At 46.7% G+C, this 69,840-nt stretch overlaps 3 protein-coding genes and 1 long non-coding RNA gene across 11 annotated transcripts; 2 read left to right on the top strand and 2 right to left on the bottom strand.

Annotated features, from left to right (window-relative positions):
* Positions 1-20,170: 20,170 nt before the first annotated feature.
* On the top strand, positions 20,171-23,341 carry RARRES2 (retinoic acid receptor responder 2). Of its 3 annotated transcripts, none has more exons than XM_058297571.2 (7): positions 20,171-20,328; positions 21,132-21,289; positions 21,377-21,575; positions 21,702-21,806; positions 22,687-22,782; positions 22,913-23,069; positions 23,224-23,341. In XM_058297571.2, exons 3-6 carry the CDS (start codon positions 21,402-21,404, stop codon positions 23,027-23,029), a joined length of 492 nt encoding a protein of 163 aa, XP_058153554.1. In that variant the 5' UTR covers positions 20,171-20,328; positions 21,132-21,289; positions 21,377-21,401; the 3' UTR covers positions 23,030-23,069; positions 23,224-23,341. The 3 variants fall into 3 exon arrangements, with proteins under 3 accessions (XP_058153554.1, XP_058153551.1, XP_058153552.1); XM_058297568.2 differs by having other exon boundaries at positions 22,910-23,069; XM_058297569.2 differs by lacking the exon at positions 20,171-20,328 and adding an exon at positions 20,833-20,879 and having other exon boundaries at positions 22,910-23,069.
* Positions 22,331-41,472, bottom strand: LRRC61 (leucine rich repeat containing 61). 6 transcript variants are annotated; one of them, XM_058297563.2, is made up of 4 exons: positions 41,114-41,458; positions 40,627-40,796; positions 37,201-37,291; positions 22,331-25,199 (listed from the first exon to the last, which is right to left on the bottom strand). In XM_058297563.2, the coding sequence occupies exon 4, from the start codon at positions 25,026-25,028 to the stop codon at positions 24,249-24,251; it is 780 nt and encodes a 259-aa protein (XP_058153546.1). In that variant the 5' UTR covers positions 25,029-25,199; positions 37,201-37,291; positions 40,627-40,796; positions 41,114-41,458; the 3' UTR covers positions 22,331-24,248. The 6 variants fall into 6 exon arrangements, with proteins under 6 accessions (XP_058153546.1, XP_058153547.1, XP_012383254.1 ...); XM_058297564.2 differs by having other exon boundaries at positions 40,627-40,663; XM_071215335.1 differs by lacking the exon at positions 22,331-25,199 and adding an exon at positions 27,390-35,189 and having other exon boundaries at positions 41,114-41,472.
* A 9,709-nt stretch (positions 41,473-51,181) lies between these two features.
* On the bottom strand, positions 51,182-59,157 carry ATP6V0E2 (ATPase H+ transporting V0 subunit e2). Its single transcript, XM_004465181.4, has 4 exons — positions 58,828-59,157; positions 57,412-57,459; positions 54,174-54,290; positions 51,182-53,187 (listed from the first exon to the last, which is right to left on the bottom strand). Exons 1-3 carry the CDS (start codon positions 58,929-58,931, stop codon positions 54,197-54,199), a joined length of 246 nt encoding a protein of 81 aa, XP_004465238.1. The 5' UTR covers positions 58,932-59,157; the 3' UTR covers positions 51,182-53,187; positions 54,174-54,196.
* A 50-nt stretch (positions 59,158-59,207) lies between these two features.
* LOC111765757 (uncharacterized) lies at positions 59,208-68,642 on the top strand. Its single transcript, XR_002798007.3, has 3 exons — positions 59,208-59,381; positions 64,874-65,042; positions 68,137-68,642. It is a non-coding gene; the product is annotated as an uncharacterized lncRNA (long non-coding RNA).
* The last annotated feature ends 1,198 nt before the right edge of the window (positions 68,643-69,840 follow it).

The raw sequence follows: 69,840 nt of genomic DNA, 5'->3' as shown, positions 1-69,840 counted from the left end.
TTCAATTCTGTGCCCTGTGATCTGCTTCCAACACCAAATCTGGGTCACAGTTAAATTTGGTGCCTTCAGAGTTGGCCAGTGAAGTCTCGGGTGTTCTCAGAACTGGTTTGCATTCACTTTCTTAAAACATGAGAAGAGGATTTTCTCTTAGGATTTAAGAAGTTTTATTTTTTTGATGTTAGAAATGATGTTGTATTTCTACATAATAATGTAGTATTAACTACTACATACTAACATTCTATTAAATTACTACACCCAAGAAATAATATATTAAATACAATTAATTTAAACAAGAAGATTTGAAAAATATTTTATTTCCCAGCATCTAAACTACCCCTAAATACCCTCGCACTGGCTGAAAGACCCCTCACTATCTGCACTCTGAACTGGTTTAAAGTTCTACCAATATGTGTATGGCATATAAAACCAATGCAGCAAATTGGCATGTTTTTTTTGGTCAAAATGGAGTTAAAAGAAGTTCTCAAGGTTATGCCATGAATCAAAATGATGCTAGGCTACCACAAATACATAAGAAAAATAAGGCCTCTGCCTTATTTAAAAATACATAGTACTGGCTCAGTTTAAAGTGATGGCGTTAGCTTGTGCTCACCATCTCCATCTAGTGGTAGGACCTTGAGTGAGTTTTAATGGGATCACATGGGATCTGTTCGAAATTCAGCTCAGTATTTGCACTCTGACAACTTGGATTTAGAAAAATCTTTTTTAATTAAAGAAGCTGGCATTTTTAATGTACTTTATAAAAGTGCAAGTTTCTTTTGTTATTTTGATGAATTTCCCTGAAAGAGTAATAATATATTTTAAAATGTTAATGTTTATGCCAGATAAATCTACTTACTCAAACACAAGTTTCATTTCCTGTCACGTTAAAACATTCGAAATGGCATCCTATTTTTATTTTTTTTTAATTATTCTAGAACCAAATGATAGGATCCAAGTGTTTATTCTCAACAAGGTAATTTTTTTCTTCCAATGCAATGTTAGCCATCTAGCCATGTTGTTCTTATGGTTGCAAAGCATCTCTGACTATTGTGTAACACAGACAAAAATTAGATTTTTCAAATAATCAGGTTGCATGTGTAGCATCAAGTCTTAGGAAAGGTTTTCCTTTGCATGTATGTAGAAATATTTTTAAAATGTAGTAACTTTTCTTTTTCAGTAACTCATAGGCTCTGGTTAAATATAGAAGGCTGAACTTGAGTTTTTCTCTTATCTCTCCCCACACTCAATGAAGATGACAGTAAATGAAGAAAAAAGGACACATTCACAAAGAGAAAGAAGGCTGGGAGATGAGACGGCAGAACGCGGGAGGGAGAGCGCAGCGGACAAGGTGTCTGAACACACTTTACCGCCTGGTACGGAGGGGTGGGTGGTAACTGACCGAGCAAGGGTCCTGTGGAGGGGCAATCTCCAAGAAGCAAGAGGATCCAGTCTGCGAGCACAGCCGAGGCTCTGGTCTGGAAGGCTCCAGGTGCAGGGAGTGACGGGGGTGAGTGAGGCTGAGGCTATCAGGGGACTGGCAAGCAGGTTTTGACCCCCACGCCCCTGCCCCTTCACCACTGGAGGACACCAGAAATTTCACTTGGTGGAAATGGAACAAGACAGAACCAGGCAGAGAGGCAGATGAGGGCAAAAGGCCTGAATGAAAACAGGGGTTTTAGCTGAAAGTCTCCATGCAAAATGGTGGACTCGGTCTTCTTATTACTCCACTTGGTTTCCAGAACACAAACCGCCTGGCTATAGGCGCAACAAAGGTTCCAGACGATTCTTCTTTGGAGAAACAGGATAGCTTCAAAGAAAAGACCTATGGATGACAGTGATAGTGGGGACCATTCAAACCAACAATTCAGGTTTACTACCCAATTCCCTCCCAATAAGCAGCGGCCCCGGCTCCCGCGAGGCTTGCCTTCCCGCATTTAAACATTTGAACCCCCAACATCAAAGACCAAACCAAGAAACAGAAGTGATATAAGGAACAGAGTGGAACTTTTAAAATGAAAATGCCATTAAAAAAAAAAAAAAAGATAAAGAGCTTTATAAATTAAAAATACCACATTGGAACTGAAATTTAAAAATTCAGTGCAAGGTTTGAATTCAGATCTATTTCTGAACTTTCAGTTCTGTCCCATTGAGGTCTTTGTCTATTCATTTACTAAAATCACTGTTTTAATAGGACTAGTTCCTCAATATTACTTTTTTAAAAATTTTAATCAGTTTTATTGATACATATTCATAAATCATACTATCTATCCAAAGTGTACAAGCAATGGTATTTGATATAATCACTGATTGCATTCATCAGTTCAATCATTATTAGGGTATTTTTATAATTCCAATATTAACAGTAATAATAAACAAAAAAAGCAAACAAAACCTGTACCCCATAATATTCACTTCTCAATCTCTCTAAGCTTCCCCTGCCATACATAGTTGCTATTTCATTTCCATCTCTCTAATTTATTATGTACATTCATATTTTTCTTTTCATAAGCATTTTTTCCGTTTTATTGATACATATTAATAAAGCATAAATCCATCCAAAGAGTACAATCAATGGTATTTGGTACAATCACATGTTTGTGCATTCATAACCCAAATCACTCCCTCAGCATTTTCATTACTCCAGTAATAATAATAAACAAACAAACAAAACTCATCACCTCTCAATCTCTCTATGCCTCGTCTGGCATACACAGCTGCTATCATTTTTCCTTTTCTCTAGTATGATTTTATTTATATTTTGTAAAAACAGTCTTATGTATGCAATATCATCCATATTCATATTTTACAAGAGGTAGAGTCCTGAGTTACACTTTTTAGCTTTGCTTCTAGTAATATACATGACCTTAGACTTTCCTTTTCAACCACTGTCATACCCTTACAATAGTACTGCTAGATACAAATACCATGATATGGTTTTAACTATTTCTATTCATTTCCAAAGATTTGCAAACAAGCTTTATAACAATTCTGCACAGATTAACCCTCAGCTTTCCATTCTCTACTCTCCTATTTTCTGGTGACCTATATTCTAGTTATTACTCCATGAATTTACACAGTATATTTAGTTCATAATAGCACAATGATACTGTATTTGTCCTTTTGTGTCTGGCTTGTTTCACTCAACATAATGTCCTCCAGTTTCATCCATGTTGTCATAGGCTTCATGATTTCATTTCTTCTTACAGCTGCATAATATTCCATTGCATGTATATACCACAATTTGTTTATCCACTCAGCAATTAATGGACACCTGGGTTGTTTCAGTCTTTTGGCAATTGTGAATAATGCCACTCTGAACATCGGTGTGCAGATGCCTGTTCATGTCTCTGCTCTCAGTTCTTCTGGATATATATCTAGAAATGACATTCCTGGGTCACATGGCAAATCTATATTCAGCTTCCTTAGGAACTGCCAAACAGTCCTTCACAGCGGTTGTACCATTCTACATTCTCAACACAGTGAATAAGTGTTCCTATCTCTCCACATTCTCGCCACTACTTGTAGTTTTCCATCTTTTTAATAGTGGCCATTCTGAAAGGTGTAAAATGATATCTCATTGTAGTTTTGATTTGCATTTCCCTGTCACTAGTGATGTTGAACATTTTTTCATGTGTTTTTTTGCCATTTGTATTTCTTCTTTGGACAACTATCTTACAAAGCCTTTTGCCCATTTTTTTTTAAAGATTTATTTTTTATTTATTTCTCTCCCCTTCCCCCCACCCCTGCCGCAGTTGTCTGTTCTCTGTGTTCATTTGCTGCATGTTCTTCTTTTTGTATCCTTCTGTTGTTGTCAGCGGCACAGAAATCTGTGTTTCTTTTTGTTGCATCATCTTGCTGCGTCACCTCTCCATGTGTGCAGTGCCATTCCTGGGCAGGCTCCACTTTCTTTCGCGCTGGGTGGCTCTCCTTACAGGGTGCACTCCTTGCGTGTGGGGCTCCCTTACACGTGAGGCACCCCTGTGTGGCACAGCACTCCTTGCGTGCATCAGCACTGCTTGTGGGCCAGCTCCATATGGGTCAAGGAGGCCTGGGGTTTGAACCACAGACCTCCCATGTGGTAGACAGACGCCCTATCAACTGGCTTTTGCACATTTTTTAATTGGATCATTTGTCTTTATTGTTGAGTTGTAGCATCTCTTTAAATTATAATTATGGATGTTAGACCCTTACTGGATATGTGATTTCCAAATATTTTCTCCCATTGAGTCAGCTGCCCTTTCACCATTTTGACAAAGTCCTTTGAGGTGCAAAAGTGTTTAATTTTGAGGAGGTCCCATTTATGTATATTTTCTTTTGCTGCTCATGCTTTGGGTGTAAGGACCAAAGTATATCCACCATATACTACAAAATCTTGAAGATGTTTCCCTACATTTTCTTGTAGTAGTTTTATGGTCCTGACTTTAAACAAAATTAATTTATTGAAATATATTACCCACACACAAACATACATAAACAATAAGTGTATAGTAATAGTTGTGAACTTACAAAATAAACATATATAACATCATACAGGCATACAGGACTCTCATAACTCACCTTACCACCAACACCTTACATTGTTGTTAAACCTTTTTAACTAATAAAGAGCATTGTCAAATTATTACTACTAACAAAAGTATTTTCCCCCAACCCTCCCTATTATTATTATCTTTATGTCATTTATATATGAACATACATAAACAATTAAGTGTATAGTGAAAGTTGTAACTTACAAAGCAAACATGCATAACATCCTACAGGGTCCTATACATCAACCCTCCACCAACACCTTGCATTGTCATGAGATGTTTGTTACAAATTACGAAAGAATATTGTCAAAATCTTACTACTAATTATAGTCCTTATCTTACATTTGGTGTGTTTTTCTCCCAACACACCTTATTATTATTTTTTAAAATATATTTTTATGCCAAAAGTTGTAAACTTATGAAACAATCATACACATATGCAGAATTCCCAAGCAACACCTCTCTATCCATACACCACACTGTGGTGGAAAATTTGTTACAGATAAGATAATATCATCCAATTGTTACCATGCCCATAGTATACATTTGGCACACATTTTCCATACTGTCCCATTATCAATACAGTATATCTTTGGCATAGATGCAAGAATATTATATTATTACTGCTAACCACAGTCCATAGGTCATTCCAGTTGTATTTTTCCCATGTGTTCCCAACACCCTGCTGTAGTGATATACATTTGCTCTAGCTCACAAAGGACACTCTTGTATCTGTACCATCAACCACAATTCTCATCCACCTCTTGGTTTACTGTGCTGTTCAGTTCCTATGTTATTTTCTAGCATTCTGTCAATTGGCATTTACATCCCTAGACTACCATTTTCGACCACATCCCTATTTATAAACTAGCTATTAATATTTTTTTACCATCCATTCTATACATTTCCACACTTTTACAGTAAAACTAATTAAAACTTCTACATACATTAAACACCAGTAGTCCATCTCAGTCCTTCTCTTATCTCCATTAAGAATCCACCACCTACCACTAGGTTTTGAAGATATTTTCCTACAATTTCTTCTAGAAGTTTTATGGTTCTTGCTTTTATTTTTACGTTTTTGATAGATTTTGAGTTAATTTTTGGATAAGGTGTGAGATAGAAGCCCTCTTTCCTTCTTTTGGCTATATATATCCAGTTCTTTCAGCACCATTTTGCTGAATGGATTGTTCTGCCTGAGCTGTATGGGTTTGACAGGCTAGTAAAAAATCACTTGACCATACATGTGAGAATCTGTTTATGAGCCATCAATTTGATTACATTGGTCTATGTATCTGTCTTTATGCCAGTACCATGCTGTTTTTACCACTATAGCTTGGTAGTATGATTTAAAGTCCAGAGATGAGGGTTTGTTTTTCCTTTTATGATGTTTCTGGCTATTCAGGACCCCTTACCCTTTCAAATAAATTTGCTAATTGTGTTTTCAAAAAAATTTTTTTAAATGCTGGTGGAATTTTTATCAGGGTTGCATTGAATCTGTATATCAATTTGAGTAGAATTGCCATCTTAATGATATTTAGTCTTCCAATCCATGAGCATGGAATGTTCTTCCAGTTATTTAGGACTTTTAAAATTTCTTTTAACATTGGGTTGCAGTTTTCTGAATACCAGTGCTTTACATTGTTGGTTAAGTTTATTCCTGACTACTTGAGTTTTATCTGTTATATTTTATTTTCACCACTCTTTTGACACTTTTAATTACTTTTATTGATACAATCTTCATTTCTAGACTCCCGTTCAGGCCTCTCTCTCCTGTCTTTTCTTTTCAGGCTCTAGCACACCCTTTTGTATTTCTGAAAATCTGGTCTCTTTCTTAGAAATTCTCTCAGTTTCTGTTTATCTGTGAATATTTTAATCTTGCCCTCATTTTTGAAAGACAGTCTTGCTGGATATAAAATCCTTGGCTGGAAGTTTTTATCTTGTAGTATCTTAAATATATCAGATCACTGTCTTCTTGCCTCCATGGTTCCTGGTGAGAAATCAACACTTAATCTTATTGGGTATCCCTTATATGTTATGCAGTGCTTTTCTCTTGCTATTCTCAGAATTCTCTCTTTGTCTTTGGCATTTGACATTCTGATTACTATGTGTCTTGGAGTGGTCTATTGGATTTTTTCAGATAGGAGTATGTTGTACTTCTTCGACATGGGTATCTATGTCCTTCAATAGGGTTGAGAAATTTTCTAACACTGTTTCTTTAAATATTCCTTCTGCCCCTTTTCCCTTCTCTTCTCCTTCTGGGACACCCATGACACGTATGTTTGTACATCTCTGGCTGTCGTTTAATTCCCTGAGATCTTAGTCAATTTTTTCCATTCTTTTCTTCATCTATTCTTCTGTATATTCACTTTCAGAGGCCATTTTTTCAAGCTCACCAATCCTTTCTTCTGCCTCCTCAAATCTGCTATTATATGATTTCAATGTTTTTTAAATTTCATTTATTTCACCTTTCATTCCCATAAGATCTGCTATTTTTCTATGCATGCTTTCAAATTCTTCTTTGTGCACATCCAGTGTCTTCTTACTATACTTAATCTCTTTAGCCATCTCATTGAATTTATTAAGGAGATTTGTTTGAACATCTATGATCAGTTGTCTCAACTCCTTTAAGTCATCTGGAGCCTTATCTTGTTCCTTTAACTGGGCCATAGCTTCCTGTTTCTTGATGTGGATTGTAATTTTTTGTTCGTGTCTTGGCATCTGACTTACTAGAGTATTTATTCTGGGTACAGTTTTTCTCTTTAGTTTAGGGCTTCTTGCCCTTTCTCCCTCGCTCCTTGTGCAGTAGGAGACAAGCATGTAGTTGGTGCTGTAAGCTGTGGAGGCTCAAGCTGCCCTCATTGCGCCAGGGAACAAGAAGCTTTTTCCAACTTTCTCCTTTCCCAGGGGTGGGGACAGAGTCACAGTTGTGTGGAATAGTCCAAGCATGCAGGCCTAGACTGTAGCTGCCTAGAGCTATTGATGAAGCTTCCCGCCCCTTTCTCCCCTGCCTCTGGTGGGGATGGAGCTGTAGGTGTGGGCAGCAATCTCTGCAGTATAGGTCCAAGATGACCGCAGTTGTCCTGGTAGACTTCCAATTTTCAATCTGTGCCAGCTAAATTTAACTGCAGTTACCTGGATAGGCTGGTGGACTGTGCGCCAGAGGTCCTCCCTGCCAGAGGTGTGGCTAAAGCCTAGTCTAGGGCTGCAGGCCAATCTGGGTGAAAGAAACTGGTTCCTACAGTCTCTGAGATTTTCAGTTTGCCTGGCTTCCCCTTAGGCTTGGGGCAGAGTCAAAATGGCAGCCACTGGCCTCTTTCCGACTTGGGCTATTTCATATGCCAGCTGTTCCCAGAGTTATATCTAAGGCAGCCGAGCCTACCAATCAGTAACCAAAATCAGCGGCCAACCGTCTCTTCCTCCCCTGTTTTTGGGAAATGGAGCTTTCAATTCCAGTCAGAGGATAGCTCCTGGGGCGGCTTGTGCTGCCAGAGTAGGATAATTACCGGCCTCCACGGCTTGGCCGGTAATTTCCCGGAGAGGCTGGCACAGCTCCCCACAGCTTCCTCCCTGCTGGAGGTGCTACTTGGGCCTAGGCTGGAGCTGCAACCTGACCTGGATGGAAAGAAGCCAGTCCCCACCAGCACTGTGATTTTCAGTCCACAATGCTTCCCCTCATGCCAGGCACAGAGTTAAGATGGCGGCTCCCGGCCTCTTTCTGACTTGGACAGGCTCAAACTTTAGCTCTTCTCAGGATTATACTTTAGCCCTCTGAATTTACTCATCAGTAGCTGAAATTGATGCCCAACCGCCTCTTCCTCCCTGTTTTTGGGAAGTGGAGCTTTCAATTACAGTCACGGAACAGCTTCCAAGGTGGCTTGTGGAGGATGGGCACCGGTCTCTGGGGCGTGGAACACTACTTATGAGTCTTCTCTACAGATGGGCAGTCTCATCTTTCCATTCCTTCAAGGATGTTGCGGGATGCTCTTCTGGCCTCCTGGAGCCCCCAAACAGGTGCTTCAGTTAACTCCAGAGAACTCTGGGTGTTTACTAACTGTCCTGTAGCAGGAGCTGATTCTAGGAGTGCCTTACTCCACCACCATCTTCTCCAGAGTCCTGGTCCTGGCTTTTATATTTAGGTCTTTGATCCATTTTGAGTTGATTCTTGTATAGGGGGTGAGATAGGGTTCCTTTTTCATTCTTTTGGTTATAGAAATCCAGTTCTCCCAGCACCATCTGTTGAAGAGTCTTTTTGTTCCAGTAATGTGGACTTGGTAGGTTTGTCAAAAACCAGTTGGCCATAGAGGTGAGGGTCTATTTCTGAACTCTCACTTCTATTCCACCAATCAATGTGTCTATCATTATACCAATACTGTCCTTTGAAATATGTTTCAAGGCCAGTCAGCAAGAGATCTCCCACATTGCTTTTCCTTTTTTAGGATGTTTCTGGCTATTACAGTACCTTTTCCTTTCCAAGTAAATTTTGTAATTGCTCTTTCTATTTCTGTAAAGTAGCCTGTTGGAATTTTGATTGGTATTGCATTGACCCCATAAGTCAGTTTGGGTAGGAGTGACATCTTCACTACATTTAATCTTCCAATCCATGAACACAGAATGTCTTTCCATTTGTTTAAATCTTCCTTCATTTCTTTTATCAGTGTTTTATAGTTTTCTGAATATAGGTCCTGCACATCTTTGGTTAGATTGATCTCTAGGTATTTGAGTCTTTCAGTTGCTATTGTAAATGGAATTTTTTCCCTTATTTCCTCCTCAGATTGTTCAATACTAGGGTACAGAAACATTACTGAATATTGCATGTTGATCTCATATCCTACCCCTTTGCTGAACTCATTTATTAACTCAAGCATCTTTGTCATAGACATTTCAGAATTTTCTAAATATAGGATCATGTCATCTGCAAATAGTGAGAGTTTTACTTCCTCTTTTCCTATTTGGATGCCTTTTATTTTTTTCTTGTCTAATCACTCTAGCTAGAATTCTTGTACAATGTTGAATAACAAGCATCCTTGTCTTGTTCCCGATCTTAGAGGGAAAGCTTTCAACCTTTCCCCATTGAGTATGATGTTGACTGTGGGTTTTTCATATATGCCTTTTATTATGTTAAGGAACTATCTTTGCAGTGTTTTCATCAAGACAAGGATGCTGGATTTTGTTGAATGTGATTATATAGCTCACGATAAAGTGTTTTTCCCCTTCAATTTGTTAATGTGGTGTATTATGTTCATTTTTTTTTTAGATTTTATTTTTTATTTCTCTCCCCTTTCCCCCTGCTGTCTGTTCTCTGTCTATTCTCTATGTGTTCTTCTGCATCCGCTAGCATTTCTGGTGGCATTGGGAAACTGTGTCTATTTTTGGTTGAGTCATCTTGCTGCGTCAGCTCTCCATGTGTGCGGTGCCACTCCTGGGCAGGCTGTGCTTTTTTCATGCAGGGTGACTCTCCTTGTGGGGCACACTCCTTGTGCGTGGGGCACCTCTATGTGGGGGCGCCCCTGCATGCATGGCACTCCTTGTGCGCGCCAGCACTGTGCGTGGGCCAGCTTACCATACGGGTCAGGAGGCCCTGGGGACTGAACCTTGGACCCTCCATATGGTAGATAGATGCTCTATTAGTTGAGCAACATCCGCTTCCCTTATTAATTTTTGTGTGTTGAACCACTCTTGCATACCAGGAATAAATCCACTTGGTCATGGTGTATAATTATTTTGATATGCTGGTGGATTCTATTTGCAAGTGTTTTGTTGAGAATTTTCACAAATATGTTCATTAGAGAGCTTGGTCTGTAATTTTCTTTTCTTGGAGTATCTTTATCTGGCTTTGGTATTAGGGTGTTGTGGGCTTCATGAAATGTTTTGGGTAATTTTCCCTCCTCTTCAGTTTTTTTGAAGAGTTTAAACAGGATTGGTGTCAATTCTTGAAATGCTTGGTGGAATTCACCTGTGAAACCATCTGGTCCTGGACTTTTCTTTGTTGGAAGATTTTTGATGACTGATTCAATACCTTTAAATGTGATTGATGACTTTCAGGAAGATGGCGGACTAGAAAGATATGGGAATCTCTCCTTTCCCAGAAAAATACCTAGAGAACAGGCAGAAATGGCCTGGGGGGGGAAATGTTCTAGGGTTTAGGACACCAGGGAAAGGCTGGACACCACCCAGAAGAGAGGGGGAAGGAAAAGAATCTTGATGGCAAAACTGGTTATTTAAAGCTACAGCTACAGCTGCCAGTCCCCTCCCCCATGCTATACACAATGTTGAATTCTCAGGCCACTGGCCTGTGGCTACAGACAAAAGGGGCCTCAGGGATCCATTTATCCTGGAAATGGAAGAGAAAGGAATGCAGCCTAAGACTGACTCAGCCTCTGGCCCACAGATTTGGTCTGCTGTTGAGAGCCGGCAAGGAATTAAAGAGATCCAACCCTCTCAATCACTCTCCCCACTGACCAGAACTGCTTATTGAGGACACAGAGGGGATTGGAATTATTTCCTACTGGGGAAAAGAGAGGATCTTCTGTCACACTGATCCATTCGGTGTTGCAGAGAGCACAGTCAGAACAGGCTTTGAACTGAGAGGGCTGCTAAGAGCGCCATCTGCAGGCCGACCAAGGAAATGCATGTGAGGAAATTAAAAGTAAATAAGAGAGGCTTTCTCTGGCCTTTAAAACCTCCCTTCCCAAGTCCTTTGGAAGTGGGTCTTCAACCCATTACTGGCTCCATGGCCTGGATCTGAGCAACTAAATAGGGATCATCCTAAAGAACTTGAACAGGTTGAACCAAGAATCAGAGAATGTCAGTAACACACAGAGTCCTGCCCCTAAATCCCTCTGCAAGGGAGAGAAATTGAGCATGACAGTAAACTCACTGTCATAATGAGATGCCTATTCATCAGCAAAAAATTACAAGCCATACTAAGAAAATGGAAGATATGGCCCAAGCAAAGGACTATATCAAAGCCCCAGATGAGACAGGGATTTGAGACAACTAATTGAGGTTCATACAAATGAGCACTTGAGAAGAATGTATAACCCACTGAGTTTGGATGCAACATTCTGTATATATCTGTGAGGTCTAACTTGTTTATCAGATTAAGGTCTCTGTTTCCTTGTTGATCGTCTGTCTAGTTGTTCTATCTAATGATCTAAGTGGTGTGTTGAAGTCTTCAACTATTATTGTAGAGATGTCATTTCTCCCTTCAGTATTACCAGAGTTTGCCTCATGTATTTTGGGGCACCCTGGTTAGGTACATAGATATTTATGACTGTTACTTCTTTCTGGTGGATTGTCCCTTTTAAAAATATATAAAGGCCTTCTGCATCTGTTATAACTTTTTTTTTGCATTTGAAGTCTGTCTTATTCTACTATTAGTGTAGCCACTCCTGCTCTTTTTTTTGGTTACTGTTTCCATGGAATATCTTTTTCCATCCTTTCACTTTCAGCTGATTTGTATCCCTGGATCTAAGGCGAGTCTCTTGTATAGAGCATACAGAAGACTCATGTTTTTTTAAAATCCATTCTGTCAGTCTATATATATATATATATTTTAAAGATTTATTTATAACCCCCCCCCCCCCCGCCATTATGCTTTTTGAGCTCACTGTCTGCTCTCTGACAATTCGCCATGCACTCTCCATGTCTGCCTGTCTTCTCATCTTTTCTTTAGGAGGCACCGGGAACCGACCCCAGTACCTTCGATGTGGGAGAGAGGTACACAATAGCTTCCTGGTTCACTGTGTCTCCCATTGTCCCTCCTTTGTGCCTCCTTTGTTGCATCATCTTGCTGCGCCAGTTTCCTGTGTGAGTATGCAAGCCAGCTCTCCATGCAGGTGTGTGGGCCAGCTCAATTTCACTAGGAGGCCCCAACCCAGGACCCCTCATATAGTACATGGGAGCCCAATCCCTTGGGCCACATCCACTTCCCAGTCTATATCTTTTGATTTGGACATTTAATCCATTCACAATCAATGATATTATTGTAAATATATTATTTACTTACACCGTTTTACTCTTTGGCTTTCATATGTCGTATCTTATTTTTGTCTGTCATTTTATCCTTTTGATTATCCTTTCTGACAAGTCTTCTCTTCTATATTCTCCTCCACACCTTTCTCTCTTGTCTTTTTCTTTCAGGCTGTATGACTTCCTTTTTTTTTTTTTTAGATTTCTTTCTTTCTACCCCCTCCCTCCTTTGTCTGCTCTCTACATCCATTTGCTGTGTGTTCTTCTGTCTCTGCTTGTATTCTCATTAGGTGACTCTGGACACCAATCCTGGGACCTTCTGGAGTAGGAGAGAGGTGACCATTCTCTTGTGCCACCTCAGCTCCCTGGGCTGCTGCATCTCTTATTGTCTCTCCTCTGTGTCTCTTTTTCTTGCATCATCTTGTTGTGTCAGCTCTCCACATGGGCCAGCACTCCTGCATGGTGCAGCACTTCTGCATGGGGAAGCATTCTGCATGGGCCAGCATTCTGCATGGGCCAGCTTGCCAAACAGGCCAGCTTGCCTTTCACCAGGAAGCCCTGGATATCAAACCCTGGACCTCCTATATGGTAGATGGGAGCCCAATTGCTTGAGCCACATCCACTTCCCTGTAAGACTCCCTTTAATACTTCCTGCAAAGCCAGATTCTTTTTTATGAGTTCTCTTAGTTTCTATTTATGAATATTTTAAACTCACCTTCATGTTTGCTTAATAAAGAATTCTTGGCTGGAAATTATTTCTCTCTCCGTATCCTAATTATATCATACTACTGCCTTCTCACCTCTGTGGTTTCTGATGAGAAATCCGCACTAAGTCTTACTGGATGTCTGTTGTATGTGATGGTTTACTTCTTCCTTGGTGCTCTCAGAATTTTCACCTTATCTTTGGTATTTGACATTCGAGTAGTATGTGTCTTGGAGTAGGTCTATTGGATTTTTTTTTTCTCTCCCTTCCCCCCCGCCCCCGTTGTCTGCTCTCTTGTGTTCATTCACTGTGTGTTCTTCTGTGTCTGCTTGCATTCTCGGCAGCACCAGGAATCTGTGTCTCTTTTTTGTTGTGTCATCTTGCTGAATCAGCTCTCCATGTTTGCTGCGCCCCTCCTGGGTGGGCTGCAGTTTTTGCATGGGGCAACTCTCCTTGCGGGGTGCACTCCTTGCGCGTGGCGCTCCCCTATGCAGGGGACACCCCTATGTGGCATTGCACTCCTTGCACGTGGCAGCACTGTGCATGGGCCAGCTCACCACAAGGCCCTGGGTTTGAACCCTGGGCCTCCTATATGGTAGGTGGATGCTCTGTCAGTTTAGCCACATTTGCTTCCCTGGATTTTTTTCTGATTGGTGTATGCTGTGCTTCTTGGACATATAAGTTCATTTCTTTCATGAGAGTTGCGAAAATTTTCAGCCATTATTTCCTCAGATACCCTTTCTGCCCCTTTTACCTTCTCTTCTTCTGGAACTCCTGTAATACATAGGTTGTTGCTCTTCATGTTGTCATTCAATTCCCTGAGCCCCTGCTCAATTTTTTGTTCTTTTCTTTCTCTGTTCTTTTCTCTCTCAATTTCTATCTCTTGCATCACTTATTCTTTCCTCTGTCATTTCAAATCTGCTGTTGTATGCCCCTTATGTGTCCCCCCACCCCCAATGACTCCCTCATCTGCTTGCTCATTGTTTGTTTGTTTGTTTTCTCCTTGTCTGCTCATTATCTGCTCATTTTCTGTTTTTTTCTTCTGTCTTTCTTCTTTATTTTGCTTTAAATGTTACATTAAAAAAATATGAGGTCCCCATATATCCCCCACCCCTCTACCCCATTTGTCCCACCTCAACAACATCTTCCATCATCATGGCACATTCACTGCACCTGGTGAATACATTTTGGAGCACTGTTGCACCACATGCACAGTGGTCTACATTGTAGTCTACACTCTCCCCCAGTCCACCCAGTGGGCCATGGCAGGACACACAGTGTCCAGCATCTGTTCCTGCAGCACCACCCAGGACAACTCTAAATCCTGAAAATGCCCCCGCATCATATCTCTTCTTCCCTCTCCCTACCCTCGGCAGTTACCATGGCCACTTTCTCCACATCAATGCTACATTTACTTCCATTACTAATCACAGTAGTTCCATAGTAGAATATCAGTAAGTCCACTCTAATCCATACTCTATTCCTCCATCCTGTGGACCCTGGGATGGTTATATCCAGTCCCCCTCTACATCAAGAGGGGGCTTAGATTCCACATGGATGATGGATGCAGTTCTCCTGCTTGCAGTTGTAGGCACTCTTGACTCCCTGGTGTGGTGGTTGACCTTCTTCACCTCCCTGTTAGCTGGACAGGGTAAGTCCAATAAACCAGAGGGTAGGAGGAGAAGCTCAGGGCCTGGCTGTCACATGGACAGTCCACAGATTCAGGTCTCCTGAGTATACACCAACCCAAAAACCAACCACAGGTCTGGTAAAAGTAACAGAAGAGGCATGTGTAGAAAGGTCATATCTGAGTCCAACTCCATCACACTCAGGAACACAAACTCCAAAGTAGGGCCAACTGACATGGCCCTAAACTCCAGAGCCATCTGCCATGACCATAGAACCTGTGGGTCTCTGAGGCCCTCAGGAGAACCAGTACCTGGGTTTCTATCTACTTTGGATGTCTCTAGTACCCTGCTGAGGTGTGTGTAGCATTACTCCTCTGAGGACCTCCGGACTCTTTTTTGGAGACTCATAGCCATATAAAGTCATTTGTCCTTTCCATTTCCCCCTTTTATCCAAAGTCAAAAGCAGTTTTTAACACCCAATATTACATGTAGGCAAAGATATTCTGCTGGTCTGACTTGACCCTTTTATTCAAGGTCCTTTTCTAGTTACATCATCAGCTGGTGCTTGGTAGTAATCACTTGGCGCCAGGGAGTCTCATCCCCAGGAGTCATGTCCCACACTGGGGGGAAGGTAATGCATTTACATGCTGAGTTTGGCTTAGAGAGTGGCCACATTTAAGCAACATGGAGGCTCTCAGGAGTACCTCTTAGGCACCCTGCATCTTTATTGGTCTTTGTATTGCACTTGGGGGATTGTTGCTGTTCCTGTTGGTTTCTTCTTTAGGAGGCGCCAGAAACTGAAACCAGGACCTCACATATAGAAGGCAGGCACCCAAATGCTTGAGCCACATTTGTTCCCCTTCTTAGAAAGAAATCTTCTTCTGGAAGAAAATAAGGCTCACCCAACTGTGGAGAAGAAAAGAATTTATTCTCAGTCTTGCAAGAAGGGGCACACAACCAGAAAACATGGCTAGTGCCTCGAACAAAGAAAAATGACACAATTTATACCCCTAAGCCTAGCCTGCAAGCCCTTCCTCTGTTTCTCCATAGATTGGATACTTCAGAAGTTACAGCATATCCGAGAAGATCTAACTTTCCCACGCAAAAGTTTGTGATTAACCGCTTCCCTCATCACATTCCAACCATTTTTGTTTTTACCTGCTCCCCTTTGCCAAATAAGGAATGGAATGTAGTGCTGAATTGGTATTGGCTTAGCTCTTTCTTGGGCATCTTTTTTTTTTACTGCCTATAGGACTGGCTTAAACTGGTTTCCTTTGTTGCTGTTTAACCCGGGAGTGGGAGACTGAGGCAATAGGCTGCCAGGTTACAGTAATCATTATTTTCTTCCCTTATATGAAAACTAAACTAACCTCCCACATGAGAGGTGAGTGCCCAACCGCCTGAGGCATATCCACTCCCTGTGGGCTGCGGGCATGTGCTGGTTTGTGCATCTGCTCCTTGTGGCAGGGGCAGTGTCTAACTCAATGCAGCATGGGTGGCACTGGGTCATCTTCTTTTCTTTTTTTTTAAATATTTATTTTTATTTATTTAATTCCCCTCCCCTCCCCCGGTTGTCTGTTTCCTGTGTCTTTTTGCTGCATCTTGTTTCTTTGTCCGCTTCTGTTGTCGTCAGCGGCACGGGAAGTGTGGGCGGCGCCATTCCTCGGCAGGCTGCTCCTTCCTTCGCGCTGGGCGGCTCTCCTTATGGGTGCACTCCTTGCACGTGGGGCTCCCCTATGCGGGGGACACCCCTGTGTGGCAGGGCACTCCTTGCGCGCATCAGCACTGCGCATGGGCCAGCTCCATGCGGGTCAAGGAGGCCCAGGGCTTGAACCACGGGCCTCCCATGTGGTAGACGGACGCCCTAACCACTGGGCCAAAGTCCGTTTCCCCATCTTCTTTTCGTAGGCACCGGAATCCAAGCCTGGGACCTCCCATGTGGTAAGCAGGCACCCAACTGGTTGAGCCACATCCACTTCCATTTAATGCGCAAAGGATTTATTATCCTCTCCCCCCCCCCATTATTTTGTGCTCCCTGTCTGCTCTCTGTGTCCATTCACTGTGTGTTCTTCTGTGTCTGCTTGTATTCTCTTTGGGCAGCACCAGGAACCTATCCTGGGACCTTTTGGAATGGGAGTGAGGTACTCAATCTCTCATGTCACCTCAGCTCCCTGGTCTGCTGCATCTCTTACTGTCTCTTCTCTGTTTCTCTTTTTGTTGAGTCATCTTGCTGTGCCAGCTCTCCATGTGGTCCAGTACTCCTACATGGACCAGCACTCTTGCAAGGGCCAGCACTCTGCTTGGGTCACTCGCCGCTTGGGCCAGCTCCCCACATGGGCCAGCTTGTCTTCACCAGGAGGCCCCGGGAATTGGACCCAGGACCTCCTATATAGTGGACAGGAGCCCAATTGCTTCAGCCATATCTGCTTCCCTCTAACATGCTTTTGATCTCTCACTTATTGTGTCTTTCATGCCCTTAAGTTCAGTTATTTTTCTATTCAGGTTTTCAAATTCTTCTTTGTGCTTGCCCACTGTCTTCTTAATGTCCTTTATCTCTTTAGCCATATTGTCTTTCAACTTGTTGATTTGATTTAGGAGATTTGTATGAATCTCATTGATTAGTTGTCTCAAATTTTGTGTCTCAGCTGGGGCTTTGATATAGTTCTTTGCTTGGGCCATATCTTCCATTTCCTTAGTATGGCTTGTAATTTTTTTGCTGATGACTAGGCATCTCATTATGACAGTGAGTTTACTGTCATGCTCAATTTCTCTCCCTTGCAGAGGGATTTAGGGGCAGGAGTCTGTGTGTTACTGACATTCTCTGATTCTTGGTTCAACCTGTTCAAGTTCTTTAGGATGATCCCTGTTTAGTTGCTCAGATCCAGGCCATGGAGTTAGTAATGGGTTGAAGACCCACTTCCAAGGGACTTGGGAAGGGAGGCTTTGAAGGCCAGAAAAAGTCTCTCTTATTTACTTTTAATTTCCTCACATGCATTTCCTCAATTGGCCAGCAGATGGTGCTCCACAGCAGCCCATTCAGTTCAAAGCTTGGTCTGACTGTGCTCTCTGCAACACCAACTGGATCAATGTGATAGAGGATGGTGCCTGGAGGCTAAGTTTCTCCCCGGACCCATCAATTGTTACCTTCTCCTCCCTCTATCCCCCACCCAGCCAAATGTCTAGGAAGAGGTGCTCACACTTCAGCTCATTTGCTACTTTCCCAGGTCTTTTTCAATACATTTATTGTACCTTCTACACCCACCTTCCAGCGAAACAGCTCTTGCTCAAGTAATCCACAGACTTGCTAACTCCCATGGGCATGTTTCCATCATCAGTTTACTGGACCTCTCAGCACATGCTGCTGACACCTCCTCAAAACATTCTCTCTCCCTGGCTTCCATGACTCCCCACACCCTTGAGGCTACCCTTTGCCTCTTGGGCCTCTCCTCTAGGTTTCTCTGCTAGCTCCTCCTCTACCATCCAGCCATTGAGTATTGGGTTCCTTCCAAGCTCTGTCCTAACCTCTTCTCTTTTCACTCTGCTATCACCTAGACACTCTAATTCTGCTCCAATCCCTCATCTCCAACCTGCTCTAACTTCCACCTATATGCAGATGACTCACAAATTCACATCTGCTGCCAGGGCTCCCCATGGGACTCTCTCCTCAGGGGCTTCTATCTCCTCCATGTTTTCCATTTCCCTGAGGGCTGCTCCCATCCACATGTCTATGCAAGCATGATACCTTCTCCAGCAGCTGCCACATTGGCTGTGTTATCAATACCTCTTAGATATTGCTGTCATCTCTCTACTTTTTTCCATTTCCATGACCCCATTTGTGTCCCTCTCTAGCCACAGTCGTCTCCTCACCTGGTCTTCCTGTGCCTGTGCTTTCCCCACTCCAATACCCCTCTGCACCACCGCCAGAGAGATTTTGAGAGAGAGAAAGCAGATTTGTGACTGCCAGTGACTATGGGCAAGGAATTTATCCCCTCCCCCCCATTGTCTCCTCTCTGTGTCCATTTGCTGTGTGTTCTTCTGTGACCGCTTCTATCCGCGGCACCAGGAATCTGTTACTTTTTGTTGCGTCATCTTGTGTCAGCTCTCCGTGTGTGTGGCACCATTCCTGGGCAGGCTGCACTTTCTTTCGCGCTGGGCGGCTATCCTTACAGGGCGCACTCCTTGCGCGTGGGGCTCCCCTACGTGGGGGACACCCCTGAGTGGCAGGGCACTCCCCGCCTACCACATGGGAGGTCTGCGGTTCAAGCCCCGGACCTCCTTGACCCGTGTGCAGCTTGGTTATATTTGCTCAAGGGTACACAGGAGCTGTGCCAATATTTAGACACTGTTTTCTTTCACTCCACACTGGCCAGATGGTTCCACTAAACCATCCTGACATACTTGGCGGCTCGGGGCTTTCCAAATGGGGACCCTTGGATCGTTCTTGCCAGCAAGGATAGAATAAGAGGAACTTGTCAGGAAAAGCAGCATGTGGGATCAAGATGAGACATAACCCAGAGTTTGCCAGTGATAAAGGTTGTTGGACCCAAGTGACCCTAAAAGGGAAACTTTCTTCTGAATATGGCTTTAGGGTATGGGAGGCAGGGAGAGGGACCATTTGACTTTTTAAAGTTTCATCTGGCTTGAGGGTGCCTGTATTTCTGGAAGGCATTTCCTGAAATAAGTGTCTCAGGGACATTAGGGACACTGAGGACCGTAATCCACTGGCCACACTTCAACTGCTCACAAGCCAGGTGTGACTGTAGCTACCGTATTGGTTAGTGCAGTATGTTAGCCAATGATGTGAGTAAAAAAATTACTCTTTACGTTGTGTATCTATATACGTTGTAAATGCATATTATATTTCTAGAAGGAAAAACAAGAAATCTGTTACCCAGGAGTGACCTAAGGAAAGGGCAGCAGCCTCACCTGGAGGCAGGGGGAGAAACAAAAGATCTTTGGAAGCAGGGCAGTAACCCAGGTGGAAAGAGAGGCCTGGGCCCCAAATCATAAAACCCAGGGAGGAGGTGGGAGGGGAGGCTGCTGAGTGGCCAGCCGGGCTGGAGAGGCAGCTGCCTGCCAACCTCAGCCAGGGTCACCGCAGCTGGACTCTGGAGGGCGCTGGACTCTGGAGGGCGGGAAGGGGTGGGGGGATCGGGGGATGGGGGTGGAGAGTGGGGAGGGGAGGCTCAGGGGAAGGGCATCCAGGCCCAGAGGCCAGGCTGATCCTAACGGGGGGGGGGGATAGGGAGGGGCCTCTGGGCCCCAGAGTTGTTGGAGGGGGCCCAAGAGGTAGGAGTGGGAGGAGATGAAGGCACACTCCAGGGGGAGGGAGCAGCTGTGCAGGCGGGGCAGGGAGGTGGCCTTGGGAAGAAGCCGGGAAGGCGAAGTCCGAGGGAAGGTGAAGTCCGAAGTCCGGGAAGAGGCTGAAAGCCGTGCTGGCTAACATTTCAACCTTGGGAGGTTTAGGAGAGGCCCGGAAAGCACAGTGAAGACGGTGAGGAGGGGGAAGTAAGGAATGGGGAGGCCAGTTGAAGGAGAGGAAGAGTGGACAGGCAGCAAGAGGTAGCAACAAGGGTGAAACTTAAACATTTGCCCGTGAGCCCCTGGCTTCTTTAAGGTAACAGCTCTGGCCGCTCCCCTTTGAGTGGCGGCTGAGTTCCACGCTGTGGCTTTCTGGTCCTGTGACCACTGGTACAGGCAGGGCTCTCTGGGAGGGCCAACCTCTCAAGAAGCCCCGGCTCAGGGACTGGGGGAAGAGGCCAGGGAAGGACTGGGAGAGAGGTCACGGGGAAGGCCCCCCAAAAAGGCAAGGGAGGGAAGAATCAGCCTATAGCAAAAGCCATGGGCTAGGCTGAGGGGAGAACCCCCATTTCCAGGGCCGGCGGGCAGGCTGCCCCAGCGCTGGGAGGGTTAAGCATCCTTGAAGTTCCCACCCATCTATTGGACTCCTCCCACATGTTTACGTCTTCCCAGAAATATTCCCTTTTCCAGCCAGTCTACTTTTCTACACCCCAGTCCCTCCTCCTCCCCTGCTCAAAGCATGGGGTGAGGGCCAGGGGGCTGGGACTTGTGGGAGCCAGGAGACCCCAGAGCCAGAGCTGAGGGAGAAGCAGTGGAGGAGGAGAGGCTGGGGTGGTGGTGTAGAGGGGGACAGTGGGGAGAGAGAAGGGGCCAGGAAAGGGGGGTAGGGTGGGAATGGGAGACGGGGCTACTTCCCAAGTTTGGGCTAAAGGGGGTGGGGTGGGGTGGGGAAGGGGAGGGAAATGGGGACTTGGCTAAAACTTCTGTGGACAAAAGCCTACCTAGGAAAGAGTCCAACTGGAGCTGTGGCTGGATCCAGAGAAAGTGGGGATCAGGGCAGGAAGGAGTGGAAGGACCAGGAGGACACCAAGGGCACTGTCAGGAAAAGAAAAGGCCATTCGCCATTCCTCCACCTGTGCCCAGAGTTCTGCCAGGTATGGACCACCTGAGGGGCAGGGCCAGGGGATGAGGCTTCACCAGTTGACACCGAAACGCTGAGGACCAACACGCGCCCTTTGCAGGTGCAAGCTGACCAAGCGGTGAAGCATGAGGCAGCTACTGCTCCCGCTCGCCCTGTGGCTGGGCACGGTGGGCTCGGGCGGGGTCGAGCTCTCTGCGGTCCAGCGCCGGGGCCTGCAGGTGGCCCTGGAGGAATTCCACAAGCACCCACCTGTGCAGTGGGCCTTCAAGGAGACCAGTGTGGACATTGCCGAGGACACGGTTAGCACAATGGGCCCCCGGGGCTGGGGAGATGTGCGGGTTCACAGTGGGGATGAAAGGCAGGTCACATCCAGGCCTTGCTGTGACCACTCAGCTGGCTTAGCTTGCCTGCCTGTCTGCCTGCAGCTATTCCCAGCTGGGACATTTGTGAGGCTGGAATTTAAGCTCCAGCAGACAGGCTGCCGGAAGAAGGATTGGAAGAATCCAGAGTGCAAAGTCAAGCCCAATGGGGTAAGTGAAGGGGTGTGCTTGTAACAGGTTTGGTGAGGAATGTGCTGAGACTCCCTGAGGTTTGAGCCCTCACAGTGGAAAGCCTCCCTAGAAGCTGAGCCAGCTCAATCTGGGCCCTGGGGGCTTGGGTAAGCAGGAGGCAGGGTTGGGTTGCCCCAAGAAAATATTTGTTAGTGGTGGGGTCCACTTTCATCTGAGTTCTTCCCTCAGTTTTCAAGTCACCGTTAGAAGCAGCTCATGTTTCAGGGTTTGAGTGGACCTCACTACAGACCTTGTGAATTCCCCATTTTCTGAGATGTCAAGTCGAGATGGTTTCAGCTTGGGCTGACTGATTCATGATAGGGTTTGACTGCAGTTACCTCTGGGGCAAAAACACTGCTATAAGGAGAGATCCCTGGGTGTGGGGTGTATCCATATGGCTTCTAGTTCAGGCTTGGCTGATGACCAGCCCTGTGGCTTTGTAGGTTTTTCTAAGACCTCAGCCAAAAGGAGGGGAATGAGCCATACCAGTGATTTTCAAAAACTTCGGAGTCCCAGAACCATTTTATTCAAATCAAATCTTACAAGAAAATGCAGATATACTAATAGGTGAAATCTGAGTTTTTCTGGTGGAAGTCAGGTGGGGAGAATCCATCTGGAGAAGGACTGCTTTCACACACACACACACGTCCCAAAGTTTGAAAACTGAAGAACTGACTTCTGAAACATCAGGTGAGCTGCACCTGATATCCACTGACTGCATGACCCCTCACCTGTCGGTTCCAGGCTGCCAGGGGAAGGCTGGCACCTCTGGGGCATGCAGCCAACCCCCAGCTTCTGTCCTTGTGGTGCCATGCCTCCCCTCACCCCCTTCCCCCTGGTCCCGTGCTTCTCTTCTCAGAGGAAGCGGACATGCCTGGCCTGCATCAAACTGGACCCTGCGGATAAAGTTCTGGGGCGGATGGTCCACTGCCCCATACAGACACAGGCTCCCCAGGTAAGAACAGAGCAGAGGGTAGGTGAAGGGGCTGGGAGGAGTGAGAGCTGGGCCTGCAGGGTGAAGAGGGTCCTGGGCCTAGGGGGCGGCAGGAGGAGCTGCAGAGGCTGACAGTCTGCTCCCCCAGCAGGAACCTGAGGACCACCGGGAGGCCCAGTGTGGCAAGGTGGAGCGGGCCGGCGAGGACCCCTATGGCCACCACTTCCCCGGAAGATTTGCCTTCTTCAAGGCCCTGCCCCCGACTTGAGCCTCAGACTAGGAGGCAGGAGAGGAGGACAAAACTTGGGGTAGGGACAGCAACTTGGAATGGGGTTTGGGTTGGAGGGGGTTGGGTGACATTAGGCTGTGGGAGGTAGGGAGGGGCTGGAATTAAGAGCCTGGGAAGCTGGGACCCAAACAGCCTGCCTCATACCCAAATCTGTTTCTTTTCCTTTCTTTTAGAATTCAGTCCCAGTTCCTGGACGACTGTGAGAAGTAATCGGTGGAAAACTCCCTTTCCTGCATCCAGAGAAGACAATCCTATTGTTATCTCAAGCTAATAAAACTGCTCTCAGAGCCATGCTCTCTCCTCTCCTTGCATTCCCTCCTTTTCCCCTCAGCTCAGCTTGCACGAGGCTTATGAATGAGGAAAGGCTGAGGTGCTCCTTTTCTTACATGGAGGAAGCAAAATCCCAAGGGAGTACAAAATACTTCTGTCAGACACCCAGAAAGGAGTGGGCCTTCGCCCAGACGTCAGCATGAATGGAGAGCAATCAAGAAACAAGTATTTTATATATTCCTGCTATGGAAAAAAAAAAAAAAAAGACCTATATTTACTACATACACACACAAATAGAGATAAAATTAAAACAGAAATAAATATTTACTAGGGATTACTGTGGATGAGAATGGGCAGAGAAGTCTTCGGGGAAACACAGGACTAGGAGCAGATGGTCATTTGGATAAGCAGGTTTGGAAGGGGGCAAACAGCTTCCAAGAACTTTCTTCCTGTAGCCACCACACTCTGCCCACACCACCTCGCAGGAACGGGGAGGTGGCAAACCATGCCCCTCCAACTTTTCTCACCTGTCACCATAGGAAGAACTTTCTTCCACTGAGAGCTTCAGGCTGGGGCAGTCAGGAGTGACAGCAGATGTGGGCAGAGGCTCGGCCTGTGGCATGAGGAAGGCACAGGGGCCTCTTCCCCAATTGCACACCGAACATGGCAGGAAAGCCACACTCAGGCAGGAGCCTGCAGAGAGCCCTCAGACCTGCCAGAGGCCATTTGGGAGGTGTTTCCTTGCTCAAGAATACAGAGGGAGGAAAGTGAAAGAGAGGAGCTCTTCTGAGGAACAGAGATAAAGAGCTCAGCCTGGAGGGCCAGTGACAAGTGTTATGAAACCTTAGGACAGGGACAGAGACAGGAAACCCACAATGTGAGGACCCCACGGCCACGGGCCAGGTTGCCCCGGGCCATGGGGGCATGCTCAAAAGACAAAGGAAGAGGTGGTGCCTGCAGGGCTTAGTGCCTGCTCAGCCTGGGCCAGGCTGTTGGTGGCCTGGAGGTCCAGATCCCGGCACTCCTGTAGCGTGTCCTGGAACTGCCGGCAGGCTTCCTCTAGGATGGAGCTGCTCCGGGATGGCCAGGACTCCCAGTATCCTGGCTCCACCCAGGGCTGGGCCTCTGTGGCTCTAGGGCCTGGGTTGGAGCTGGGGCGCAAGGAGCTGTCCAGGTCTCGGCACAGCTGGTAGAGTTCACTGCCACGACCACTTACCCGCTCCCCATCAATGACTTTCAGGGTGGGCAGCAGCTCTCGGACCCCAGCCCAGTAGGAGGGGCTGGCACACAGAGGGTTGCTGAGCCGGGCCAAAGGGTCCCGGAGCCGCAGATACTCAAGGCTCCGTAGTCCTGTCAGACACTGCAGCTGGCCAAGCGTGGCCAGCAGGTTACCTGCCGCATTGAGACTCTGCAGGTTCTCACAGGCGGCCAGCGGCTCCAGGGCAGTCAGGCGGTTGTTGGAGACGTTGAGCACAGCCAGCTGGCGCAGGGAGGCCAGCGGGCCCAAGTGGGTGAGTGCGTTGCCAGACAGGTCCAGCCACTCCAGGCCCAGGCACTCGCCCAGGCAGCCCAGGTCCAACAGTCCCATGCTGCGCAGCCTCAGCAGCAGGATGGACTCCAGGGCAAATTCACCTGTGCGTGCCTTCAGCAGCTGGGGTGTGATGCGCACCCCTTCACCCTCTCCTGGCTTCTCTCCCTGGGGCTCCATGAGATCAAACTCAGTTCAGAAGGCCTGGGCCCTGGAAGAGTCCCTCACAGGGATGTGGGTCTCACCTGGGTCAGCTGGCTGTTCAGCTCAAAAAACAGTGCCATCAGTTCTCCTGGGGCCAGAGACAGGAGGCTTGTTTCAGACACCCCTGGCTCAAGGGCCAGCAGGTCCCTAAGGAAAGAATGGAACAATCACGCAAGCCTTTCCCGAGCACTCCTCTCCTATGTGGCACGAAGTAGATGACCCAGACCTTACCATCAGGGCCAAAAATCTAGATGGCCAGGTAATATCTGAGGAACCAGGTCTGGAACACAGGGGGCCCTGTCTTGGCTCCAGTCCAGCAAGGCCACACTGGACAGAATTCAGGCCCAATGTTACAAATCCCATATTTCAAATGAGATTTTGGGGGCAAAATCTCATTATTTACTTCTTCAGTAACCACTTATGATCTATCATTCTTAAGAATTTTCAGGGAAACGGACTTTGGCCCAGTGGTTAGGGCGTCCGTCTACCATATGGGAGGTCCGCGGTTCAAACCCCGGGCCTCCTTGACCCGTGTGGAGCTGGCCATGCGCAGTGCTGATGCACGCAAGGAGTGCCGTGCCACGCAAGGGTGTCCCCCGCGTGGGGGAGCCCCACGCGCAAGGAGTGCGCCTGTGAGGAGAGCCGCCCAGCGCGAAAAGAAAGAGCAGCCTGCCCAGGAATGGCGCCGCCCACACTTCCCGTGCCACCGACGACAACAGAAGCGGACAAAGAAACAAGACGCAGCAAATAGACACCAAGAACAGACAACCAGGGGAGGGGGGGAAATTAAATAAATAAATAAATCTTTAAAAAAAAAAAAAAAAAAGAATTTTCAAGTGCCTTAAAAGTTTTATACTTATTTTTTGGAATTGATAATAGGTAACCACTGTCACCAACTTCTTTTGTTTCCTTCTGGGCTATTCTATGCATATGTAAACACAAACAGGAGTACACTGTATCTTGCTTTATTGACTCAAAAATATTATTTTTACCTGCTTTTTAAAAAAATATTAGCAATATATTCAAAATGGTTTCCAGGTTATACAGGCCAACTTGTGACCTCTGGTTGAAGCTGGAAGGGCCTAAGGACCAATCTAGATGAGGAAACTGAGGCCAAGGGAAGGGACAGTGAAGCCACCCAGCAAGTTCCCAGACAGTGCCCTCCCCACAGCTCTACACCTCATGCTATCCGCCTACCCCCACCAAACTAGTTTTTGCTCTTATTATCACCTCTTAATCATTATGTGTCAGACAGTAGGGTTCCAGCTGCAAATATGATCAAATTTCAAAAAAATGAAAGCTGGGGGAGGTCAGATAGTCCAGGAAGCCGCCCTGGAGGAAGGGTAGGATAGTACCTAAGCTGGCTTCGAAAGGTGGGGAAGGGGCACTTCCAGTCACCAGTGGGTGTGGGGCAGTGCAATACAGGTGACTATGGTAAACAGGGCAGTGGGAGACCTGGGGAAAGGGCAACGATGACACAGGTCCAGAGAGAGGGTCAAGGTTTACACAGAGAGAAAAACAAGAATGGACCTCTCCTCAAACTGGGAATTTCCCAACCCTGCGGACTTTGGCCAGGCTCAGGGCAGGCTGGACCAGGACTCGGGAGTTAAGTGCTTAGGCCAGCTGGGAAGGGTCATGCACTTGAGCTATTTAAAAAATCTGTGGATCCAAAGTATCAAGAATTCCCAAGTCTGAGTTACATAACCAACACTTTTTATTTCTTTTTCTCCTAGTAACCAGGCCCAGTGCCCATTCCATTAGCTCCTCCCACACCCACCAGCAAGGACTATTAATTAAAGAGCTCCATACCAGGGAGCTGGGAAGGCTGTCAACAGCTCTCTATCCCTTCCCATCTTTAAGCACATCCTCCCTCCACCCCATTTCTGAGAAAAAGGGGAGGGTTCTCGTCTCATGATCTCCATTTCTTTACCTAGGTCCCCTTCTAGTCTGCAACACTGGTCTACTCATTCTTTTTTATTTACACCTCATTTCTTTCTAAAGGGATGTGAAGCATCTACTAAGAAGTCTGTATTTATTCTATGCAGATAGGAATCTATTAGGAATTTGAAGTAGGAGAGTGATGCTTTTAAGACCACCCTGGCCAATAGGCTGAATGTTGCAGGCTAGGGTACCAGGCACCAGAAACCTGTTACAAAAGCAGCAAAAGGTAAGGGCCTAACAAGGGCAATGAGGAGATGGAGAGAGGAGAGACAACTTCCAGGGTTCCGCTTAAGTGATGACAGGTGGTTCCACTCACAAATAAAGAATACATCAGGGGCAGGTTGGTGCAGGATGACCTCCAACTATGGAGCTCTAGTTTGAGGTGACTAACTTTCCTTTTTCAAAGGCGGCTGGAGCTCTAGGCTACAGAGACCCAGGAGTTATCAGCATATTTTGGCAGCATATTTTGGCATCACACTCAAGAGTGTGATGGGTGTTGCTCAGGGAGAAGGTATGGTGCAGGGAGTCAGCCTATTTTGGATTATAGACCTCTCTCAGTATCTGTAGGTCTCACACTTTCTGGAATGAGAGTAGTTAGGGCCTTCTGGTATACAGTGAAAACCAGAAGTCAAGGGCAGAAGTCCACCAACACTAACATTTACGAGTCTCAATAAGAGTCTGGGAAGGATATTAAGCCTCCAGAGGGAGAAAATATGAGAGGCTTTCAAGGAGCGAGCAATGGACTTTGTGTAAAAATGTCAAGATGAGATCTGAAACATGCCCAGTGGATCAGGCAGCTGTGAGCAGAGATGAGGCCTTAGATCATTGCAGAAGGTTAAAGAATGATCTGAAGACCAAGGTGAAGGGAGGCAGAGAACCAGGGAAGTGGGTAGCTAAAGACAAAGGATTTCTTCAAGTTAAAGCTAGAAGGAACACCTTGATTTTACAGAAGAGGAAACAGTGCAACAGAAGTTCAAATTGGGTCTAGAATCAGGCCATCCATGCCCCAAAGTCACCCCTGGGCAAAAGACAGTGACCTTCTGGAAGAGGACCCAGTATCTCCTGGCTCTGCTTGAGAACAGCCCTGGGTCCCTGCACCCTCACTGCCAGTCTCATGGGCAGAGCCCAGGCCTGACAGCCAGGCTGCCTGGCTTCTCAGGGGTAAGCTGAATAACAGCACTGTGTGCGCAAGGCGAAACTGATTCTCATACGGGTCCAAGAGCTCTACTTTACTCATGGTCACAGGGCTTGCCTCAAGTATGAACAAGGTGAGTCTGGGGTGGAACTGAGGATGGCCCGATGCCAGCTGCCTGAGTACACCTCACTCATGGAACAGGGTAACAGCAGACAGCATGTTCTTCATAAGCAAAAGATGGCTTCTTAGACACCTAACTGCTTCAACAGTCTTCTTTATTTTTTATAAATGTTTTTTATTTTTTAAGATTTTTTAAAGACTTATTTTATTCCCCCCACCCCCAAGTTTGGTGTCTGCTCTCTGTGTCCATTTGCTATATGCTCTTTGTGTCTGCTCGTCTTCTCTTTAGGAGGCACCAGGAACCAAACCTGGGATCACATGAACAAGAGTCCTCCTCCCCCAACAAGTGAGTCTACAAAAAACACTTGGTTATTACACAGACGAAGCTATGACTAACAGCTGACACTCGGGTCTCATTCTGAGGGAGGCTGACCCTGAACAGGGAAGACAAGCAAATTCTCTTGCAGTCAAACTTTACCTGACTAGAATATAGGGTCAGAAAATGAGGTCCATGAAGTCAGCCAGGAACAGAGAAGAACTAAGTCTGTGGTCTTAGAGAAGCCTTAAATAAGCAGTCATGCAAAAATATAGGGGATCCTTCTTGTACCTCAAACCCTACCCTCCTCAAACACTTTAGAGCTGGGTTTCTCACTCTCAGTATTATTGACAATTTGGGCCAGATAATTCTTTGTTGTGGGGGTCGCTCCTGTGTATTACTGGGTATTTAACAGCATCCTTTATCTCTACCCAAGAAATGACACTAGCAACCCCCCTCACCCCCACTCAAGTTGTGACAACCAAAAACGTCTCCAGATATTACCAAAGGTCCCTTTTGGGGTTAAAATTGCCCCTTATTGAGAATCAAAGCTCTAGAGCTCAATCCCCTAGCAATACCGCCAAGAACCTGATGAGACCATCAGCGTCTCTCACCCGCTTCCTTTCACCTTCCACATTCCTCATTCAGTCCACATCCTTTCCAAGGGGACACAGCAGAGTTACAGTGAGGACACAGTGAGGGCCTAACAACCAAGAGGTGATGGCTCTTCTGTTTTGTTTTTCTTCTTCTGAGCCTCTGGGATCAGATGGAGAGTAGTAGAACCCCCAAAGGAAGAAGACTTTCCTTCTTCCTCTCTTCTATCCCCCAACCACTCATCAAGAACAGAAGTTCAGGGCTCTCCATGCTCACATTGAGGGCAGTTGGCTGAGGGGGCAGTGCATGAGGATGCCATTTTTTAAAAATGGGTTTTCACCCACTAAAAAGGAAGAGGGAATCTTGCTGAAAACTGACAATAATTTGGGGGTGGGAGTGGGGAGGTGGGCTCAAAAGTCAGCAAGAACATCCAACACTGCTCCTGCTTCCCAGCACCACGGGCAGAGGATCTCTGGAATGGGGAAGAGGAATATAGAGGGCTGGCTTCATCCCTTCTTCTGTACCCCCTAACTGCTCCCCAGGTGACCCTAGAGGCACAGAGTATTTCTCAACTCATTAACCTACAAAAGCTAAGCTGACTTGAGTCCTGAGGCCACTCCCCTCCTCCAGGACATCCCAGATCTCAGAAAGATGCCCCTGGGGTCTGGAGAGGTTATCGCCCAAGGGGTCTAGACTCTGGTACCCGGAGGATAACTCAGGAGTGCTCTTCACCAGGGACAATGCCTCTACTAAGGACAGCTAAAGGGATGCAGCAGACCAACATGCCTCCCCTGCAGCAACTTCAGAGTACAACCAGATGCCTGGCTCTTCATCCCAGACCTACTGAATCAGAATTTCTGGGAGTGAGGTACAGAATCCTGCAGTTTTGAGATGTACTCGTGGTTCTTATTCAAGTCTGAGAACCACTTACAATTTAAGGGAAGGGAGGCTGGGAGAGGTCCAGGCCTGGGTGCAAGGAAGCCTGTGAGCATACTCTGCACCCCCAATCACACACCCCTCCCAGCAGTTAGGGGAAAAGTAGAGGTGATCTAAGCAATTTGAAAGGCAGACTTCAAATCAAATCATGCTATGCAAATCATTAAGTATATTTACAAAGGTTTAATATATAAGATGCAACTGCTGTATGTTGAAGTGAAAATACAGCATTCTAGCACACATGGTATGATTGTAAAAGAAAAGGAAATTGTTGAAGTACTCAGAGGCTGCCTCTGAAAGGACTATATGGTTTGTGTTAATTTTTCCTGCTTCTTTACAGTTAATCCAAATGTCTTATAGGAATTATAGTAAAACACATGCCTGACCAGGGACGCAAGGGCACAGCCCTCTAGGGAGTCTGACTCACCAGGTGCTGTCAGTCCGAAGAGGGGAAGGTTTGCTCCCTTATCCCATGGCCAGGGCCAAACTGCAAATTAGGCTTTAATGAGTGCTTCACCATGCTTTAACTACATTCTGTAGTTGTAGTGACCAGCCCTCAAGCAACCTAGTGGTATATTGGGGTGGCATGAGAGGCAGGCCTCCCACTGTCCCACATGCTCCCGGCTTTCCGTTCTTCTTCTCCCCATCCAATCTCCCTAGTTCCTGGATCCCAAGCTCTCGGGTCCTGCACTCTGCCCTAAAGGAAGTCTGAGCAATCTATAGTATTAGTGGGTTCCATACACTTTCCCTCTCTTCTGAATTAAGGATTTGCTTTCTATATAACAAGTGGCCAGGATTAAACAAACGACATGGGGGAGGGGGGATGAATGTAGCACCAGGGAGAATGGGAGGAGTGGGTGCGTCCAGGACAGGATATATACTCAGCATCCTGGAGCCTGGGTGAACTATTGTAGCTCATCCTGAAATTGCTTTCAAGAAAACACAAAGTTTTCTGTAGTCTGGAAACAAATTACTGGTAAGAACAACATTTGAAGGCTGGTATGTCAGCTCTCTTCAAATCATACCTCCTCACTAGCTAGTCAGTTCCATCAACTAGGGGTTCTCGGGCACTTTGGGAGTCACGGGAAAGAACAGGCCCTAAGAAGACTGGTGTGTGCACATTTGTGCATAAGTATGCATTTACCTTTTAAACTGGCTAATATGCCTTGGGATTCTGTCCTTCTACACTGAAAGTAATTTCAGAAGGAGCTTCAATAGTTTATCTAGGCCCATGCTCCAAGCACCCACACCTCCCCTGTCCCAGCCACTTTTTTAGAAAGCATGCTTCTCAAGGGCATGTACTCCTTTTAGATACCTGGACAAGGTACATGTAGGGCCCTTATAATGGTCCCAGAAACCCACAAATATTTATAGAGTGTTACAGTTTATAAAACTGTATAGTCACTTATAACAAAGAAAGCCTTTTCTATGTACATACTGCTAGCAATAAGTTAGTTAAAACAATGTGTGGATGGAAAATAAAAATGACATCTCCCTGAAAAAAAGTATGGCAATTTGTCAAAAACCGAGAAACTGTTTCTGATCTTACCAAAGGGGATCAGGATGCTGGCTGTCCCTATCTGCTGTTCCAGCATGCCACACTCTCCTCTCTACTTTTATCTACTACAGAGTTTTAAGGGTAGATTTTGAGAGCACTGGACTTTTAAGTGTTCCTCACTCCTGTGATTCTAAGAATCTATGTGGCAGAACTACCACAATCTGCTCCTGCCCCGCAGTCTGCTCATCCGACCAGACTTAAGAGACTACATGGTCTGCTTCTTCTCCTCAGCCAGGTCACTACTGGAGAAGACAAGGGGAGGTGGAGTGTAGTTGGGAAAGTGCTCCAGGTTGGTCTTTAAGAAGAGGAGATGCTCAACAGTCTCTGCTTTGAGAGGGGAGTTTTTCTCTATGATGGTGGGGCTGTTTAGGGAGGCAAAGATACTTTCAGAGAAGGTTCCCGTAGGTGGGCAGGTCAGATAGAAGACGGCCAGTCTAGCTAGGGCTGGCCAGACTTCACACTTCTTCTCCCAGTAAGCCAGGGGGTCCTCTTGGGCTCCAACTGTCTCGTTCTCACGCAGATACCTCTTGACCATGATGCTAGCCAGGTGGTTCTCCGTGGAGAGTGAGGCTCCGCTCTTCTCAGATGCCAACAGCCCCACACTCTCCAGCTGTTCTAACAGGCTCTTCTTCTGGACTAGTGGGAAAGATCCAGAGCTTCTCCATTGCAGTGGGTCCTTCTGGTTCTTCACCTCAGTCCCAGGGCTCTTGGCCACTCCACCACTCAAGGTTGCATCCATACAGATATCCTTGGGGTTCGGCATGTTTGGGGAGTGCAAGGAGGGCGAAGCAGGCAAAGGGTATTCAGATACCATAATCTCTTTTACCTTGTACACCAGAACCTGCTTCCAGTGATCAATATCAGCCCCCAAGGGCAGAATGGCCTCAATTTTCCCCTTGAAACGTGGGTCCAGTAAGGTAGCCAGCACAAACTCCTCCTGGTGGAAAAACTCACTGAGGTGATGGTCTGTGGAGAGCTGCAGGGCCAAGCCCTCAGCCAGCCGGATGGCTGCACCCATCTCCCTGGCACTCTGCTCTGAAAAGTGCCCATGAACTTGCTCTAGGAAGATATGCAGGTAGCGCAGCTGGGGCAGCACCTGGCTTAGAGAAGCCTGGGCTGAGCTTGACTCCAGGACAACCATCTGAAAGGGCTGGAGGAGCTTGACAAGTTTGTCTGTCAGACTCCAAAACATGGAAGACAAGGCTTTCCCAGCCTTCCCCAGCTGGTGTTTTCCCTCATACTCTTGAAGTGGCTGCTGCTGCTCCACCAGCCACTCCATCAGGTGGTAGGATGAGATCCAGTGGTCTGAGACTTCCTGAAAGGGCTGGGAGGCTGGGAGGCCATACTGGTGCTGTAGCTGGGTGAGGAGTATCCGGGCCTCTGCAGAGCCTTGGAAATGATCACAGATGGCCCTGGCTGTGCCAAGGATGATCTGGGCACTGTGATGGTGACACAGAAAGTTCTTCACCAGGTTGCTGAGGCAGTTGGCAAAACAAGGGATGTGGGTATAGCCCTCTCTCTTCACTGTCTGGTCTGGCTTGGACCAGTCACCTGATACTAGGAAGCCTGGCCTCAGGGAGATGCGGCTGAGCCACAGGTTGATCTGTTCTGACAGTTCCAGGTGCCTGTCCTCTGGAGTTTTCTCCAGGGGTAGGGCTTGGACCCAGAGCACAGCTTGTTTCCTCAGGCTTCCCGATGCCACCTGCATGCTGCCTGGCTTTATCACCCCCCAGTGGGCAGTGAGCACCATAAAGTATACTGCTGAGTCCTGGGTTGATGTGGATGTGGTAAAGTGAACTCGGTTCCCTCCAGCCCACTGCATCTCCTGAACGACCTGCTCATTCATAGCCTCATGAAGCAGAGGTAAGGCCTTATCCGAGAAAAAGGCTGGTGAGGGAAGATGGTAGCAAGGGTCAACCTGGGCCATAAATCTTCTGAAAGGCTGGGATGAAACAAAAGAGAGTGGCAAGGCCATGCTACAGAGCAATTCTGCAATGCTGTGGTTCCAGGTCTGTGCCCGTGGTTGGTTGGAGGCATATATGTCACCCGAGTCCTCCCTGACTTCCCTACAGGGAGCAGATCTGTCTTTGGTGGCAGTGGGCAAGGACGGTGGAAGCAGAAACAGCTGCTCATGCCTGCCCAGGGCCAGTTCCCCATTGCTACCTTCAAACAGTAAGGCATCTGGGCAGCATCCTGGTGATGGGAGCTCCCCAGAGCCAACCCTGGAGGTATCTGTGGGTGAACCCTTCTGCTTTTTTTCCTCAGCCCTTCTCACCTTCTTCCCTTTGTTGGCTATAGTTTGCCTTCTCTCCCATTCCAGCCTGTGCGCACTTGCCAAATGACGGACAAGTTCTGAGGTTTGGAATTGGCCCTTAATTTTCCCCTGACTGATACTGGCATGACACAGAGTACAAATGACACGGCAGACATTCTTGTAGTCAGTGGTAAAGAACTGTCTGACATCTGAGGTAGGCTTCTGACCTGCAGTGTCCAGAGGGCCCAGGGTATGCCAGTGAGAGTCCAAGCCCTTGACCTTTGGCTTTAGACTTCTGATCAGCTTTTTCAAACAGGGTGGCTTCTGGTGACTCAGCTGGGGCTCCAACTTCTCCCCCATGCCAAGAAGAAAATGTTTTTTCTTCCACTTCTTGAGGTGTCTCAGCTCTCTGGCCAGAACGGCTATGAGGATGTCAGCTTGCCTTTCCTCCTCATTCTCACTTGACTTGTTTTCTTCACACTTGTCAGGACTGGTCATCTGGGGGGGACGGAGGAGGGTCTGGGCCAGAACTGGGCTAGAAGAGACCTGGTCAGAGCTGAGTGATGGGCTCAACTTCTTTTGTGACTGCTCCCCTTCCTCTCTCCATCCAGGAGCCTTCTTGGATGCCGCCTTCTTCACATGCTGCAGTGGGTGTTCCTGCCCAAGCACATGCTGGAGGCCACAGATTCCAGAGTTTCCATTTAGCTTATTCTGCCCAAGGCTGGCGTGGGAGGCCCTTGGGAGGCTTGGTAGGGCTGCATGGGCTACAGGTGGGTGAAGTTCAAGCCTCCCCAGAGAGCTGGTTTTTCTCTTCTCATTGCAGACAGATAAGTGAAGGGCATCTCCTTCCTGCTTTTTCAGGAGAACTTGGTCCGGATCAGGTAAAGGGACTGATTGACAACTGGGGAAGAGGCAGGGGCTGCTCTCTTGGTGGAACAGGTCCCTTTCATTCTTCATTTGGGAGGTACAAGATCTTATCATCTTCTTCCTGTGACCATTGCTGGCCTTCTCCTCTTTCTCTACAAACTCGAGTTTGACCTCAGTCCCTGGCATGCCCTCCCTGCCACCCCAGCCAAGTCCATGAGAAGTGTTAGTAGCTCTGGTGTTGAACTCAGGGCAGAGAGAAGCAAAGGTGGCAGTTGGACTCTTGGTCCTGGTCATGGGGGAGGCAGCACACACAGAGGGCTCCAGCTCCTCTGATTGTGAGGGTATATGTCTCTTGGGGGGCTTTTTTATTTTTTCCACTTTCAGCATTCTTGGGGAAATGAGAAGATGGGCCCAGGCTGCAAAGCAAGATGAAAAGAATGGCTCTCAGCTGCCCTATGCAACTTTGGGGACCACCAAGGAAGAGGGGGTAGCCCAAATGAGAAAGTAGAGAGGTGAAAAGAGGGAAGGACAGAGGAGCTGCATGATAATACATAATTAGCCTCTCAAGACCTCAGTCTCCCTGGCGAAGCCTGACTTGCTCACCTCCAGATCAAGTGGTGCATTCCCTCAACGGAGTCCCCGCTGCCCTCTGTACAGTTGTGGCTTCTGTGTCCATTTTATTTGCCAAACTATTTTTCTCTTTTTCTTTCAATATTAGGAACTTAGTAGGCACTTGGCAACTGTTCTGTGTATTATGGATGCAGCATAAAATAGGCAAGTTCCTCGTGTTCCCATGGCTTACAGGCTAATAGGAGAGACAGATGTGAATAAGATTCCTAACAAAATGTAAAACTGGAGCCCTGGCAAGTAGTATGATGTAGAGGTATGTGGCACAGTATGAACATGATGAGGGGACTGACCCAGTTAAGCAGTCATGAAGGTTTCTCTGGAAGGGATATCAGAGCTGGCTGGCCACAAGTGCTGGATAGGAGGGCACAGAGCCTATCTATCTCTGTATCCTAAGCACCTAAAACTGGACCTGACACCTAATAGGGGTACAATAAATATGCAATATAGCTCAGTGTTTGTTGAATAATGCATCCCAAGTTTCCTAAGCCAAAGACCTAGCTTAGATCATTTGAAATTCCTTCTCTAGAAATCAGCCTCCTCCAGAGAACACAGGACAAGGGTAGTTCCTTAACTCCAATGACCTCAGGACTCAAAGTATCCTCTTGTGCTCCCTTCTCTTTTATGGAGAAACTTCTTGAAAGGGCTGTTTATACTTTTTCACCTCCGATTCACTTCTTAAACCATTCCTATACGGCTTTGGTTTCCATTGTTCCACTGACACTGCTCTAGCCAAGTTATCCAATGACCACCCTGTCACTAAGTCAAATGGACTTTCGTGCAACACCTGAGCACCTGACTTCTTCCTCCTTTTGAAATGTTCTTTTCCGTTGGTTCCCATAGCACATTTTCTTGGTTTTCTTCCTACCTCTCTGACTCCTTTTCAGTCTCTTTGCTGATCCCCTTTTCCTCTCCCTTAACCGGCATTTTTCATAGGTTCTCTTCTCTCTTTGCACACAATTCCCCAAGATGAGTTATCTTCTCCTATGATCTGAATTATCATCACCATACTGACTACTTCCAAGTCTTTCTCTCTAGCTCAGAAGTTGTTCTTAAGCTTCTTCCCTTATGTGCTCTTTCTACAATCAGTTCAATCTCTGCAAATGGCACCTCTCTCTACCCTGATGCTCATGTCCAACGCTTAAGCATAATCGTTTACTCTGTTCCCCCTCACTCACTTTCCTGGAGATTTGGGGCTCTAAAAAGAAAAGAGACATGACAAAGTCAGAATAGAAACAAGTAGAGAGAAGCAAAGAAAATGACAGGCAAGGAAAAGCCCTGTGAGGTGGGATGTTTCCTTGGGGAAGAGAAAACTCTGAGGAAAATGACTTAATAATTTTTATTAATTTAAATGACTGAAACTAAATAGTCTCCCCATCTTTTCAGACCAGAATAAAATGTAGATCAAATAAGATTAAGATTTAAAACAAACACAATGTGAAAATGAGTGATGGTAAATATTAAGTATTACCCAAGAAGGCAAGACTGCCTTTCACAGATGACAAGCTAGCTGAGGTGGCTCAGATGAGACCTGGCCTTAAAGAGAAGTATGGGCAGATACTGAGGAGCTCCTTCCATTCATGAGGATCCTTGGACGGATCAATAGTCATAATTTTGAGCCCATTTCTCAAGAACTCAGTCAGCTAAAAACGAAATTAAATATATCAAGCACACAAAGCAGCACATGAAGTGACATTTGCAGAGGGGGTGGACAAAAGTACAAATTAAATGGAAGATCCTGTCCCTGTCCTGGAAGAACTGCTCTAGGGGAGATTCATGTTAGAAACAGAGGAGACTTACCTCAGCTCTTACTTTACGATCAAAGAAACCGAAGTGACGGTTAGTGGAAGAATGGAACCGGTTCTTCAGAATCAGTTTGTAGGCTGCATCTCTATCAACAAGAATGTAGAATGTGGTATTAAAACTAGGTCTGCACATCAACCACCTTCACTGACAATGGTAGAGAAAAGGGGAAAATGTGTTTTTGAGGACTGAGGCCTGGGTCATGCCCCAAAATCATCCAAAGATGTATTTAATTTCCCTCAAGGTGTTAATTCTGTTCTGTTCCCTAATTAACCTTGTCCCATTTGTAATTCTGTATTGTGCAAATAATCTTCGTCCATTCAACTGCTGAACAAGTATCTACCATGAACCAGGCACTGTGCCCTGAAGATTAAGACTAATCGTCCAGCTAATACTCAAGGGTCAGGATGAGAAGACAACTTGTAAAGGGGCATATTACTTACAGCAAGGTAAATGGTATGAGGTGCTACAGAAACAGACAGGGTTTCCCAGAAGAGTGGAGCCCCAGACTGATTTAAAGGTAAACAGATTCAATTAAGTTGAAGAGTTTAGACTTTTTTCTTACAAGAGGTTGTTTACCTTAGATTGCTGCTTTAGCACCTTTAATTTCTGATAGACTCCAATGGGTAGGTCCTGGATCTGCTGTAATCACTGGTCCCAGTGGTCAAGCCACCCTTTTCTCTTTCACTGAAGAAAGCTCAGTGGAATGAGATTGAACCTGACACTGTTAAGAGTAACCTTGAATCTGCTCTAAAATGAAAAATTTTAAAGCAAATCATCTGAAATTCCAGTACTTTGAGTATTAATAGTAATAATAGATCAAAAACCCACATTTGAGGGCTACAACTATGATGAGACAGAGACCTGAAGGCCTTTTAAGCCAAGGAGTGGCCCTCTGAGCCTGCACACTGGAAACCTCACACACAGGCAGACACATCACTGGGAAGCAAGAGACAAGGAGGGCCACAGCAGGCTAAGGGCAGAGGGGACATCTTAGAGAGGTATTCAGGAGGTAGATTATGCTAGAATTGAGAAGGGAAGAAGGAGGAGGGATTACAGACTGACACTCTAGTAATCTCATTTCCTAATACAGTCCAATTTGGGATATATTGAGTTTGAAGTTCTTTTGGAAAAAAACCTTCAGATGTAGATTTGACAGATATATGGGTCAGAGGAGAGAGGTCTGGGCTAAATTTACAGATCTGGGTAAAAATCTCTGTAGAAACAGAGGGAAAACGTGCAGAAAGTAGGTAATGGCTGCCCAGTCAACACTGACAATATGGGGAAGATAGAGGTTGAGAAAACCTCAAAGACAACTGAGAGGCAAAGGGTAGAGACATGAAAACTCAAAAGAGAGATTTTAGGGAAGCCAAGGGAGGTCAAATGTCATTTCACTGGATGAAGGTAGTGCCTGGGGTAGGGAAGTGAGAAGTATGGGAGAACCAGGAACTTGGAACGGTGGGGATGGAGGAGGCAAGAGAGGGTTCATTCTTTGAAACAGGAGGGAAAAGGCTTGGCTATGTCTCTAAAAAGAGAAAAAGTACAATGGGAAGAGAGGGCAAGGATAAATACATAGGAAAGATGGGGAAACTGAGGGCACAAATTTTATGAGAAAATAATTCACGGTACACAGGTAGTGAGTGGAGATTAGAAGGCGCATATATATATATTTTTTGATATAGGAGGAAGGATGGGTGTGGTAGGAAGCAAGTTCTTGAGAGTGGATGGGAAGGGAACTAAGGCAGTTTATCGCTGAGAGCCTCTTAATTCTTAAGTGGAAGCTATATGATTTCCTAGCAGTGCTTATGGGAAGGGTCTCTGTGAAGTATTCCAACACTTACATATTTGTTTGCTCAATCAAAGTTTATTCTAATTGCTCTTGCCAATCCTTTCCCCATGTGCCTACCCAGACTCTGTTCTCCAGAAGGAAGGAGCCACTTTTCTATTTCTCCTGTGCCTGCCTTACCCAAGGGCCTTGTGAAGAGTTCAGCTCCCCTGGGCCATTCTATAACTATGTCAAATAGACCTCTGTCTGGGTTTTCACTCTGCTTGGTCCCACCAGGTCTCTCTTCTCTCACCTCCTGCCATGTGGGGGAGAGGGGACCTATTTCCCACCCAGAGGATTTTTTCCCCCAGTTCAAGTATTTATTGACTGCCAGGTATTTGGAATACGAAGATGAATAAAGTATTATCCCTGCCCTCAAGGAGCAGGGATAAAACATCATAATACAGTAGGGTAAATGCAATATGCACATTATTCACAAGATGCTATGGGAACACAGAAGAGATGGCTGAGATCTGGGAATGCTTTTAGGAGATAAACCAAGTAGGAGTTCGTAAGAACAAGGTCAGGAATGGGGTGGGAGTGGGGACAATATTAGAAGAATCAGAAAAAACGGGAGAACATTGTAAGTAAAGGAATGGAGGCATGAAACAGCATTGCGTGCTTTGGCAACTAGAGGTAGTTCCATTTAACGGGGATGGCAAGTAAGGGGAGGTGGTATGGGGAGGCATGGCAGAGGATGATGACGGTAAAGCAAGGAATGTCAGCTTCTAGCTTTATGAAAAAGTTGTTAATGAAGAACTACAGTTTGTCTAATAAATATTAATAGAGAAAAATTAAAATCTGAATCCACTGGAACAATAAAAACCAAGATAATGGGTCTGAATGAAAGTGGCTCTGGAAGTCAGGAGCAGGATTGCAGCATCTCACATAGGATTCACCCCTCCTGTTCCTGAAGCTACAATCTGTTTCTAGTTCAGCCACTTTTATTTGCTGGTACCATTCCTGGGTTATTTACAGAGAAGGAAAAGGAAAAAGTGGGTGAATGCTGAGAATGAGGAGGGGAGTTAAAAAATAAATATCTGAGTACATGGATCTCCATGTGGATGTCTAACATACAGCCCAAAGTCAACATATTCAACCTGAAATAATCGTTCCCCGTAAATCTGCACCACCTATAGCCTCCCCATCTCAAATGCCAGCAACGCCAACTTTCAAGTTGCTTAGACCAAGTCTGCTCCCAGAAGATTTTAAAGCACTTGCTGGGGTGGGTGGGGGGTATATGGGGACCTCATATTTTTTTACTGTAACATTAAAAAAATAAAGACAAAAAAATATTTTAATATGCAAATAAGCCCCCCCCCCAAAAAAAGCACTTGCTGAACCCTTAAGTCCTAGGCTTCTCACACTTTCCTCTCCTACCCACCTGTGACCAAGAGACTGAAAGGTGGTGAGGAAAAGGATGGGAAGAGAGGAATACGTTGAAGGAAAAAGATTAAAAGCAAACCACTATATATTTTTGGCTTTTGTCCCATATTCAAATGTGGCTACTTATGAAACATAAGAAAGATGTTTTAAATAATAATCATGCATTATCAGATTTTACATTATACAAAAGTGACATGTTTCAAACTACTCACCAGCAGAACCGTTTGCTCTTCTCTGAGAGGCTGTTTTCTTTTTTTCATAATGTAATAAGAACACGACGTCCAGGGTCAGTTATCTGGTTATTTAAATCCTGGTTCTGTTACCAACTAGCTGTGTGATGGTGGGCATGTGATTTAACCTCTCTGCGCCTAGGATTCCTCATCTAAAAATGGGGATAATAATAGTACCTACCTCAAAGAACTGTGGTAAGAATTAGATGAGCTCCGGTAGGTATTTAAGCGCAGTTCTTGACTTAAGAGTATAAGTGATGTATAAGACCCAGCTACTCCAGTAGAGATTTGGGACTCACCTAGCGAGTTTCCAGGCGCGGGGACCACTGGGAAAAGAACCCTGCACTAGGAATGGGCAGAGCCACGCCGCCACTGACAGGCTGTGTAAGCCTCGGCAAGCCGACCCCCCGCTCCCGCCCTGAGCTTCCCTGTTTGTGAAGAGGATAGATAACGACCCCACCGGCTTTACCTTGGGCCGGGTACTCGGGTCGGCGGCCAGCTGAGACAGCCTTGGGAGTTTCCAGTCGCTGCGCCTACGAAAAGCAGTGGGCACAGAGCGCCCACGACAGGCCTGCGGTGTGCTGCGAGGGGACGCCGCCGGCCGGGCCTTCTCAAGCCAGCACCGTCCCGCCACCAGCCCCCTCCTCCTCCCGGTAGAGAGAAGCTTCAACCCCCGCGGTTCAGTCGCCCCGCGCCTAGGGAAGAAGCTTTGGGGGGAAGACGCCAGCCGGCCTCGAGAGGAAGGGGAGGGTTCCGGCGAGTGCGAGGGGCCACTTCCGGGAGCGACTGCGCGCGCTCCCTCCGGGAGGATGGTACTTTGTCGCAGTGAGCGCGTGGAGCACCTAGTGCGCCGGCGCGAGCGGCCGCGGGTGTGGCGGTTGCCTGAGGCTGTGAGAGCTGTCCGGCTCGCGGCGTCTTCTTGGCCCGAGGCTACGGGCTGTTCTAACTCTGACCAGTGACCTTGGAGGAACCACTTGCACTTTCTTATTCAATACAAGCTTATTGAGCGTTCACTCTGTGCCAGGCTCCAAGATGGATAGTGGCCTAGCTGTCCCCTCTTCTGTAGTAAATGACCCCCAAGGTCCCTTCCGCTGGCATTCTTTGTTTCTTGAGTCTCTTTTCCCTTGTGTGATCAGTGTCTCATCCGTGCACGCAAACACATGGGATCACAAGATCGGTAATGACCCACAGGTTAGGGGTCTCTCCCCCGCCTACCGAATAGGATGCCCAATCTCCTTTCAGGAAATCAACCCAGGAGTATCTCTTGGGACAAATTCCGCGCCAGAGGCCTTGCACCTGGCTCAGGAGAACTGCTGACTGGCTGTTCAAGTTTCCCTTCTTGTAAGCTGCTGGGGATATATTTGTCAACTTCTCAAATGTCTTTTTTTCATTAATTAGATTATTTATATAATCTAAATACTAATCTTTGTGCACTGCAAATATCTTCTCCCAGGCTTATTTAGACTATCTTTTTCCTTATTGTCATGATCACTCTCTTATGTCCTATTTTAAACTTAAAAATTTAAAATTTGACGTTTTTTGCATTTAGGTCTTTAGCCCACCTGAATTTCATTTTTTTTGTGTGTGATCTGAGATAGGGAATTAATCATATCTTTTTCCATTTAGAAAGCCGTTTCTCCCGGCAGTCCATCCTTTCCCCACTGATTTGTACAGCTTGCCCTGTTCACTTCCGTATATCCAAAGATCTATTTCTAGACTCTATATTCTGTTCTAATGGCTCTCTGTTCTGTTCTAGTTGTATATCTTTGCGTGAACATTTTTTTTCTGGGGTTTTTAGACATGATTTAAATACAATAAAATGCCTAAGCATATATTGCAGTGGGTTTTGACAAATTTATTTACCTTCATAATCACCACCACAATCAGGATACAGGTCTTCTATCACCCTCACTAACCCCCCCTCCCCCCCAAAGTTCCCTTGTGTTTCTTCCCAGTTAATCCACCCTGGCCCTAGGCAATCACTAATCTGTTTTGTATTATTATAGATAGATTTGCATTTTCTAGTTTTATATAGATGGAATTATACAGTATATACTCTTATATGACTGGCTTTTTTCTTGCTTAAAACATGTTTTTGAGATTCATCCACTGTTGATATATGAATCAGTAATTAATTTCTTTTTATTGCTGAGTAGAATTCCATTTTATGCATATAGCATGATTTGTTTATCCATTCTCTTGTTGATGGAAACTTAGGTTGTTTCCGGTTTTTGGCTATTACAAATAAAGCTGCTAGTTTTTGTGTGGACATATGCTTTTATTTCTTAGGTAAATACCTAGGAGTGGATGTGCTAGGTTGTATGATAAGGTAACTTTTTAAGAAATTGCCAAACTTTTTTAAGAAGTTTGTGTTATTTTACATTCCCACCAGCAATGTCCTGATTGCTCCAAATCCTTGTTAACACTTAGTATTGTTGGTCTTTTTAATTTTAGACATTCTAATGGGTATGGGATGGTATCATATTGTGGTTTTAATTTGCGTTTCCCAGATGACTAGTGATGTTGCTTATATTTCCATAAGTTTATTGGTCATTTGTATGACACTTTTATGATGTTCCAGTTCCATCTTTTGCCCGCTTTTAAAAATTGGATTTGTCTTCTCATTGTTGGATTATAAGAGTTCTTTATATATTTTGGATACAAGTCCTTTGACAGATATATGTATTGCAAATATTTTCTCCTAATTCATGACTTGCTTTTCATTTTCTTATCAATGAAGAGCAGAAAAAGAAATGGGGCTGTCTCATTTCACTCCCCCCACACACACATACCTCCTCCTCCTCTCTTTTGTACTAGATTCTAAACAATCTAGATTGTACAGAAGTTCTATGAATCAGTAAGAAAAAGGCAAACAACTTAATAGGAAAACAAGCAACTGTTTGAATAGGCAAATTACAGAAGTAAAAACCTAAATGGTCAATAAACAGAGTCAAAGCTCACCAGTTTATTAAGGAAATACAAATTTTAAAAGGATACTATTTCACAACCATCATCTGATTGCTAAAATTTAAAAGGCTGAATAGCAAATGAAGTCCAGGAACGCATACAAGGTTGGAAGGACTATAAACTGAAATAATCACTTTGGAGAGAGCAACTTGACAATAGCTAGTAGTATTGAAAGATGTTTCCCACAATGCAGTTCTCTCACTTCCAGATACATACTCTACAGATGGTTCAACACATGTGCACAAAGACAGATATAAAGATGCTCACTGTTTGTAATAGGAAAACCTGGAAGTAATCCAAGTGTCATAATAGGGGAGTAGAAAATAAAATGTATATCATTAATCAACTAGATCTATATGCAACATTTCATCAGCTATGCCACAAAAATGCTGCATAATAAAACTATGTGGCTTATTACAATGAGCATTTATTTTTTTGCTCAAGTTGTCTGTCAGCTGTGGTTTGACTGATCTAGCCTAGGTTTGGCCAGACTGGGCTCCAGGTCACGGTTGCAATCAAGTCTGCTCCATGTTTCTCATTCTCTGGGACCAGTAGGTTGCCTAGGGTATTTCCCATGGTCAAGGCAGAAGCACAAGCCAGCTGCACTGTGGACAAGTGGACCTGGGGAAATTCTGGTTGCCCAGTTCATGCATCAACTCCCATCAGTCATCGGTTGACAACTGTGGGGATAGTGTTAGCTCCCTGGTGGCACTTCTAGCCTGCTGCATGGAAAGTAAAGCTGACTGGCAGTTGGAAGTCGGGCTGGTATGTACTGAAGTGTTAAGGGAAGGGGGAAATGCATGGGGCATTTCCAGGGTCTACTAAAGTCTATTATAAAAATTTAAAAAATTTTAGGAGGTACCAGGGATTGAACCCAGGACCTTGTACATGAGAAGCAGGTGGTCAACCACTGAGCCACATCTGCTCCCATTATGAAATTTGTTATCTTTGTTAATAAGACAGGTAATAATGGGATTATGTTGTTGTTTTAATTTACTATTTCCAGGTTATAAATGATGCTTAGCATCTTTTCATACTCAAAAACCATTTACACTTCATTTGTGAATTGCCTGTTTATGTCCTCCGCCTATTTATCTGTGTTGATTTTTTTTCTTAATTAGCTCTATATTTGCCATGATTTGGAAATAATTCCCCTTGTCATTTGCCTTTTTTTTGGTTAATTTTTTCTTTTGCCTTGCAGAAAATCTGAACTTTTATTTAAATTTATGAAGTTTTATATTTATAGCTTCCAGAGTTTGTTTTTCTTCCTCTTACATAGGCCTTCCCCATTACAAGATCTCTGAAAGAAATTATTCTGAGAGTAAATGTGGCTCAAGTGGTTGAGCGCCTGCTTCCCACATGGGAGGTCCTAGGTTTGGTCCCCAGTGCCTCCTAAAAACAAAAACAAACAAGCAAACAAATGAAAAAAAACAACTCGCAGGGTAGCTTATGTGGCTTAGTGATTGAGCACCACCTTCTGTAATACGAGATCCCAGATTCAATCCCCAGCTCCAGTACCTTAAAAAAAAAACTTCTTCTGTTTTTCTCTAGTACATTAAAATTTTTAAAATCTCTGATTCATTTGGCACTTATCTTGTTGCCAGGAGGGAGGTAGCCCCAACCTGTTCATTGCCTTACCAATCCTTTCCCCACTGATTTGGTTTGCCATTATCAAATTCTTTTTTTTTTTTTTTTAAAGATTTATTTATTTATTTAATTCCCCCCCCTCCCCTGGTTGTCTTGTTCTTGGTGTCTATTTGCTGCGTCTTGTTTCTTTGTCCGCTTCTGTTGTCGTCAGCGGCACGGGAAGTGTGGGCGGCGCCATTCCTGGGCAGGCTGCTCTTTCTTTTCACGCTGGGCGGCTCTCCTCACGGGCGCACTCCTTGCGCGTGGGGCTCCCCTACGCGGGGGACACCCCTGTGTAGCAGGGCACTCCTTGCGTGCATCAGCACTGCGCATGGCCAGCTCCACACGGGTCAAGGAGGCCCGGGGTTTGAACCGCGGACCTCCCATATGGTAGACGGACGCCCTAACCACTGGGCCAAAGTCCGTTTCCCTCAAATTCTTAATATTACTCTTAATCGTGTTAGAAAACTCAAATTTCTGGACTCTTATTTTCTTGCATTGATTTGTCTGTCTACTTGTGTGCTGGTACTATTGTTTTAATTTCTGTAACCTTGTAATTGAAGCTTTTTAATACTGTTTAATGTCTGGGTATGCTGGTGTCCCTCTTGATACTCTGCTTTTTCAGAAATATCCTGGTTATTTCTAAATGGAACTTTAGAATCAGCATGTCTAGTACGCAGGCCCCATTCTCATCCTCCTCCAAATTAGTGTTTTTATTGAAAGGGCACTACTTTTAGAGATTAGGTTAAGGAATGTGACATGAAACACAGAAATACAGAAATGTAAACAGGCCCCAGGCTTTTTTCACAGCACTCTTTCCCAGATCCTCTGCCTTCTCCATGAGGTGGATCAGCATGATGTCAGTGATGGGAACAAGGAAAGGGAAGGACGCTGAGATCCTGGCAGACTAACATGTGGCAGGGTGCTGAAGAGTTGATGTATAAAAATAACATGATGAATAACATTTATTGATGCACACTTTAATCCTTTAACTCAGTTAATATTCACAATCCCTATGAAGTAGGCACTGTTATTATTATACCAGTTGGGCAATAACAAAATTGAAGCTCAGATTCAGCAACTTTCTAAAAAGTAATCCTAATAATGATGTGTGGAGACAGAATTCAAACCTAGGCAGCCCAGTTCTAGATTCTGCATTCACAATCTCAGCTGGGCTGAGCTGCTAAGGGAAGGTGAATCTTTTCTTGGAGACTGGGAAGAAAGAAAAAAGAGGGAAATATGTTTGCCGAATCAATTGCTGCATTCCAAGGGCAAAGGCGTTGTACCTGGTGTCACTAACTGATTAAGGATGCAGGATCCAGGGTAATTCTTCAGAAGCCAGTACTCTTGCTGTTTTGGAGAGGTGAAAAGAATCACCACCCTCATGTCTCCCATATTTGTGCCTGGGAATGAAATGCTGACCTTTGCAATGGGGAGGAAGACCCTTGCTGCCATCAGGACCCATCATGCTGAGGGCAGGGAGCCAAGCAGAGGTTCTGTGGGTCCCCAAGACTATCTATCCCAACCACACCCCATTTCAGAGAAGATGGTTGCAGGGTGAGTGCAAGGTTCTGCTGGGCTCAGGTTGTAGCTTCAGAGCCCTCTTCATCTCCTGGCCTCCAACGAACCACCAGCTTACTAAAGTACCCCATGGTGCTAGGGAGAGTGTTAGCTCAGATATCTCATAGTCCCCTAAAGCTCAGACATTTCCTTTTCTCTAGTCCATGGTCAGCCAGTCAGAAGGTCCAGATCCTGCTGCGGGAGACCAGATGAAAGGCTTACAATGCACTCTGGAGGCACTCAGCATACAGCTTCCCTCGAGAGTCCCAACCTCCTTTCACAGGGGCTCTGGGGTAATAAGTTTGGAAATCACTTGAGGGGTTAAGATTGTAGAGTAGTGGTTCTCAATTGTGGGGTGGGGGCAGGTGGGGAGGATTGCCCCCACCCTCCTGGAACATTTGGCAATGGCTGGAGACTTCTGTGGTTGTCACAACTAGGGGTGAGGGGAGCGGTTCTACAGGCATCTAGTGGGCAGAGGCCAGGGATGCTGCTAAATCTCCCACAATGCACAGGAAAGCTCCCACAGAATAGATTATCCTGGGGAAGCGGACTTGGCCCAATGGACAGGGAGTCCGCCTACCACATGGGAGGTCCACAGTTCAAACCCCGGGCCTCCTTGACCCGTTTAGAGCTGGCCTATGCGCAGTGCTGATGCACGCAAGGAGTGCCATGCCACGCAGGGGTGTCCCCCGCGTAGAGGAGCCCCACGTGCAATGAGTGTGCCCTGTAAGGAGAGCCGCCCAGCGCAAAAGAAAAGTGCAGCGTGCCCAGGAATGGCGCCACACACATGGATAGGTGACGCAGCAAGATGACGCAACAAAAAGAAACACAGATTCCCGGTGCCGCTGATAAGGATAGAAGTGGTCACAGAAGAACACATAGAGAATGGACACAGAGAGCAGACAACTGGGGGGGGTGGGCAGAGAAATAAATAAATCTTTTTAAAAAAATGTCAACGGTGCCAAGTTTGTGAAACCCGGTTCTAGAGGGTTTTCGGCCCCCATCTAGGAAATTCCTAATCCAGTAGGTTTGTGGAGGGGTAGGAATCTGCCTTTGCAAGCATTCCAGGTAATTCTGCTGTAGGTGAGCCGTACACCAAACTTGAACAAATAGCACTCCAGACCAAGTCTAGAGTATGATTCCAAAACTCTGATACCTGGACCTGTGTGGGCCTGCCTGCGTAAGAATCACCTGGAGAGCTGCTTTAAAGCACAGGTCCTTGGTGCCAGCCCTGGACATCCCATTTGGGTAGACCTGGCTTATGTCCCAGATTACTAGGGGGTTTCTTGTGAGTGATTTTCATGCAGGTTTGAGAACTAGAAGTGTGGCCCTAGTAAGGCTTGGACTTTGGTCATCTCCTCTCACTTTTCTGGTGTTACAAATCAGCAAAAGCTTGGTGCCTGCCAACTGCTTTCTTTCCTGTAAACCCCATGGTTTATAAACAGAAGGTCACTTCCAGCACTGCTACCAAGGGTTACTGGAATTTTTAGAGGAATGCCATTGGTAATCATCCCTAGGTGGTTTTGCTTCAGGATCCTCACCCTCCCATCGTATCCATGATCCTATTTCTGTTCAGAGAAACCCAGATTAATTGCAGACAGTGCTTTGGGGGCTTCAGCAGGGGGAGGTGACCCTGTGGCCAGCCTACTAGAACTAACCTTCTGTATGTACACTCCACCCCCACCCCACTAAGAATCTCTCCTGATGAGTGTCCCTATTTTAGACTGGAAAGTGTCACACCTATGCGAAATGTTGAGACAGGAAAATATAACAGAAGATTGTTTGGAGTCTGGAACCAGAGCAGCATCAAGTCGGGCAAGGTCCCTCATCTCCTTGCTCTTTGATTTGCCTAAGCAGTTCTCAGCACATAGAAACTACTCAGTACATGTTAGCTGTTGTTATTATTAGATGTGATGGAAGACCATTTCGTCCAGGCATGGCATCTCTCATCTGGAGGATTATCACAATTCCACAGTAAAAACCACCTCTCTGAGGCCAAGGTCTCCAGCGTCAGTGCAGCACAGCCTCCCTGCCCGCCCCCATGCTGTGGCCTACAACTGGACATGCTCTTTAGAGCTTTCTTTCGGGGTCACTGTGCAGGCACTGCCCTCTGCTGGCCACACTCCTCATGGGCGGCTTATCTTGGTCACATTTAGTCTCCTCAATGGCCTTTGTCCTCTCTCACTAGGGTGGTTCCCAAGGCTGCTTATCACTCTGCCTCTGGTTTGAGTCAAGGGATTGCCTATTCTTGGTCACTGTCCATTTTCAAAGAGATCTTTTGCTTCTTGTAAGGTTCTCGCAGGTTCTCTGTCAAGTTTGACATCTACTGAGGCACCATCCACATTTTGGGGCGGAGGTGCCTTTTGCTTCAAACCTGCTCATCCTGCAGGCCTTGGTGGTGGAGTGGAAGCCTCTGACAGGAACTAATACTCACAAAGGGGGTGGGAGACTATGCCCTGGGAGGCTGTTGAGCAGACAGAGTTCTTAGCCCCCTTTTCTCTATTGCAAGAAGGAAGAAAAACACAGGAAAGGATGCTCTGCGGTGGAAGTTGTGCCAGGCAACTGAGCTTTCCAGAGGCTGCCCAGAGAACAGAGAGCAGCTCTCTAGGACTCCATCTTCATGGAATAGGGGCTGCTGCTGGCAGGAGCTCAGTAAGAATTCAGGGACAGACACACACATCCTGGAGAAAGCGCTTAAAGATAAACTGCAGCAACCAAAAACTTGGAAGCCAAGAACCCAGAGAAGAGAATCCCACTGTGGGAAGCAACCATTTGTGAGACCCTGCCCCTCCACCCCAAACCCTAAGCAGAGAACAATGGTTCGGAATTGCCTTAGGCCCAGCTGGGTGGGCCTGGGGCACTTATAATTCTCACCCAGACCAGGGGCTCTATTAGTGGAACTACTGCCGAGCTGGAGGTGCAGGGGGTCCCAGGAGGCTGGGCTTGGCTTAAGAAGGACAAGGGCAGGGGCTGGAGTAGTGCTGCCCTGAGGGTGAGTGCCCCAGGCCCAAGGCCTAACTCACAGGTACCTGAGGAAATGGACCCTGGAAGGCCCCTCCTTGTTTTAATTTCCTTTCATCTCTTTGGGCCAAGCTTGAGGGGCCCACAGGGTTCCCCCATCCACGCAATCAGACTCAGGAAGTTAGTTGTCTTTCTCTTCTCCCACCCTCCTGTTCACTCTTCAGTCCACTGCAATCTGACTTCATCCGCCCTCCCATCCCCAACACCCCCGCTTCCCAAAGCTGCCAGATGCTCTTGACTTCTGGGGTGGGGGTGGATATGATACTCTCTGGACCATTCCCTCCTTCTGGAATCACTCTTCCTGTGGATTCCATGGCATACTCACTCTGTTTTTCTCCTGCCTCCAGACAACCTCTCAGTATCCTCATTGGGCTCATCATCATCTGTCTACCCCATAAAGGCTGGTCTTCCTCAGGCTTCTCTTCTGGGCTTTTCTAACACTCTGAACTCCCTCTAGGCAAATCCCATGGCTTGTTACCATCAATTATTTTATGCTGATGATTCTCAAGTCTGTATCTTCAGGCCAGATGTTTTTCCTGTCTTCAAACCATCTATCCAACCACTTATTAAACATCTCCATTTGGCTGTCCCACAGATTGCCCAAATCAACATGCGAGACCAAGTAAAACCCCAAGGTCCTCACATCCCTCTCAAACCTGCTCCTCTTCCGTGCTGTCAGGAGACTCTTGAAGCCAGCCAGGTACATGGGCATCTTCCTTTGCCTACATTGCTCACTGAAGAGTCCCCAACATCGAGAGCTGTCCCAGGAATGGAGTAGGCAGAACAAATCACTACCTCTCAATGAGCCCCACAGCCAACAAGCTGCCACACTCAACTAATTAGAGCCTCAGTCTGCCCACTCTTCTCCGTCCTCACCATCACTAACGTAGCTCCTACCATCTTCTTTCATCTGGATCATAGCTAACAGACTTCTCACCAGTCTCCTACCTATTATGCTTCCTGTAAAGATATTTCTATAAATCTAGTTGGGGGACATCATTCTCCTGCTTTAAAACCCTTTCATGGCTTCCCACTCCCTTGGGATTGATTCAGACTTCTCAACCTGGCTTTGGAGGTCCTGAAGGGCCTGATCCCACCTCGTTTCTCCCCAGTTTCTTCTGTATGCATCCCCTACACCCACCCCACTCTCTCCCCAGCCACACCAATTTCCAGTTCTTCCAGTGAAGCTGGAAGCTATACTCTCTTGCCTTTTGTGTCCCTCCCTTTCTGCTCAGCACCCCTACCTGCCCTTCACAGGCTGTGGAGCCTCCAGCACATCCCTCAAGTCACACCTGGTCCAGGCCTGGGGAAGACCAATGCCATGTCCTCAGGATAATTAGGAAGAGACAGGCCACACTCAGAAGAGGTTGGAGACCTGATTTATTGCACAGTCATACTTTCCACGGCAACAGGAGTCATGCACTCTACAATCCAGGGCACAGATGAGAGGGGACAAGGCTCCAGTTGAACAAATCCTCTATATTCCTCCTCCGCCTGCTAGGTCTCAGTTGTGGGCAAAAACCGAGAGTGAGCAGGAGCCTGTATTTTCCTTCATGTCTCAGAAAAATGTAGTTCTCAGTATCCGTGTTCCAGAGCTGCAGCTCCAAGTGAGGGTGTCAGCTGTCCCCCAAATCAACCCACTAAAGAAATGGGAATCTGGTGGGTGGGTGACAGCCAGCAAACTTGGAAGCAGCCGGGGCTTTGCCACCAAACAGTAATTTTCCCATCACTCATTATGCACTAAACATAATTTGGGTTTGTCAATACAATCCACGCATTCAACACCCTCAGGTCCACAGGAAGGGGTACTGAGGCTAACAGAAGAAGAGTTGGAAAAATGGGTTTGGCTAGTGGGTGGGACATTAATGGTTGGCTCCAACCTGATCTGAGGAACTGGCCATGCCCAGAACCAAGAAACCTGGCTGAGACTCATCATACTCTGCTGCCTTTCCAAAAATCCTGCCCACTAAATGGGATGTAAGGGATGTCGATCAAATAAAGTCAATTAATAATCAAGGCTGGTTTTTCATCCCTCTAGAGAGAAATATGGTGGAGCGGAAAGACTGTCAGCTAGAACTAGATAACTGGTGGAGCCCCAGAGTTCTGTGACCTCTACTGGCAAGTATGGAAAATCTCTCTGCCTTACTTCCCTTCTCTGAGGAATGAGGGCTTGGCTGGAGGGCCCCCAAGGTACCTCTGGTTCATAGCCTTTGTCAGCTCAGATGACCCTCCTCCACCCCTCACCACCTGCCAGCACAGAGCCAACCCCATTTGGGGGCAGAGGCCTGGTGCTAGCCTCAGGTGGACCCAGTGCCTGCAGTGCAACTAAACCACACTTTGCTTGTCTCCCCTCAGCACACAGCTCCACACTGCCTCTAGATGCTATGAGGCTCTGAAATCTGTCACCTATCATGACCCAAACAAAGATAAATCTGGGCTCCTGGTGGAGGGGCTGCAACCTCAGTTTCTTCTGGCTCCTGCTGTGCTTGCAGACTGACAGACTGCCGCTGGAAAAAGGGAGGCTGAGCTCATCTACAGAGAGGAGGCCAGCCAGGGGAGGAAGGTGGAACAGAATATTTTGAGGAGATAAAGCTTCTCTGCACAAGTCAATTTAAGTGACTTTATAACTATAAAGGATGCTAAATATGTCAATTTCAATCTTGACTCAAATTACCATCTTTTTTTTTTTGCAAATGTTTTTCCATGATTCCCACATCCTTATATATTTCACATCTAAAAGTGTCAGAAATTAATGAAGAATAATTCTGTGCCAGAGCTGGAAAGGCCTTTCACATAATCTGGTATAGCCCCTCCATTTCATAGAGGTGAAGACGCTTACCTGAGGTGGCACAGCAGGATGGTGGCAGAGCTAGGAAGGCAGTCCAGGTCCCCCTGACTCCCCACCCAGGGCTCTCTATGACCCAGTCTACTCCAGGCTCAGTGCATCCTGGGCTGGACACCCCTTGTCCATAAGGGCCTGCTAGACACATTCATTCCTCCAGCTGGGCTGAGTCCTGGCCTCTGCCTCATCTGTAAATGACAGATCCACCCTTATCAGCTCTCAGCTAGGACCTAATGGAGAGGGAGAGACCTCTAGAGCAGTGGGAATTTAAGGGTTGGATAGTTCCTGCTCCAGCTGGACTCTGAGCGCAGGGCTTTCCCCAGCCTCCCCCTCATCCCTCTGAGGGCCCAGACTGACTGGTAATACCTAGAACTAGGCCAGGTGGTGGGGGTGTGGGGCCCAGGCTGTCAGCAGGAACAAGCACTGAGAGACCAGGACACAGCTGTGGTTGGGGGCGGGTGAGGGGGGTGAGGATGAAGGTATTGTCAGGGACGGTAGAGCCAAGGTTGTCCAGAGAGCAGGGGCACCTGAAAAGGGCATCACATTAAAGGATCAGCTCCCCTTGTCCACAGGGCTCTCTACCCACGCCCAGGGCCACCCCAGGGTCCCTCCCAGAGAGCCTCCGCTCCCCAGCCTCTGCCCTGCTTCACTCTGCTTACCCTCCACCATCCCTCTGTCCAGATTACTGTCTCAACTCCTGTGCCCCAGCCCTCACCTTTCTCAGAACAGAGTCTGTGATGCCCACCACTGTGGCCTGGCAAACCCACAGCCAAGGCCGAGCTGGAAGTGCCTAGGGGGAGCCAGGGCTGGAGGCCACTGGGCTGATGGGCCACAAGGGTGAGGAAGCCCCCGTGGAGTTAGAAAAGTGGGAAGATGAAGCGACGTGACCAAGGCCAGGCAGCCAGGACAGCCGTGCTGGAAGCTCAGTTTGAGGCAGTCCTCTCACCATCCCTTCCTCTCATTCCTGCCTGTTCCTCTGTCTCTTAGGCCCATCCCCAGGCAGATCTGCTTCTGAGTCCTTTCCAGCCCTATTGGGGAGTGAGGGTGGGGGCACCAATGAGGTCTAACGACCTTGGTTGTGGAACCACAGCCACCTGCACAGCCATCTGCCTCTGCCAGGGTGCTTCCCCTCTTTCCCTGGCCAGCTCCCACAGGACTCAGGTCACCATTTCCTCGCAAGCCTTCCTTGACCGGGCAGGCCCCTGCCGTTGCTCACAGCTCTCTGCATAACCCTGCCTACAGTACTACTACACATTTGTCTCCCCAACTTGGGATGAAGCAGTATGAGGACAGAGGCTATTATCTATTGTATCCTTCATTTCATCCATAGTGTCTAGCACAATGCTAGGCAGGAAGGGAGCAGGCACTCGTTTGTTTTTTCTAAATAAATAAATGAATGCCTGGCTCTGAACAAGAATCCTTATTCTGAGCCCTGCCTGGTTCCTCCTCCACACAAGGCACCCTTCCCTACTCAGAGGGCGTCTGCCATCCTTATCCCGACGCTTCCCCGTACCTGAGGCCAGAGGCTGCAGCTGGTCATTCCCACAGGAATCGCACATACCAGATGGTCTCGTTCTTCAGCTGGGGCCCGAACAGGGGGTTCAGCTGAGCCAGGATGGCAATGAGCCAGCTGCCAGGGACAGCACAATGAGGGTAAGCCTAGAGATAGAAGGAAGTCTACCCCGTGCGCCAGAGAGGAGGTCTTTTGTCACAGTCTTTGCTTCTTGCCCGGGGAGGATGTGACTAACCCACCAGATAGCAGGGTTGTTGTTCTCAGAGGTGAACAAGGGTTGCGTGGAGTATCTGGGGTCAGTCTGGGGTTTGTGTGGTTTTGCTTGATTTTTTTGTAGTTTTTTAAGATCCCTGAGTTGCAGCTGGATTCTGGGATTAGGGAAGAGGTAAGGTTGCACTGCCAGGAAGGAGAGGCAAGTCAGAATCTTTTTTTTTTTTTTTTTTTTTTGAAATGGAGCCAAGAGCCCATGGCTCCTAGCTCTTTTTTTAAAAAGATTTATTTATTTATTTATTTCTCTCTGCGTGTTCTTCTTTGTCTGCTTCTGTTGTTAGCAGTACGGAGACCTGTGTCTCTTTGTTTCTGTTGCCTCATCTTGCTGAATCAGTTCTCCGTGTGTGTGGCACCATTCTTGGGCAGGCTGAACTTTCTTTCACGCTGGGCGGCTCTCCTTATGGGGCACACTCCTTGCGGGTGGGGCTCCCCTTCGCAGGGGACACCCCTGCATGGCAGGGCACTCTTTGCGCGCATCAGCACTGCGCATGGGCCAGCTCCACATGGGTCAAGGAGGCCTGAGGTTTGAACCACGGACCTCCCCTGTAGTAGACGGACGCCCTAACCACTGGGCCAAGTCCGCCGCCAGAATCACCTCCTTTTAAGAGCAGGATGAAGAAGAGATCCTGAGACAGTAGGGGCTGATGACCAATAGTACCCCATCCCAGATCTACTTCCTTTTTTTTTTTTTTAAGATTAGATTTATTTTTTATTTCTCTCCCCTTCCCCCTCCCCCGCCGTTGTCTGCTCTCTGTGTCCATTTGCTGTGTGTTCTTCTGTGACCGCTTCTATCCTTATCAGCGGCACCAGGAATCTGTGTTTCTTTTTGTTGCGTCACCTTGTCCAGATCTACTTCTGAACCACTCTGTCTCTCAAGCCACTAAGTTTTTCATTCACTCGACTCCCATCTGCAAAGAGTAGGCTAGACTGTGTGGGCAGCCCCTCGTTATTTATAGCAAACTTTCCCAACTTCATTCGTCCCAGGGCAGTAGGCCCCAAAAATCTCTGGAAGTGTATAACCTTGGAAAAAGATTCCCAATGCCTCACGCGACCATATCAATGATTCTTGATCTGTTTTTGCAGGAAGGATGAATCTCGTTTTCCTTTGAAACCCCCACAGTAGCCAGGGGAGTACCTGGTACCCAGGATGCTGCCAGAAACTATTACCTGCTTTACATCTGTGTTATCTCCAAGATATGTTTTGTAAATATTATCCCCACCTTTCTGCCTGTTGCATCTAATTTGCAACATGTGTTCCATTTCTCATCTGTCTATGAAGTAGAGGGGGCATCACCATCCCAAAAGCCTAATGACTGAGGAATGAACAAATATAAGGGGGAAAGCAACTATGGACTGAAGCAGACTTATTATTCTAGCAATGGAAGAACTTGTAACACTGATATAAAGGCAGTGGTCACCAAAGGTTGTAAGTGGAGGGAAAGGGAAGAATAAGTATAACACGGGACATTTTTGGGTCATTGGAATTGTTCTGCATGACAATGCAGATACAGGCCATTACAGGCCATTATACATTTTGTCAAAACCTACAAAATTGTGGGGTGCAAAGTATAAACCATAATGTAAACTATAGTCCACGGTTAGTAACAATGCTTCAATATATGTTTATCGATTGTAACAAATGTACCATGCTAATGAAAGATGTTGTTAATGGGGAAAAGTGTGGGAGGGGGAGTGGATGGGGTATGTGGGAATCCCCTATATTTCTGATGTAATATTTATGTAATCTAACACTTCTTTAAAGAAAAAAAATTGCATAAAAAATCGCATATTTAAGTTAACATCTAAAAGTCATCCCTACTTTTAACAAATTTATTTTTTGTTAACAGGAGGTAGAAAATATAAAACATATATAATGAAGAAAGAACTAATAGGAATAAATAGTTCAGGACATAATCTGATAAAATAGATTTTAACTACCGAATCTGAAATAAATCATGTGGGTTTTATCCTATGTATTTTGAAAAATTTGGCAGTGCTAATTCTAGTTACTTTTTAAAAGAATATGCTACCTTTTAAAGAGTCTTTGAGTCCCATACTTTATTTGGATTGTTCCCATACCCCCACTGCCTGGCCTTTTTCTAGAAACTACCATTTTAACCCCATCAGTCTGGGCTTACTCTATAAAGATAATGTATAATATACAAGAAGATGGGAAGCCCTAAAAACTTAAAGTGGCTTGATTCCTCATTAAAAAGGCCTCCCTCAAAACAGAAACTTGGACTTATCCCTTGGTTTTGTAGCCAGGATGATTTAAACCACTGAGAAATGGAACACAGCAGGATCAGGGATGGATGCAGGGGGTACCTTTCTTTTTAAAGGGGGAAAGGACTATCGTGAATGGGCCTCAGGAAGTTTTAGAAAGAAAACACTGAGGACCTGGAAATTTATTCTTTTTTGCTGTCTAGGTACTTGCATCCCTGGAATGTTTTTCTTTCTTCCCAGGGTAGCTTTTCCAAGTTTGAAGACTATTGTTCTCACCTAGTGGTTGTACACTGGCTGCATTACAATCACCTAGGGGCACTCACTGAAAATACGGATTTCCAAGTGTAAACCTTGAGAATTGTGATGTAGGGGGTCTAGGATATAGCCATGAAAGCTGTTTCCACAAATCTTTCCATTTCCCATTCCCAGGTGATTGTGATTCACAATCAGGGGCAGAAATTACTGAGCAGGCCTAACTCATTCATTTCACATGTGAGAAAACTGCAGCCTATGGAAGTAACAAAACTGGTCCAGGCTACACATTCATGGCAGAGCCAGATCAGAGCCTGGAGTTCATGACTTCAGGTCCACTGTTGTCCTTACCATTCCACTGTGCCTCTGCTCTTGTGTTTTATAGATTCAGACTCTCAAGAGGTGTTCACTACCAGGACAGAGGGGAGAGCAGGGAGGGAAGAAGGCAGAATCAAGGAAATTGCTGATTTTGAGATGGGAGAGAGGTACTTACAAGAGGTAACAGCAGACTGCAGTGGTTACCAGCATGGTGATGATTACCCTGCAACAGAAGAGGATGAGGATGAATGGGACCAGTGCCCTCAGGAGGCCTGGCCAGGGGCTCTGATGGGCTCCTGGTGTTGGCCCCTTTCCCACTGGCCTTTCCAATGCAGGCTGACTTCTACTCAGTGTAAGAATTGCATGATGGAAAATATTAATAAAAACAAAAACTCTAAGTATACCTTTTGGGGAGGCCAACCTTGACCACATCCAAGTTGAGTCAGTAATGCTTCACTTCATCTCCCTTCTCCATCACCCCATATTTCCCATTTCAATGTAGACATGTTGAAAAAAGACAACGCACAGGGCTGTTTTTGTGGAAACCCACTGTGGAGTGGTCTCTGGAATTCAAAATTCGTTGGGTAAGGAGAAGGAAAACAGCTCAAGAAGTGAGGAGCTTGTAAGCCATCTCTGAGGCAGAGTGAGTTGTTGTACTAATAAAAAGAATAGGGAAAGAAGACTGAAGACAGAAAGCTTAAAATGTAGCCAAAGAGGCTTCAGTCAGACTAAAGGAAGAACCCACCAACGTTTGCAAGAGAGGTGAGATGCTAACATGGTTTACAAAGCTAAATTGTGGGACCTGAGCCCTGCAGATCTTTAAGAACAGAGGCAATGCCCATATGTCTGCAGTCTCCAGCCAAGGCCAATTTCAAACCAGGGCCTATGACTTCTAATCTAAGACACTTCAGAGAAGTTAGCTCTTGATCCAGTCTTTCAACATTATTAAGCACCTTGGGCCAGTTCTGTGCCATCATATAGTGTGAAAAGGACAATCTCTGCCTCAAGGAATTTGCAGTCAAGGGGGATTGTTTTGTAGCTGAGGATAATCTTAAAGCAGAAACTGCTGAGGAGCATAACAGGTACAGAAATCTGGTAGGGGATCTTCAATAAATGAGACCAGCTAAAAATTATTCACTACATATGTGCCACACAACGTTAAATGTCTTATATGCATTGTTTCATGCAATCCTCACAGCCTATAATATAAAGCAGGTATTATCAGCATTCCCATTTTACCTGTGAAGAAACTGCCATCAGTGTCACCATGCACTTTACTGGCGGAGGAAGGGGTATACTCCGTGGAGGAGGTGACACACTGTTTGCTGGCGTCAGCGGGGTCTTCTCTTTTCTAGAGCAGGACCCTTATCTGCCCTGTCACCCCACCTTTGTGCCTGTTCACAGGCTGAACATGGAGCAAAGACCTTGGAGAAGGATGCTCGTGCAGCTGCGAGGTGGGCCGTGTCGAGTGCTCGCCGCACCCTTCGATGCCGACACCCCCACTCCTGCTCCGGGTCGAGGGTGGGCCAGGCGAGCGCGCGGGGGAGGAGGGACCCCGCAGAGGAGCCCGGGGCCTGCTCGCGCTGCTTACCCGCGGTTTGGTCCTTTTGGCACGAACCAGGGCCCGGCGATGCCGATGAGGCCCCAGAACGTGGTGAAGATGATGACCGGGAGGGCGAAGGAGTGGGCTGTCATGGCCGGGCTCGGAAGACGCCTAAGCTAGGACGCGAGGCCGAACCAGAATGACACTCTGGCGCGTGAGGGTCCCGGGCCTGGGAGCGCGGCTTGAGCCTCCGCTGCGTCCGGGGTGACAACCGCCGGGGGCAAGCAGGCGCTCAGCCAGGCCGGATCCGCGCAGCGCGGGCGCGAGGGCGTTCCCACGCCCGCGCCCCGCCGGGCACGCACTCCGCCCGGGCGCTGTCACTCAGGGGCAAGGGGCGGGCTTTCTGAGAGGTCCACTCGTTGATTGGCTGTCGTGGGGGGGGGGCGGCGGCGAGCGCCGTCGCCGAGGCTGTGGCTGCGCGGCCGCGCGTTCCGGATTGGGTGTGAAGGGTTGGTGTCACCTCCTGCGCGCGGCTGCGCCAGCCCTCCTACCCTTTTAATCCGAAAGACCTCTGGAACTTGGAGAAACGCTCCAACGTCACCGTGAGCTTTCCCTGTCCCCGGCCACACCGCGGCGCCGGCTCTGCCCCTTCAGCTGGGAGGGCGTAGGGGAGCCAATTCTTGCAACTCCTCAAGCCCCCTGTTCTGACAGGAGATCCATCCTTTTATCTAAGCTGACTAAAAAGCCCCCCAAACCCGTCTTCCTCAGCCCCTCGCCGTGGGAGTGGCGCGACCCGGGATGGACGGCGCTGGAGGCGGGCGAAACCAGGGGCGGCCGGGCCAGACCCGTCCTGGTGCAGCCAACGGTGCTCTTCGGCGGCCCCCAGTCCCGCTCCCAGGCGAATCCCTCGCGTTCCCGCGCAGTTTTTCGCCCACTTCGAGGAACGAATCTTCTTTCTTCCCTTGTTTCCTTTGTCCTTCGATCCCCTCACCCTCTGCTGTGACGGGTGGGGCCGCGAGGGCGTGGACGGGCTCGAGGGTAGGAAGAGCTGAGTGGTTGGAACCATGGAGGAGGCGCGGGAGGAGGGGCGCGGCCGGAGGGACGGCAGGGTCCTGGGTTCAGGCGGTGCCCGTGGCCGGCCGGGGTCGGCAGCTCTTTGGGAGTCGCCAGACAATCCCAGCTCCCTGGGCAAGAGCTGCTACCACCCTGCGGAAGGCAAAGGACTTCGCCTGGGCTCGGGCGTCTTGAGGCTCCCTTCTCAGTGGTTTAGGCCACGAGAGGTATGAGTTCAGGGCCACAATGGGAGGCGAAAGGGCTGACCAACGAGGCAATTCCACACTCAGCCAATTACGTCACCCTCTCCAGGCATCAAGTAGTGAAACATGGGCAGGGTCTTTAGGATTAGATCCCTGAGTCCCTGTGTAAATTGCCACCGATCGTTTAAACATGAAGTGGGAATACCAATTCTTTTCTCACGAGGTTGCTGAAATAACACGTGGAAAGCACATAACATAGTAAGGGGCGCCATAAAAAATTTTCTTTGCCGTGTGGTACAGAAGGAAATGTGCCTGTCTATACTGACCCATTGCTAACAATGTGTGTATGTCCCAATTTTCCCATCCCTTTTCTCTGGTTGAGGCCTTTTTTTTAACATTCATACAAGTTGGGGGTGGAGATCTTCAAAACACTCCCAGCTCACATACAGGGACTTGCATCTAGGCTCAGGACACTATTTTATGAAGCATCAATATGAGGCAGACCCCTCAGAGACTGTTATCAGTCTGTGCTAACAAATGGACCCCTGATGAGTAACTGCATTCCACTAGCAGTGTGTTCCCACCTTCATGGTGACTTTTTGGTCGATGTTAGTTCCACTGACTACACTGTCATGACTGTAATGGTTGCTTTGAGGCACCAAAGACAAGTTTCCATGATATCTCCCAGGGAGTGTGGCCCTGATTGGTGACACCTATGTCCATCTTTTCATTGTGTTTGAGACTGTTGATTTCCTAGAAAGGGTATAAGCAGAAAGATGGACTCTCTATTCTTTTTTAAAGATTTATTTATGTATTTATTTCTCTCCCCTTCCCCGCCTCCACTTGTCTGCTCTGTGTCCATTCGCTGTGTTCTTCTGTGTCTGCTTGTATTCTTGTCAGTGGCACCAGGAATCTGTGTCTCTTTTTGTTGTGTCATTTTGCTGCATCAGCTCTCCGTGTGTGCAGTGCCACCTCTGGGCAAGCAGCGCTTTTTTCGCATGGGGCAGCTCTCCTTACTGGGTGCACTCCTTGTGTTTGGGGCTCCCTTATGTGGGGAACACCCCTGCGTGGCAGGGCACTCCGTGCACTCATCAGCACTGTGCGTGGGCCAGCTCACCACACAGGTCAGGAGGCCCTGGGTTTGAACCCTGGACCTCCCATGTGGTAGGCAGATGCTCTATCCATTGAGCCAAATCCACTTCCCTGGGGCAGGCTCTTTAAACATCAGCAAATCTTCCCAGCAAGGATGAAAAGGAGCTTCAGGGTGCTGAAAGGCCATAGCAAATCATATCTCAGACCCATGGAATCTAATATTCTCTCTATGCAGACCCAGGGAGAGTGTTGGGATTGGGGGTAGAGGGGGAGGCAACTTTGGATGGTCTCTGTCTTTGCAGGACCTAGTGACATTTGAGGATGTGGCCATCTATCTATTCCTCACCAGAGGAATGGACAGTCCTTCATAAGCAGCAGAAGGAACAGTACTGGGATGTGATGAGAAGGAATTACCAGCTGGTAGACCCCCTGGGTGAAGATTTTGGCCTTTTGCTTACTTGCTATTTAATAGGGATTCCCCAGGTATGTGGGGTCATGGAGTCGTAGACTGAGTTTGATTGGCCCTGTGATTGGTTGAGCCTGTTTTTTTCCTCTAGAGTCTCTGAAAATGGGAAAACATATTATGACAATTGCACTGTTATATTTAGCTCCTGGCACTCCTGAAGTTGTCTGAAATGAACTGTGTTCCTTCTCCCTGCAATGCTCAAACTGTTTCTCAAGCCCTCTTAAGGCTTACAACCTACTCCCACTGCCCATGATAGGGTGAGCCCAAGGCATTTTAAATAAGTGGTGCATGAAAGCGGACTTGGCCCAGTGGTTAGGGCATCCATCTACCACATGGGAGGTCTGCGGTTGAAACCCGGGCCTCCTTGACCCGTGTGCAGCTGGCCCATGTGCAGTGCTGATGTGCACAAGGAGTGCCGTGCCACACAGGGGTGTCCCCACATAGGGGAGCCCACATGCGTGCCCAGCGCAAAAGAAAGTTCAGCCTGCCCAGGAATGGTGCCGCACACACAGAGAGTTGACACAACAAGACAACACAACAAAAAGAAACACAGATTCCTGGTGCCGCTGACAACAACAGAAGCAGACAGAAGAACACGCAGCAGATAGACACAGATAACAGACAACTGGGGTGGGGAGGGGAGAGAAATGAAAAATGAAAAATAAAAAATAAATGAAAAAAATGAGTGGTGCAAATTAGGTTTCAGGATTGACACAGGTTCCATCTGTGTTCTCACATGTATGAGTTTCAGATGATCTAAGGCTGCCTGTCTCCAGGCAGTGTGTCTTGCTGACCAACCAGGGATCATTTGTAAATTTAAAAGGGAAGAAAAGCTTTGGGTTCAGGATTCCCAACTCCTCAACAGGGGCAAAAATGTCAGGTAAGTCTTAATGCAGCATCTTCCTGAAAAAATACTGCTCAAAGCTCATTAAAGTCACTGAGTCTTCAATAACCCATTACAGCACTGATCAATCCATTAATCTATGTTCCTTCAGCACTTATGTAATTTACATTCGGTTTCTGTACCTTAAAGTTCATGCTTACTTTTTCAGGAGTATGTGTCTAAAAACCATAAATCTAAAATCTGACCTGTTTATTTTTACAAACTCCTAAACACCCAAGCACTTTTCTACAAATCTCCATCATTTCCCTTCTTTCTTTCTTTTTTTTTTTTTTTAGAATATTTCCATCATTCCCTTTCAGACCTACAGGAAGAAGGATGAATTTTATGAATTTTATGAAATGAGGCTTGAAGGGATGAAGCAGAAGATCCATTATGCAAATCTCACTGCAGTTTAGTTTAGGCAGATAATCTGGTTCACTGAATTTGGCAGTCAAGAGTGAAGGGTCAGGTACTGCTCTGTTCATTTCCCTTCATAAGGGACTTTGTGGTGTTTTTCATAAAAATGACTTTATGACTTATCTAATAGAAGGCTTCCCAAGCCTATTGTAGGGCCCAGGATTTCAACTCAGAGATGTAGCACAGTCAGCCTTAGAACACTAAGCTCAAAGACTTTTGAAGTCCCAGAGCCCTCTGTTAGGGCTTCTAGCTTATGCTCTTCCTGCTTTTATTGTAACAGCTTGGCAGGGGTTGTCCTTGGCTGGAGAGACTGGCCTCTTGGTCCCCAAGCTGTGGAATGGTGCCCTTGCTGGGTATGTCCCTGTTGTTAGGCTGACATCTAAATTCTCTCTCTCTTTTTTTTTTTAAGACTTATTTCTTTCCCCTTCCCATCCCCCCCTCCCCGCCCCCAATTGTCTGCTCTCTGTGTCCATTAGCTGTGTATTCTTCTGTGTCCGCCTGTATTCTTGTCAGGTGGCACCAGGAATCTGTCTCTTTTAGTTGCATCATCTTGCCACGTCAGCTCTCCGTGTGTGCTGCACGCTCCTTGTGCATGGAGCACCCCTACGCAGGGGACACCCCTGCATGGCACAGCATTCCTTGCACACAGTAGCACTGTGCATAGGCCAGCTCAGCACACGGGTCAGGAGGCCCTGGGTACTGAACCGTGGGCCTCCTGTATGGTAGGTGGATGCTCTATCAGATGAACCACATCTGCTTCCCTGAATCTCTTTTCAAAGAGTTTGATAACAAAGAAATAAGACTGAAGATGATTCTGGAGGCAGCTGGGAAACCCCCAATGTGGTGAGGTCAGAGATAATTCCTTAACCTTCTATGAAGTTGAAAACCACAGGACCGGAAGAAAAAAAGGCTGTCCAAGCATTACCTCTGGGAATGCTTCTGTGTCTCTGAGATATTCACTGGAAAAGCTGCCCCCAACCTGTGCTGAGTATGACAAAAGCTTTAAGAGCCACAAAGCCCCAGTCATCCATGAACTGCAGCCACATGGGCAAGCAACCCTTTAAATACCCTGAGTGTGGTAAAGGCTTTCCATCAAAGGGGGACCTTAAATGCCATTGGAAGATTCACGTGGGGATGCAGGACAGGTGAGAGGCATTTCTTTGTGGTATGTTCACCATAAGCAAAGGCAGTCCCTCGCTGCCACCAAGAAGCCCCATGTCCATGCCCATTGTGAGGAGGGCTTCAACAAGGCCAGAACCACACAATCCACTTGCACATTCTGGTTGCCAAGAGGCCCTCTGCCTGCCCAGAATGTGGCCAGTGCTTTGGCCTCAAATAGATCTTTTTGTCTCACTAGCAGAGCCATAAAGTGGAAAACCCTTCAACTGTGGTGAGTGCAAGAAGGGCTTCAGCCAGAAGCACCACCTCTCGAATCACAGTGAGTGCACACAGGCAAGCGGCCTTCCCCTGCCAGTGTCCCCACTGCTTCAGTCAGAAGCACCACCTGGTCATCCACACAGGTGGGCACCCTTTCATCTGCCCCAACTGTGGCAAAAGCTCCAAAGACAAGAAGTCTCTGACCATCCATTGCTGGGTGCACACACGTGAATGGCCACACAAGTGCCCTTTGTATGGCAAGAGCTGCAGTCAGAAGCAGCCTCTGCAGAATCAGCAGAGGGTCCACCAAGTGGCAGGGGCAAGTTCCAGAAGAGGCCACTGAAGAGAAGCCCCACCAGTGTCGCTGGTGCAGGAAAGGCTTCCATGACACCAGGATCTGGCTGAACCAGGAGAAGACCCACAACCAGGAGACCCTGCTTCAGTGTCTCCCAGCAAAGGGCACTGGGCCTCTTGAGAGCTAGCCCCACTCACAAATGCCCTGTAACTGCACGTTGGATGCCATGAGCACTTTTGGAACAGAAAGGTGGGGGCAGAACAACTTCCAGGGCCTCAAGTCACTTCTCTTCCTTCATCTTCCAACAGGAGAAATGTAAGAGAGGCTGGCTTCTCTGCTCGTTGCTGCCTGCCTTCCCTGGGAGCCCTACCCTGCTAAGTGAAAGAAAACAGCCTATTTCAAGAGTTGCAACTATAGTGGCATCATGCTTCTCAGAGTTAAATCCATCAACCAGAAGGGGAATCCCTTGAGAAAGAGGTAAAGGGGACTTACTGCCTCCACTCTGTGGGATAATTTCTTTGCTAGATGGAACCCAGTTCAAACAGTGCTGACTACACTGACTTGCATTGATACATAGTCTTTTCTTTAACTGGTTGTTTAATGTCTTTTTAAAAAACAATACCCAACTGAGTCTGCCATCTCTGTTCCTGCAGGACCTTCTCTCTGTGTGGCAGCTTCCAAGATCTGTGTAGGGAACATGAAGCTGAGGGGCCAGAATTATCTAGCTCCTTCTTGTCATAGAGATGCACTGGCCAGTTCTCTCCCGTCTCCAGCATCCCCTCTCAGATCCAGGCACCCCTCCCAGGGCCAGAGGCATCTGCCTCCTCTTCCAAGATCTGCAGTGTCCAGCAGCAATAATAAGGCAACACTACAGAGCTGCTTTCAGCCTCCCTGCACTTCTGTTCAATCAAAGATTGAATGCCTACTAGATGGGAGCCAGCATGATAGATACAGCTTTGGCATTTTCACCTTTTTTTCAGAAGGTACTGGTGATTGAAACCAGGACCCTGTACATGGGAAGCTGGCACTCAATTACTGAACTATATCTGCTCCCCAATGAGAGTTGGTTTTTCCATTTGTCTGTTTTTAGGAGGTATACCAGGGATTGAACCTGGGACCTTGTATGTGGGGAGCAGGCACTCAGCCATTTGAGCTACATCTGCTCCGCTGCCTCTGTTTTTTTAAAGGAGGTACTGGGGATTGAACCCAGGACTTTGTATACAGGAAGCAAATGTTCAACCACTGAGCTACACCCACTCCCCCTATCAGTTTTTAATTACATTTTTTTATTAGAGAAGTGTAGGTTTACAGAAAAGTCATGCAGAATGTATACCATACACCCCCCTTCACCTATCACTTTATAATCTGGTAATATCTCTGTGAAAGAGCAATGGGAGAGGCATAGTATCCTCACTTCCTAGGTGTGAAAACAGATTCAGAGGGGTCAGGTAACTTGCCCTGGGTCACAGGTCAGGAGGGCAGGATGTGGTAGAAAGGGACGTCTGAACCAAGGTCAAATCTGGCCATGAGCACTTTCTGTTTGGCCAGCACAGTGCTTTACATGATACATTTTAATTCTCTTTTAGTCTGAATGTCTTTAGGCAAGGTATGTACTTTCCACTTCTTACCCAATTTATGTTGCCTGCATGTCTCTAGGGCTTTGAGTGTGTGAGCACTGTGGTGTGGTAGAAAAACTTGGACAGATTAGATCTCCATTATTTAACAGCTCTATGACCTTGGACAAGTGGCTTGACTTCTCTGAACCTGTAACCTGATCTAGAAGCTGAGGTTGGAATGAAATAGCCCATGTAGAACACATAGCCCCATGTGTGGCACATGGCAGATGCTCACTAAATGGCAGGCCCTACTAATGTGTGGGCAGGCAGAGCTAGAAGCTAGGTCTCCTGCCTCTTTAGCTTTCTTGGAACTTGGGAATGTCTACTGCCGTAAAGTTGCTCAGACTCCAGGCAGCTGGTTGTCAGCTTGGTGTCTTCCTCTTCTGCCAGCCATTCTGTCCATTTGGATTCTGGGGAAGTGGGAACTTCTATCTTTGGGACCACAGAATGGAGAAACTCTTAGCGCTTCATTCTGAAAACTTTCTCTTTCTTCATCACTAGCCTTGGGGGAACTGATGTGGAGGTGATGGTCCTGACCCACCTTGGCCCAGCATGTGCTCTAAGTTTATTCTGCAGTTGTGAAGAACAGTTTCGACTTATTTATACAAACTTTCACCCAAACCTCTGTGACCTATGTGACAGTTGTGAAAGGGCTAGATAAGTTAGGGAGTAGGTCTATGGCTGAGTTGGGCTTTAGCTGTATCAGAACTCTTCTTAAAACTGATTTCTAGATTCCAGCCCAAGTTTTGATTAGTTATGTCTGGGTTGGGGCCTAAAAATTTGCATTTTTAAACAAATTCGTAGGTGATACAAAAGCTGCTATTTAGGAGAATATACTCTGAGAACTCCTTCTATATGGTAATAGGTAGTATTAGCCTGTGACAAACTTGGGGGACCAATTTGAAGCCAGGAAACAGAATTAAATTAACTGATCCAAAATGAAGGAACCCCACATCCTGCTCTCCTTAGAAATCACTCACGGAAACTGTGAGCCCATTACTGATTGAGGAAAATCCTGGTGACTGATGCCAGAGAGGGACAGCTCTTGGAAACTGACCCCCTCCCCCAACAAGAGAACCATCAAAGCCACAGGGGACCAGCCATTTGGTATGTCTTCAGGATGGCCAAGAAGCCCTCTCTCCACCTACTCAATAGTTGTCCGACTGGAAACTCATAATTGTCCTTCAATACTGTTTTAGTGTGATAAAAACTTCTGGGAGCAGTGTACCAGAAATGGGTTGGCTTTTATAATGGGAATTTATTAGGTTAAAAGCTTAACAGTGCTGAGGCTGTGAAAATGTCCACATCAAGGCATTTGGTGCTATCTCACCAAAGTTTGGCTGCTGGCGATCCTGGATTCCTGCCACTTGGCAAGACACAATGGCAGTTCTGCCAATATGGATCTCTGCCTTCTCCTCCAGGTTTACTTTCTCCCTAGGCTCAGCTGTGGGCAATCAGGCATATGGCTAGTCTCTCCCCTTTCCTTCAGGCCTCTCTCTCAGCCTCTTGGGGGGTGGGGGAATCTCTTTCTGTGCCTGTGTGTTCTGCTGATTCTAGCCTCTGGCCCCTGGGACCTCTTTCTCAGCCTTTTGGAGTTTCTGTCTCTGCCACTTTCCCCCCATGTGTGCATAGTTCTCCTATTTATGAAGGACTCCAGCAAGAGACCAAGACCAACCTTGGGTCATACCTCACTGAAGTAATCCAATCAAAGTCCCCCCTAACTAAATCCAGTCTAATCAAAGGATCCTACACCCAAGGAATGGATTAGCTTTAAGAACATGATCTTTTCTGGGATCCACAAAAAGCTTCAAACTGTCACAAACCCCCAGCCCCAAAGGCATTCCCTCTTGTAGAATTTCCTGATTTCCTTTTCTTCTCTGTGGTTTCTTTGTACACATCTGCCCCTTAATGTATTATGTTACCCTGTAATTTTGTATGTCTCCCCTACTCAACAGGGAGCTCTGTCATTTATCTTCGTATACTTAGAACCCAAGACAGTGAGTGGCACTGAAAAGAACACCACCTACTGAGAACCTTTTCTACTTTCCTGCACTCCATGGAGGGTGACCAGAGCTCAGGGGAAAAGGAAATGCCACAGGGGAAGCGGCTGTGGCTCAATCAGTTGGGCTCCTTTCTACCATATGGGAGACCCTGGGTTCGTGTCCCGGGAGAGCTGACTCAGCAAGGTGACACAACAACAATAACAACAAAAAAGGGAGACAAGCAAAAACACAGAGGAGTGCGCAATGAATGGACACAGAGAACAGACAGCAAGCAAGCTGCAAGGAGGGAAGGGAAATAAAATAAATACAGGCACAGAAGAATGCACAGTGAATGGACGCAAAGAGCAGACAGCACGCAAAAAGCCACAAGGGGGTGGGGGGATTAAAAAAAAAAAGGAAATGCCACACAAAAAATCAAGGTGTTCACAAGTTAGTCAGGGGGATAGTCATCCAAGAAACTGGTGCTTTGGAGAACTTTAATAGTCTCACTATACTAGCATTAAACCGGTTAACTAACTTGAATTTAAAAAGATCCATGAGTTAAGGGATTGTGGGAGAGGAGCAGAGGTGGCAGGGGACTAACTGGTCAAATGTGTAGTCTGGTAGATACTGAAATGAAGTGTTAAGTCCAAGAAACTTAGGGGGAGCAGACTGCAACCACACTGCCTTTTCCCTCCTTCCTTGTTCACTTTTTCCTGCCCAGTTCTTTCCTTAGACTCTCCTGTACTGTCCTCAGTCTTTCAAGTTTGCAGCTTCCAACAATGGAGGCAAGATCAAGTGAGAGAGAAAATCGATTGGGACCTGACTGGTGGGATGGACTGTAGGATGGGGCAGGGAAGGGAGACTTGTGATATCAAAGAGGGGTCTGAATCTGACTGAACAGAGATGAGCTTTTTTTTTTTAAATTTTTTTTAAAGATTTATTTTTTCATTTATTTCTCTTCCCTTCCCCGCCCCACCCCCAGTTGTCTGCTCTTGTGTGTCCATTCTCTGTGTGCTCCTCTGTGACCGCTTCTATCCTCATCAGCGGCACCAGGAATCTGCATTTCTCCTTGTTGCGTCATCCTGCTGTGTCAGCTCTCCATGTGTGCGGCACCATTCCTGGGCAGGCTGCACTCTCTCTTGTGCTGGGTGGCTCTCCTTGCAGGGCACACTCCTTGCACGTGGGCTCTCCTACGTGGGAGACACCCGTGTGGCATGGCACTCCTTGTGCGTGCATCAGCACTGTACATGGGCCAGCTCCACACGGGTCAAGGAAGCCTGGGGTTTGAACCGTGGACCTCCCATGTGGTCGGCGGATGCCCTATCCATTGGGCCAAGTCCGCTTCCCAGAGAGAGATGAGCTCTTAAGGCCTGGTGATGCCTACATGGGAATTTGTGTGTATCATTGGCTTTTTTATTTCATTTTTCTAGTAATTCTAGTAATTCATTTTATTATATTTTACAAAAATATCAGTTTACAACAGATTGAAAGTTAAACAAAAAAATAAGCAGCAATGATACTGGCCCATTTGAGAAGTGCTGGTGTAGTTTAGAGAACCAGCCAGAACTGATTTCCCCCATGTACTCTTACCCATGACAGCTGTTAGGCATTACTGATGACACACTTGGAGAGAATGTCAAACAGAATTGGTTGCTTTGACCTTGAAAAGTGAAT

Source organism: Dasypus novemcinctus, chromosome 5 (genome assembly GCF_030445035.2).
Source record: "Dasypus novemcinctus isolate mDasNov1 chromosome 5, mDasNov1.1.hap2, whole genome shotgun sequence".
In the NCBI taxonomy this organism is placed as follows: domain Eukaryota; kingdom Metazoa; phylum Chordata; class Mammalia; order Cingulata; family Dasypodidae; genus Dasypus; species Dasypus novemcinctus.
This window is presented reverse-complemented; position numbering and strand designations above follow the sequence as displayed.

Excerpts from the sequence above, each read along its gene's own strand:
- RARRES2 (XM_058297568.2), top strand. The coding sequence starts at position 21,402 with ATGAGGCAGCTACTGCTCCCGCTCGCCCTGTGGCTGGGCACGGTGGGC. Across the intron at positions 21,576-21,701 it reads TGGACATTGCCGAGGACACG|CTATTCCCAGCTGGGACATT; the intron begins GTTAGCACAATG and ends GTCTGCCTGCAG. Across the intron at positions 22,783-22,909 it reads TACAGACACAGGCTCCCCAG|CAGGAACCTGAGGACCACCG; the intron begins GTAAGAACAGAG and ends CTGCTCCCCCAG.
- LRRC61 (XM_071215335.1), bottom strand. The coding sequence starts at position 35,160 with ATGCTGAAAGTGGAAAAAATAAAAAAGCCCCCCAAGAGACATATACCC.
- ATP6V0E2 (XM_004465181.4), bottom strand. The coding sequence starts at position 58,931 with ATGACAGCCCACTCCTTCGCCCTCCCGGTCATCATCTTCACCACGTTC. Across the intron at positions 57,460-58,827 it reads CCAAAAGGACCAAACCGCGG|GGTAATCATCACCATGCTGG; the intron begins GTAAGCAGCGCG and ends CTTCTGTTGCAG. Across the intron at positions 54,291-57,411 it reads GCAGTCTGCTGTTACCTCTT|CTGGCTCATTGCCATCCTGG; the intron begins GTAAGTACCTCT and ends TGTCCCTGGCAG.